Source organism: Neophocaena asiaeorientalis, unplaced genomic scaffold (assembly GCF_003031525.2).
Source record: "Neophocaena asiaeorientalis asiaeorientalis breed wild unplaced genomic scaffold, Neophocaena_asiaeorientalis_V1.1 scaffold258, whole genome shotgun sequence".
In the NCBI taxonomy this organism is placed as follows: Eukaryota; Metazoa; Chordata; class Mammalia; order Artiodactyla; family Phocoenidae; genus Neophocaena; species Neophocaena asiaeorientalis.
Window position 1 is genome coordinate 1,302,043 of NW_020172591.1, and position 72,089 is coordinate 1,374,131.

Below are 72,089 nucleotides of genomic sequence, written 5' to 3' on the forward strand. Positions count from 1 at the left end.
CCAACCCGTGCTGTGGAGGTTTTGGCCACAGCCCTGCCCTTCAAGCCTGTGCCAAGTACTTCCCATTGTTTTGCCTTGAGGCCTTTCTGATTTTGCAGCATGGAAATCTCAGAAACTGGCTCTGCATACTTATCCTGGAAGTGCAGGCCATGCATGAGGCCAATCTAGGCAGCTGGGGGACAGGTGCCATTGATACATGCTTCCCTCTTGAGCCCCTGGATAGAGGGTCTGAGTCACATTCATGAGGACCTTCAGATGGTCTTGGTGGGATCAAACACCAGTTGCCCATAGTCATTTCAATGGCACTTCCTCACACTGACTTTCTTTCTTTCTTTCCCTGTTTCACTCTCTCTGCCTTGTACTTGAGCTTCCTGAGGTCACATTCAGAAATAAACTACCTGCAAGCAAGCTTTTGTCTCAGACTCTACTTTCAGGGAAAGCCAAGCTCAGATACATTGATACAAGGATTAAATTGGGCTTTTTTTTGCTGTACGCGGGCCTCTCTCTGTTGTGGCCTCTCCCGTTGCGGAGCACAGGCTCCGGACGCGCAGGCTCAGCGGCCATGACTCACGGGGCCAGTAGCTCCGCGGCATGTGGGATCTTCTCGGACCGGGGCACGAACTCGCGTCCCCTGCATCAGCAGGTGGACTCTCAACCACTGCGCCACCAGGGAAGCCCTAAATTGGGCTTTTTAAGTCTCACACTAAGCTGTCAGCATTGCCACTTCTATATCTTCTATTTTCTGGAGGGTAAGGATCTCCTTTCAATCCCATTGGGTTGTCTGCCATAGAACCCTTGTGAAAATCTTCTGAAAGAAATAACCTACAAGAGGTGGTTGAGAGGAAATAACCTTGACAGGGAGAAACTAAGGGGTATGATGACTGTATCAGGATCCTGAGGGAAAACAGATGGCATACTCAGATCAGAATAATTCAAGGATGGCTTATAGACAAAGGGACTCATTCCAAGGGTGTGGGCAGGATGGAGGGAAACCAGCAGGAACCCAGGGTTAGCAGCTGACAGTATCCTTAGCGCTGCGTTGCCAGATGAAATACAGGATGCCCTGTTAAATTTGAATATCAGATAAACAATGAATAATCTCTGAGTGTAAATATGACCCCAAATATTGCATATATCGCAGTATATATTTGTTTACCTGACTTTCCCGTTTAACTGGCCATCCTATACTGGTCTTTGTTAAATGTAGCAACCTTATCTTAGACTCAAGGGAAGAGAGAAAATTAGAGAAGCCGCAAGAATCATGTAGAACAGGCTGTTTTGGGAGGAGTAAGATTCGATCTAAGGATTCAGGTAATTCAAGCAAACTCACAGGGAGGAAACTGGAGAATAAAAACTGATCTCAGTCTCTCCTCTCCCTCTGATCTTTTGCCCACAGGCTCACCACTGGCTGAACCCAATCAGAAACCAGAGGACAGGGGAACCTGTGAACATGAACCAATAGACCAGCCTCTGGGCACGGGGCCAGGTGAAAAGGGTGGCTAAAGCGTCTGGAGGGGCAAGTGGGAGAGATATAGCTCAGTGGCCATTCTTCCTGCACTAAGTGGACCTTCTCCAAGACTTACCTCTGATCCAAGTGAAATCTCAGGAAGTGACATTCCTAGACTGGGAGCCAAGCTACCTGATTATAATAATGCCTCCCTCTCAACTACTCCTTTTCGTGATTCTTCTCCCTTTGTCTCAATAGCGATGGTTTTGTTGATTCTGTACCTTTTATTATAAAAGCCGTAAGTCTTCTGTGGGGAGTATGTGGGTATGAATACAATAAAAATAGCTTCTTCACTCTTGGAGCTCTTCTAAAGCGAAGGATCTGCCCGATGTCATCATTCTGCAGGTTCTATCTCCCTTTAATTCTTTAACTTTAATCCTTTTATTACCTGTGGATTTTGCTTGCAAATCATATGAAATACCAGATCTTTAACATTTGTAAATGATACATTGAGAGCCATTTGAAAACGCTCCTGTTTGAAATGACTTCTCTAATCTACAGCTTCCTCTGCATGGAGCATATGGTGGCTCTACTCGTGTCATGGTTCAGAAACATTAGCATAATGTTAATTTTCTAACTAGGAAATTTCATTTTATTCCCTTATGAGGCCTCTTAATATTTTCTTTATTACTGTCACTGGCACTGGTATTTGCTTTTTTTTTTTCAGAGTGGTTTTTGTGAAGAAATAGCTGATTCACTTTGTTATACAGCAGAAACTAACACAACATTGTAAAGCAGCTATACTCCAATAAAGATGTTAAAAAAAAATAAAACAGAAGGACAGAGAAAGACGTATTTTCAAGTAACAATGCGAATAAAGAATTAATGTTAATATATTAAAAAAAAAAAAAGAAAGAAACAGTGTTTTAGTCATACCATGAGTGAGTTACTACCTGAGCAGAGGACAGCAAAGTGACACTGGAGTCAGATGCCAGAGTCCCAGACTAACTAAATGACTCAGTTCTCCTCAGAGGACATGATTCAAAATTCACACTTTAGAACATTTAACAATAATAACATGCTGAGGAACTTCCCAGGTCACTTTTCAATTGTTGAAACTGACTGTTAGACACTAAAATGTCAGGCATCCTTAATGAGACCAATAGTTTGTGGAGGACTTACTACGTACAGGTTCCCAGTCTAAGTACTTTGCATGTATCATCTCATTTGACACCCACAACAACCCTGTGAGTTAGGCGCTATTATTACCCTTATTTTGTAGGTATGGAAACTAAGGTGTTGAGAAGTTAAGTAACTTGCCAAAGGCCCACAGCCAGTATAATAAGAATGTTGCTCTTTATTTCTTTTTCACATAAAAGAAACCTAGCAAGAGGCAGACCAGAGCTATTAATGGTAGCTCCTGAGTGATTTCAGGGACTCCAGATCTAAAATTTCTGTGCTTCATCTGAGCACAGGAGTTCGACCTCATGGTCACCTCATGGTCCAAAATGGCTGTTGAAATTCCAGCCATCACATACACATACATTGGAACCCAGAAGCAGGACAAAAGCCAGAAGGGCAAAAAATAAGCCACTTCTCCTATTTAAATCTTGGCTAAAGTTTAGTGCCAGGCCACGCACTATTCCCATGGCCTCACCTAGCCACTAGGGTGACTTAAGGAAATAGTCTTTTATTCTAGATGATGATATGCCCAGATAAAAATTTGTGGTGTTCTATTCAAGGAGAAATAGAAGAACAGATATGGGGGTGGGCAACCACCCTCTTTGCTATGGTGGTTGCCTGGGTGTAAACCCTGATGACCTGAATGTAGAGGAGCCCCACTCTTTCGTCTGCTATTTTCTAATATGCCAAAATACCTTGCCATGGTATTTTCCTCAGTAAAGCATCCGTCTTTTCTCTCAGTGTCTCATACACCAATCATAAGCATGGAGAGGGTATGGGGTTTTGATAAAGGCTAACTTCTGAGTTGAATGGGAATCCTGGCAGATGACCGGTGAGGGCTTAGGGTAGGGGCTGGGATAATAAGAAAGTGAAAGCCTGAAAGACCTGCCTTGCTATGTCTTTGTAGAAGAAAAAAGCCTTAAATCTCAGGCCCACTGGACCTCAAAGAAACCAAGCACATTAAGGTCTATCATTTTTCCATCTTCATTTATATTAATCGTTCCCTTAAATAAACGAATTCTCAAAAGAAAATATAACATGCAGAAATTTCACAAAACCCATGCTGGTAATGGTTATGAAAATTCTATCAGCAAAAGCACATTTGATTAATCGTATACATGCGTGAATATTCTCTTATACCATCTGTTTAGAAGATGAAAAATGTATTCTGCTGGTAGTTTGGCATAAAGTATATTTATAGAAAGATTTTATTTATAGTCTGCCAGTGAATTCTGAGCCTGCCATGACATAGCGTTCATAACTAGGTATGCTGAAACGTTCAAACATTAATGCCAACATCATTCTCATCATTAAAACATGAAAGTTAAAATGTTTTCATATTCAGTTCATATTTGGGGAGTCTGTGGCTGCGGACTGAACAATCTATTTGGAGCTCAGTTTTAAAAATATTAAAATAGAATTCTCTAGCCTTGGTTAATCTCTGTGATTGATGGTATCTAAATGATTCTGGTTAGCCAATTTTATTTTCTGGCTATCCAGCATTAAGAAACATAAGACTTATCTCAAATAATATTTCCATGGAATGGAACATATACAAGTCGTCACTGATGTTGAGTGATGAAGAGACCACATTATAGGAATTGCAAAGTAATCTAGTCAATGGGGAGAACTCTTCAGAGTGAAATTGAGACATTGGATCTTTGGCTTTAACATATTAGAAGCAGAGAGATGATTAAAATATAACACTAGAGGCTCTTCAAAACAAAAATGCCCTAACCCATTGTCACATCCTTATTCACGCACGTATGGCATATTACAATTGCACTTGATTGGATTATAAATTTGAATGATGCCCGTGTAAGCTAATGAACCACTGGAGGAAAAAGAAAACCCCGTTGCTTTTGTGGGTTTTATTAGAAACAGAGGGGGTAGTTAGACTCTAGGGATATTCTGGGAGGTAGTTATCCTGTTTGTCTTGGGTACCTGCCTCAAGTGTCACTGATACGTAGAAAAACTGTCCCCAAGTAGACGTTTTTTGCGGTCTCTATTGTTTTGAAATATTTTTATAATAACCCACAGGATGAGTCAGGTCTGCAGTAGATGAATTAATACTGAGATGTGAGAGGTCAAGAATAGAAAAAGTGGACATTTCTTATTTTCAACAAAATCAGGTCTTTGCAAGCAATAAGCCCAATGAACAAAAATACTTTCACAAATAACAATATGAGGGAAATAAGCTTTATGCTGTATCCAAATCTAATGATTTTTAACCTCCAGAAGATTTAAGGCACATCCACATGGGCTTCCGGAAAAAAAGAAAAAAGAAAAAAGATTTGCCTTATTTAAAATGGGAAAAAATCTTATTCATGGAAAGTCTCTTCTCTAAGAATTCTGAATTGCATTCATAAAATAATATCCTGTCCCATTTGCACATAGCAACTAACTAACAGGCACAGTTCTTCAGGTGTTTGTCCGCAGTCTGGTAGGAAAAGAGATTCTGACACATGTAAAGAGGGATTCCTTCTGGGCCTGTTAGGAAAAGAGCCTAATGATTGATAGAGTAGAGACAAGCATAGAAGGCATGGCCGTTGGCAATGTCAAAGAATCCTTGAAGAATCTCAGTAGCAGGACCTGGGAGCCCATGTTGAGAAGGGTCTTCAGTCCTCTTGTCTAATCTTGCCCAGACTTAAAGGGACAAACATTTTGTCCCTGCTGGGATCTGCAGGGCCCTTCCCTGGATAAATACCTCCCCATGAGCACCGTGCCCAGGAGGTCAGCTTAGGTTAAATTTAGTCCTTTGCTTCACTTGCTGAGATATTTGCAAAAGAGCCAGAGATGAAATGATGACTAGGGATAGTGACAGATATTTACTGGTCACAGTCATATCTCGGACCCTGGGCTGAGCACTCCATTATCTCATTTAATCCTCACAACCACTCTTCGTGGGATGTTTGAGGGGAATTTTGGGTCCAAAATAGGGGCAGATGCCTTTCAGTTTCCAAGCTGATAAGTAAATTCTTTTTATGTGACGGTGAACAGGAGGTTCAGAATTTTGAGACAGATAATAGTCACGAGGCTTTTTCACAGCAAACTTCCTTTATTTTGACTAGAGATCATATTACATAATAAGACACTACATGACCTGGTTTTTCAGCTTTCTGATGGAGACAAGTCTCTCCTTAAGTGATGAAGGTTTCCAAGGCTGTCTGTCACCGCCTCCGCCACCACCAAACACCCATTCTCTCTTAGGTAGATCAGGCAAAAATACGTTTGTCCACAAGCACCGTGTATAAAGCACAGTCACAGTTTCCCTCCCTTGAGGTGACCTGCTTCCCTGCGACATCTAAGAAGATTGACACTAATGGAACCAAGCTGCAGCTTCTCACTTGGGGCACTGAGAGGTTGCTACAGAGCAGCAAGGATGCAAAACTTGGCAATTATCTCATGGTAATTCAAAAGCAAGATTAAAGAATGCCTTATGCCATCCTATGGTCTATTCTGGTTCCCTTATTTTAATATTGTTTTATTGAAATGGAATGGTTTAAGCTCTGCTTTTCTCAGGATAGCTTTGTAAATTTGATGTGTTCAAAGATGTAGAAATAATTATTACATAGCAAATGACCAAAAAGTAGCCCTGGCCTGTGTCCAGAGGACTGACCCAGGTTCCTTAGCACAGGAAGGTACTCTGACCATGCCTGTTTTATAGACGTGGAGACATCCAGAAAGCTTAAAGTAACTTGGCTGGGATGTAAGTAATTAGAAAGTGGCAGAGGAGGAAGTGAGAACTCAGGTTATATAGTTTTAAAACTGGTTCTTTGATCTACTAGAGTATATGGTCTCTTGGAAGCCAACACGCTTGCATCTTGATCTTGACCAGTCCCAAGAAAATAGGAAACTAGAGACAAGAAACATATACAGGTGGCTCTTAAGTCTGCAGTTTTGCTAAGGATTTGGGTAGAGACAAACTTCATTCTACAGTTTTAGACTAGAACCCCAGAGAGTTTGTTGCCAGCAACTATTGGAATGAATCAGGTAAAATGCTCTGAAAAATCTCTTCAGTGGTCTGGGACGGTTCATTAGTCAGTTCATTTTCTTTCAAGGAAACTCTGAAAAGGATTCTTTAACTTGCGGGCTGAGGGTGGAGATGCTAACGAAACATATCACTCGTCTTCTCTAAAAATATTCTCAAAGCTCATGATCCTGGAATTAAAATTAGGCAGAAAATTGGACTGAGTTCAAAGAACTGGAAGACAAAGGATTAGCAGTTTGTCAAAAGTGGATCGCAAGGAAAGAGTGACATTACGGAATGTGCACAGCTAGATTAAACCAGCATATGAGACAGGGGATGGGAGCGAGATAGATGGAGACTTCTGAGATTTGTGATCCTCCAGTTTAGCTAGAAGGGGTTGGATGGCAAATTATCTGTCAGAGTAACAGGGTGGAGTTAATCATCAAACATTGTTCTTGACCGTGAGCTATATGAAAGCCAGGGACACACTGCTTCATCGAAATGGCACTACCTTGGAAAACACACTGTAAATATAAAGCAAGAGCAAAGCAGGCGATACTTACAAATGTCAATATATGTGAGTCTGTGCCAGGAAAACTGCAACAAGTTTGTTGGCCACTTTCTAGCAAAACCCAATTGTCCTTTGAGGTAGAGACTTGAAGCACCAAGTATCTAAATATTCTTTTCTTAGTTTCCCGCTGCTCCCTTCCTTTCTTTTCCCTCTGCCGTGTTCCTTCTTCCTCAAGAGGGCACCAACACCCCATCCCTGGAAAGGGAGCCGCTACCCCAGGGTTTCACACCGACTGTTGAAAACACGTCTCTACAGGGAAGAACCTGGTTACAGACCAGTAAACCAATAACAAGACTTCCTATTTTAGTTTCAAATATCTCTAAAAACAAATTGCATCTTGTTTAAACCCAGACTGGTCATTAAACAAACAACGCTGGCGTATCTGGGAGAGGAAAACTGTGAGACTGTTCATGGTCTCAAAATGGAAGAGACAAAGTTCAGCTGAACTCCAACAATTACACAGGACTGTGCATTCCCACTTGCAGGATATCTTTCTTACATCTTGGTGGGAGCATGAAAAGAGACCTTAGTTTGTATGTGGGACTGGTATACAGAGCAGCAAACACACAGGGGCAACAAGCAGTCCCTGTTAAAATTCAAGCAGTGGACATGTCAGAGGTTTGCCAGAGAAAGCTTAATGTTCTTCTGTTAAACACATTGCACACACTTTTATTTTGGTCAAGGAATATTCTATACGAAATGGTGCATCACCCCTGTAAACTTGCTGTATTCTTTCAACATGCACTTTCACACATAATAACATGCTTCTTTGCCCCTAATCCTTACTATTAAATCTAGACTTGGGTGGTAAAATCCGTAAATAGCATGATATTGTGCCATATTTTCTGTACTTATTTGACTGGTGTGAAACACTGTTGCCTAGAGTTGTTTTTTTTAAAGTTGTGGAGCTAGTGATCATATTGTAGGAGTCACTGTTTATAAAGTCTATTTACATAGAGTTTACTGCTTTGATCAAACAAAATTTATAGTAATTTATGGCTTCCCTGGTGGCGCAGTGGTTGAGAGTCAGCCTGCCGATGCAAGGGACGCGGGTTCGTGCCCCGGTCCGGAAGATCCCACATGCCGCGGAGTGGCTGGGCCCGTGAGCCATGGCCGCTGAGCCTGCGCGTCCGGAGCCTGTGCTCCGCAACGGGAGAGGCCACAGCAGTGAGAGGCCCACGAACCCAAAAAAATAAAACATTTAGAGTAATTTAAATCTAGCATTTAATGATACACATAATCATAATTGTGCTACAAGGTCATTAGGCATAAATGGTAAGCAGTTTGCATAATTAACATTATTTTATCCAGCAGAGCCAGATTTTGGTGTTTTACTCCTCATTCTACTTTGACTCTGGTTATTGATATGAAGTCGCTAACAGTGCTATCATTTTTCTCTAAAATCCTGCCTTCTCCATGTCTCCTTTCTTGTGCCTTTTTCCTCTTCTGTTCCTTTTCTTTTTCTTTATCGTCGTAACAACTGGAGTCATCACTGGTACCATTATCACCTTCCCCCACACACTGACATACTCCGCTATCACTTGTATTAGAGGAGCAAGGCCTGGGCTTTGACTCCCAACATCGGGGGATCCTTGGATCCACATCCTCTGTCCTCCTGTGTCCAGGGCTGAGGTTCTTAAGCCTTTGCTTTGTCTGCCAGTACTTAATCACTGGGATAATCTGTATTAATTTCCTGGGGGTACTGTAACAAATTATCACAAACTTGGCAGCTTAAAACAACATCAATTTATTCTCTTGTGGTTCCAGAGACTAGAGGTCCAAAATCAGAGTGTCAGCAGGACCATACCCTCTCTCTCTGAAGGCCCTAGAAGAGCCTCTTCCTAGTATTGACAAGGTTGCCTGCAATCCTTGGCCCCAGCCCTTGGTTTGCATTACTCCAGTCTCTCCTCCATTGTCACATGGTGTTTTCCCCGTGTGTCTCTGTGTCCAAATTTCCCTCTTATGACACCAGTCCTATTGGATTTTAAGGCCCATCCTAATCCATGACCTCATCTTAACTCGATTACATCAGCAAAGGCCCTATTGCCAAATAATGTCACATGCATAGGTTCTGGGTAGACTTGAACTTTTTGGGGGGACACTAGACCAGAACATGCCCCAGTCCTATTTCACACCCTTCCTGAGGGGTTTTTTGATCTGCTTTCCTCTCCTACTCTCCATTTGATTTGCTGCCAAGTTTCTATACCCAATCAATATTTAATTTAATATTTATTAAGACAATAACTATTTGTTAAAAGAATAATGTTCCAGAAGCATGCTCTCTAGGAGGTTTGAAGTTGCAATAGCTCCAAGGTCTGAGACTGTTGATTCCCTGTAAAGGTGAGGATAGTGACAGTACTAGTGTATGGACAGAGGGGAACCAGGGCCAATGAGGAACCACGGGAGAATGGGGGAAATGTGGGGCTGTGGGAGTGGGGCTGAATAGTTGGCAGTCTCAGAGCAAAGAGTTGAAAAGAAGACAATTGACTTCAAGGAGTGGGGGAGGGAGGGCTAGTCAGGGTTGCTGGCACACAGTTCGAGGTCCAGGAGCTGCACACAGAGCTGATGGAAAGCGTGCTGTAGGAGATAGTGTGAGACAGAGATCTCAAACCATTGTTATGTTCTTACCCATTTCCTCACACTCACTGCTTTCCCACCAAGAAAAATCTCAACTAAATTAAAAGCAACTAACTTCTTGCTCCTTTTAATGGGAAAGAAAAAAAAAGTTAGAAGCCAAATATGACCAGGACAATTAAATCTGGATATAGAAGTGCACGTGCTAATGGTGGTTCCTTTGTTCTTCTATCTGGGAAGAAGATAAAAGGTGGGGTCTCTAGGAGAGATGGCAGACCCCTGATGGAAGAACTGGGAGAATGAAGAGGAAGCTGGGGGCTTCGAGGTGTCTAGAGAGCCTCCCTGCTTCTCTCTATCTCTACAAGGACAGGAAGAGAAGTGTTTCATATTTAGAGCAGCTGGGCTGACCTACATCTCAGCAGGTGTTTCCTGCAAAAGGGTCTTACAGATAATTATTACCAAATCATACAGCCAGTGTGGCAAAACTCATGGGTGACACATGGATGTTCGAGAATAATTATCCTCTTTATTTTTAATGGCTTGGAGCCACATTCATTCTGGTTGTTCTAGAAGACCTTTCAAATGACATATGTCAGGTGATGAAAAGAAACTCCTACTAAGTCATACTTGAAGTCCAGAGCAGAAATTTTAGCCAACCGGATGTTCCGGGCAGGGCTCAAGGTAACCTTCAGCCAGCTTGCACAGACTCAGCTTGTTAGACCAGAGTAAGCCTGAGAATCCTCCTGATCTAGTCCCCTCTTCCACCACTGAGAAAGCAGAGGCTTAGAGAGAGGAAGTGGTTTGTCTAGAAGTCACACAGGTGCTTCAAGGCAAAGCCTGGACTCAAACCCGCTCTCCCCAGACAAAGGCTTCTTCCATTCCACTGTGCTCTAAAATGTTCACAGCCACCTTAAGATCAACTATTATCTCCCATTCTGCCAGAATGATGGAGGGCTTTGGATGTTTTCAAGCCAAGGCAACATATAAACTCAAAAAGAAAATGAGAATAAGAAAACTTGTTTATTCCTTTATCACGTTTATTGCGCACTGATTTTGTGCCAGATACCGCATCCAGCACTGAGCCATTATTTGAGCGTCTGATTCAAAGACACATAGTGTACTACTGAGGATCCCCGTTTCAATTCTGATCAGCATTCTTGCTTTTAGCATTATTTTATTAACAAAGTATTTTCTACAAGTCCAATTGCCCTCAAACAAATAATCTCCTATTTGATAGCAGTGGGTGAGGAGAAGGCAGGGTGGTGGGTGTTGGTGAGGTCACTGATATTAGGTTGTAAAGCCTAAGGTTGATGTGAGAAATTCTGAAGGCCAATGGGACTAAAGTTATAACATTTGATCACTTGATGATATGGGCACATAGTATGGGTACATACTCTCTGCAACACATTTCATCCCAGCTTATATTCTTGCAGAGAAAGATACATATTTGGACCAAAAGGTAAATGCGGGTAAAGCTAAAAGGTAAATGAGGGTAAGTCATTCCCTTGGCTGTCTATTCCTTCTTCCCGTTTCTAGTTCTGAATTATGGGTATGTATGTTGAGCAGGGGAACAAGATAATTAGGTAAAACATTGATGATGGCCTAGCATAGTAGAGCTGAATTTTATGTGTTTTCTTTGCAACTTATGCCTGCATTGCTTAGAGGTTCTTTCTCTTCCCAGCAAGATATTTGGGAGTCACTTTCATGCTCTCCTCTTTGCCATCCCCTGGCTATCACCAAGTCCCATAGATTCTTCCTTTAAAGTAACTGAAAAGCTGTTTTTAGTCTCTGTGTCTACTGTTGTGACCATAGATCAAGCCATTGTCTCCACAATGAAAGAGAATTCAGTGATCTCCCTGTTCCAGGGTTTGTTCCTGCACTAACCCCTGGACACAAGTGATGTCTTCATAAAACATGTGTTACGATAGCATTGTTTATATAGTTGTGTCCTGTATACCCCCCAAAATTGGATTGCCTCCATGTTTAGAAGTGTGCTCATAATATGGCTGAATATTTGAATCATCATATCATTTTTTCTCAAGAATCTACAATGGCCTTCCCTTGCTTTCTGGATCAACCAGAATCTAAGCATTCATAACTTCTATATAATTTTATTCTACCATACTCTCCTTAATCTTCTCTTCCTATCAGACTGGCCACCATATTGATTCACCTCTGCCCATGCACTATTCTTTTTTAATGGATTTTTGCTTTTGATTATATGGTTCTTGCTCCCAATGTCCAACCTCTTTCCATCCAGACATTGTTTCATCTATTCTAACCTAAATTTACTTTAAAATACATTCCAAGCACCAGCTCCTTCATAATGCCATTTGTAGTCACTCTAGTAAATAATGATTTCATCCTTTCTGGACTTTCCATACGACTTCCTAAGAATCATGAACTGTAGAACCTCATGGTATTCAACATAAGAATTATATACTATCTTATATAATTTTGCAGTTGTTTTCATGCATATTTAATTCATAAAATAGAAATCCTAATATCTCCCTTGAAGGATTGTCATATTAAATGTAAAGTGCTTAGAACTGTGTTTGGCATATAGTTGACTCTTGATGAGTTTCCATCTCCTTCCCTTCCCCTTTATCAGAGGGTTGGAGTTATAGCTGATAATATTATATCCTTCATAGCAGGAATTAAACCCAAGCATATAGTAGTTCTTAGCAATACTTATTGACTAGAGCATGGTAGACCTAGAGACCCACACCCATGAATTCTGATATCAAATGGGTACATTTACGTACTCTTGGTTTATAATATTGTCAATTTCTTAAACCAGTATTCCAAAGTTATATCTAGTAATCCATTGCTGCAAACTTTCATCTTACCCCATTTATTGGTACTTCAAGTTAAATATTATTCTGAAACACATACAGACTGCAATTCTCTCTCTCGATGATATAGCACTGCCCTTTTCTTTGAAACATGTGAATACCGCAAGCCAGCCAGCCTTGCTGAAAAGTGTACATTTCCTATTTTTATGTATGCTTTGCTTTTCTGTTGGCAGCAGAGGAAACCAGAGCTCTAGAAATGAGGAAGTTGCTGAATTGGGTCCAATTTTCCAGTTCTCAGAACCTTTGTCTGGATAGCTGCCCTTCTGAGGGAGTGGTCAATTATTACTCTTGATTTCAAGAGCATCCTTGCTCTACTCAGATGTTCTTTCACAGACCTTTTTAGTCACTAAAATTAAGACATTTGTTTCTGTCTTCACAGACATTGTTTAGAGTTCTCAACTGCTGGCCAGGGTGTACAATTACTCCCTGAAATAAAAGTACTCTAAATCATATTTATTTCACTTTCAGCTATTATCCAGGAAAGCTTGTTTGAGCTCCCTGTGTAGTGGTAAGAGTCACACTACGCACAGTTATCCTCAGCCATGTACCTTCTGCAAATAGTCCCCAGTTTGGCAATAGTTGTCTCCTCAAGCAATATTTCTTTGCTGGGAGGTATTGTACAATAAAGCAGATCTTTTCAAAGAATTCTAATCAGCTGAATCTAAGACAACATTTTATTTATTTCAAATGGTCAGCGGTGTTCCAAATGCCCTTGCAAATTAGATTAGAAATTAACCAGTTGATGTGTAAACATCCCACTAATTTACTTAGTGTCTGGCTCTTTTATTTGATATTCAGGAATTTAAATAATTTAAGGTTGTTTAGCTCTCAGTTCAACTTTTGCTTTCTGGATATTTACCTGGAACTTCCCAGTATTTATTTAAGGCTATTAGAAATGCTGGGGGAGGATTTTTTTTTTTTTACTGCCCTGGAGGCTGGTACAGCCATGGTGTAGCATTTGTAAAGATAATGTGGCAGTGGGTTTACAACAGTCTTGCCTGCTCAATGCGTCTCGGAATTTCTTCTGTCATGAACCCATCCAAGCTGTTCAGCTCTGTTGAGAGATTACCACCAGTGCCACTGGACTGGCAGCTCTGAACAAAACTAACACAAACAAATTCCTTTACAGCATTCCCAGTCTCTCATTTTTCAATTTTATTTATTTTTTTCCTCCATGGATTGGAGCTTTGGAGTCAAATACATCTAGACTCTCCCACTTTCTAGCCGTTATGTCTTTGGGAAATTACTCTGTTTGAGCCTCAGTTTCCTATTTGCAAAATGGAAATAAGAAATGTCTTCCTTGAAAGATTGCAGGGACCAGATGATACAATGACATAGGAGAGCATCTAGCAAGACTTTGGGTTAATTTACTCTCAAAACAATCTCATCTTCCTGTATGTTTACCAGAAACCTCTCCTTACTTCAAGATATGACAATTTGTACCCCAAAAGCATGATTTCCCTTCTCTCTCTCTTTTTTTTTTTTTGCGGTACGCGGGCCTCTCACTGTTGTGGCCTCTCCCATTGCGGAGCACAGGCTCCGGACGCACAGGCTCAGCGGCCGTGGCTCACGGGCCGAGCCACTCCACGGCATGTGGGATCTTCCCGAACCAGGGCACGAACCTCTGTCCCCTGCATCGACAGGCAGACTCTCAACCACTGCGCCACCCGGGAAGCCCTCCTTTCTCTCCTTTTAAGCACCCTGAAACTTCATTCTTGAGCTCCCTTGCTCTGTCATAACCCATTCCAAAGGAACTGAAACTCATCCGACTAAAGTCTAAATTACTGATAACAACGTTAAGTTCTTAATCTGTAAATGGGAATGTTGACCCAATTGTGTCTCCCAGAGCTTTAAGCCAAAGGCGTGCCTGAATACCTATGAAATTACAAGCACTAGATTGTAGATTATTTCGATCGGTAATTGTTTAAGTGCCCACTCTGTGCCAGGAGCTGTTTTAGCTGTTGGGAATATTGCAGTGAACAAAAGGAATGAAGATTCCTGGTAGTCCTTTGGCTAACCTCTCTGAGGTAAGAGCTATGATGGTTAATTTGACCACATCCAAGGTGACCAATAAAGAAATAGCAACACAATAGAATGAAGGAAAACGAACAAAGAAGCCCAGTCCTGCCTGGAGATAACTTTACATTTTCTCCCCTCCTTGCATCCCCACACCCCCGGCCTTCCCCCTAAACTCTTTGCAGCCTTACAAATAGCTCTTCTGCAGCCAGATGGGGTTAAGGACTACATTTACCGTTAAAATGCTCAAAATATAGCTGGTGGTGATGGGGGATTTGGTTTATTAGTTCATTTTTATGTATGAAAGAAACTGTAGTTAAAAAAAATTCAGTGTTCATCTTTTTTCAATTTGGGTCTAAGAGACTTTTGGCATTAAAGCTTTTTCACTTTCAAATGTTCCAACTCTAGCTGCATTTATGTGATGCCAAACCAACTAGCTGAAAAATTACAAGTATGGGAAATTAGCCAACTCTTTTGTCTACAAACTGCCAACCAACCAGGTTGCCCGATATGTTTTTCTTCACTGAATTGTGCCATCATTCAACTGAATTGACCGACAATGGCCTGTGAGATCCACACAAAGCACAAATTCTGTTTTGTATAATTCATAATATTGATTCATTGTCCTCTGTTAGAATATGCTCATTGTAGAACATACAGAAAATATAAGAAAACAAAAATCACCCAAAGTCTCATCATACACAAATATTGATCCTTGGAGGATTTTTCATGAATATATACATTTATTAGAAAACTGGAATGCTGCTCTAAGCATGATTTTCATTCCAGATTTTTCTCTTTTCACTTAATGCATATTATAAACATTGCTAAATATTCTTGAAAATCAAATTTTTTGCACGCTGTTCCCATATATGGATGTAACCATCATTTATTTAACCAATCCTCTATGGGTGGGCATTGGGGTTATTGCCAATTTTGGCTACTATAAAAAATTCTGCAATAAACTTAAAAATATAAATCTTGGTATGTGTCTCTGATTATTACTTTAGTTTAAAATTTTAGAATTAGAATACCTACAAGCTCTTAATCCACATTACTATGACTCCTCACCAGCAAAGTTATATAGCAAAAAGTTATAGCGAATTTACATCCCTACATATAAGCTGTTTATGAGAATGCCCTCTCCGTTCTCTTGCCAATTTTTTTTTTTTTTTTTTTTTTTTTTTGGTACACGGGCCTCTCACTGTTGTGGCCTCTCCTGTTGTGGAGCACAGGCTCCGGATGCTCAGGCTCAGCGGCCATGGCTCACGGGCTCAGCCGCTCCGCTCCGCAGCATCTTCCCGGACCGGGGCACGAACCCGTGTCCCCTGCATCGGCAGGCAGACTCTCAACCACTGTGCCACCAGGGAAACCCACTCTTACAATTTTTAATCTTTGCCGGTTTGATAGTTGAGAAAAACGCTATTCCCTTGTTTTAATTTACATTTCCTAAATTGTTAATGGGAATTAACATTTAAAATTTTTCTTGGCCATTACGTATTTTTTGTGATCGTTCTTGTTTCTAAATGCCTTCTCTTCAAAATGAGGAAAAGCAAATAACAATAGACTAAAATAATGGTTTTATGTTTCCATCTCCAGAAAATCAAAGAAAGCACTTACATCCTATTTTTCTCTTCTTCAGATGGACATGAAAAATGAAACTTTTGACTCATTTGACCTTATAGGAATTATAATTGGATTTAACAGCTTAATCCTTATTAAGAAATTTTAATAAAGTGCTAGAGTTGAGCTGAAGAAGTTTAAAAAGATAAATTTTCTGCCAAGAGGGTGCTGGTTTTGAGGCCCTCTTGGATGACATGTGGATTCAAATGGTATTCATGTCTGATGGCCATGCTGGGTTTAACTTTCGAATGCCACTTCCTATTACCTCCCCAGAACGGCTGGTGGAAAGCTATTGAAGCTTGAAGATACTCTTTGGCTGCCTCCTTGGAGTCATTAGCAGAAGTTCCATCTCCTGCAAGTGGTTATTCTAGAAATTATATAAGGCAAAATTAACAATTATGCTTAATTACTTTCACTCATGTGTTCATTCAAATCCAGTGCTGTCAGCCCGTTTATTATCATGGAGTCATAACCCTGATATGGTTATTTCCTTCGATTCTGCCTAACTTTCCTTTCCTTTGTACCAAAATAAGCAGATCCCACGCTCATCTATAAAAATCAAAATCCTGTGCGAGCTCTGAAAGAACAAACTATATCGCTTTGACAGAGCTTTTCTTGAGATTTCATTTTATTTTTCAAGTGTATTTTTTCTACTTCTCTATAAATTTTACACAAGAAAAAGTATCGAAATCAGCACATGGCTACTATGTCTGGGCCGAGGCCCAATAAATAACCATGCCAGCCAGCCCTAATGTGGAAAAACGGAAAACCAGATCCTGTTAACAAAAGGAAATTTCCATTTTTTCATACATGGTATTGCTCTTATTCCTGGCCCAGTGAGAAACAAGCACTTTCCTTTTCTCAGTATTTATTACATGAATGTGTTCGCAATAGAAGTGTTTCAATCTTTATAGTAAGGGCACAAATCTGTCACCATGCTAATTTCACTCAAAGGTTTGTCTCTGCAGAAGCAAATTGGTACCATCTTCCATCTTCCTCTCTCTCTTAAACTAGTTCATATTGAGATAGAGGTCTTTCTTAACAGCCTCCAGCTCAGACCACAGAGAGGCAGGACCCTCCTTGTTTGACAGGACTTAGTCAACAGGCTTCACCAGACCAGCAGGAAAGTGAGAAGGAAATATGAGAGGAAAAGGTGGTGAAAGGACATCCAATTTTAGCTAGCTCTGTCTTTTTGAGATTCCTTTGGTCACCTCCCCTTACCTGTGAGCTATTGTACATTTTATATATTCCTTTTTTCACACACTATAGGAATAATTTCCTTTAATAGAACACGAACTTTTATGACAAAGGAAAGTTAAAGAATTATTCCTCTGGGCAGTAAAGAACTTTGCCACCACTATATTTTCCCCAACATTTCAAATATTCAAAATATTCAAGCATTCAAAACTTATCCAACATACATTAAAGTTGAACAAATTTTACAGTGAACTTTCATACACTTACCAGATAGCTTTCCCATTAGCATTTACTCCACTTTATTGCTATCTATCCATCTATCTAAGCCCCTGTCCATCTGTTAATCATCTTATCTTTTGACGGATTTCAAAACAAATTGCAGATATCAGTATGTGTATGTCTACATAAATATAAGCCTCAATATAATTAAGTAGAGTTTGCCATTTGTTTAGTTTTTTTCATTTGATATAAAATGTACATACAATGAAATGAGCAAATATTAAATATACATTTGTGGATTATTTCAAATGCCTATACTTGTGCAACCCCACTTCCTATCAAGATATAGAAAATTATCATTCCAGAACATTTCCTAGTTTGCTCCTGTCCCTGGACAACTACTGTTCTGAGGTTTTTTTTTTCTATCATAGATTTGTTTTGTCTGTTCTAAAATGTCATATAAAAGGGCTGATAGGGTATATGTTCTATTTTGTGGAGGGCTTCTTTCACTCAGCCTTATGTTTTTGAGATTCATCCAACAACTGGTAGTCTGTTCTTTTTTATTGTTAGGTAGTAATTCATTATATGTCACAGCTTATTTATCTGTTCTCCCATTGATGGATATTTGGGCTGTTTCCAGTTTTGGGCTGTTATGAGTAAAGTTGCTATGGACATCCTTGTAATGTAGTTTGTAAACATATGGTTTTGCTTCCTTTGGGTAGATACCTAGGGGTGGCCTTTTTGGGTCACAGAAAATGTGTATATTTAAATTTATAAAGAAACTGCCAGATGATTTTCCAAAGTGGTTGTGTCCCATTTTACATTAACACCAATGAAAGGCGAGAGTTCCAGGCACTCCACAGCCTCCCCACAGCCTCCCCACGCTTGGTGTTGTCATTCTTTTAAATTTTGGCTATTTTCTTGGGTGTGGACACCACTGTTTTTTAATGCATGTCTTTCTCAGCTTAACATCAATACTATTGATGGTCAAAGTTTTTAGCTATCGTCTATCACCTTAGAAAACCATTAGCTTTTCGGAAACTACATCTCTTTCTTGCTTTTTGGTACTGAGGTGATGAACCCAGAGCAGAGTACAAGATACATAAGCAAACAACAAAGCATAGTAATATTAACAAATTGACTGAAGCCTTACTCAGCTAAACCACTTATAGAAGCTTTTATCATTTATTTTTTTCAGTGATTTTGTGAGGTAAGTATACTATGCCCTGTTACAAATGAAGAAACTGAAGATCAAAAGGCTAAAAGCAAACCAAGAAAACCCCCCACTTGCCCATGGTCACACTGCTACCAATAAGCTTGCCTAACTCACAAAGAAAGAAGGGATTTAAAAGGCCAACAAAAAATATTATTTAACTTACATAATAAATAAGAAGTATACATTTTCCACCCCGGTAAAGACATTCATAATTTCAGTGATCCTCTAAAGGGCAAGTAGAGGAAAGAAAGTGTTTTCTCAGCATTATCTGCGACATTCACACAACCCTGAGTTTAATTCATTATCAGACCTCAGCATAACCCCTTAATGGGTTATTCAGCTTTCATATAGTTCATTATCTTCTGCTTTCTCTTGTTTGCTTCACAGATGGAATACTTCACAATGTCTGCGAAAATTTTTCCATCTGGATTAGATCAACCTCAAATGGAAGTCAAAGAAGAGGTATACGCTCCCGTGCATCCACTGGGATCATCAGGGTAGGAAGACTTTTCCAAAAACAACACAAGTTTGGTTCATAAATTGGACAACAGGGAGAAGCAGTACAATGAGTAATAATCACTTATGTGTTTTGCCTTTGGTAGCTTCAGATAGGGTCTTCCTCGGCTATTATGAGACCTTCGTAAGGTGGCTGTGGTGACAGCCAATGGGCTGTCAGTTGGATACTGCTTTCAAGTATTTTTTTCCCTTCATCTGCTCACATTCTATATTTAACTTGTTGTCATTCTCCTCTAAGTGATTACTGGTGATACACTGCCTTTTAATGACACTTGTACTTACCTTCATTCTTTTTACTCTCACAATGGCTCTTTGGGGGGGGGGGATAAGAGAGGAGATTGAGATGCAGAAACTTCATTCATTCACTTATTCAACATTTAAAAAACCCTGTTATGTCAGGCAGTTACTGAGCTGAAAAAGATGGACTTTTTCTTTAGAAAGCTTACAGTTATGGACAGAGACAAGTATATTAACAGATAATTAGCTACAGATGTGAAAAGTGCTGTAAAAGATTTAAAGAGTGTCAGGGAGGCAGAGAAGGATGGATGATCGAGGTTAGGTTACCTCCTATTGGTAGCAAGGTCTGAATAGAGATACCAAGTGCTTCTTTCATTAACAAAAATAAAGTTTACTTTTTATAAATTAATTTTTAAAAATATACAGGCTGCTCTCAAACATATTTAAGGAGGCTTACAAAAATGTACGTGTAAAACAAATTATTTGTACATGGATTTTTAACCTTTTCAAAGTGGATTCATGACACTGTGCCTTCAAACAAACCTGAAAGGTATTTTCCTTTTCTCATTTTCTTACATTTTTCCCCCACTAGACTGAACACAAGGATGGCTAAGTCTATCCCATGATGTCAAGATGCTTGGGAAAGTTTGATACCAATTCTTACCCTCCCCCTACCATCTAACATGCAAAAAGTGTGGGAGTCCCTATCGGCCAACAGACATATGTCTTACTGCCCCTCAGCTTTGTCTAATCTTGATCCACACATCCCCTCCCCCCGATTCCAAGATTCTTCAGTTTTCAAAAGTTGTCATCAAATAGTCTTTACTGTTTATTTCTAATGTCTTTCCAGGGCAGGCTGGAGGGTGGATAGGGCGAGGGGAGAGGTGACGAAGAGCCATTCCTTTTACCAGTAGGACCCCGGGGACCATTTCATATGTAATCGTTTTCATAATCCTTCACTGGCATGGCTTCAGCTACTTGGAATTTTCCTTTAAAATTTAGTAGCAATCTAGTTTCTACTGCTTGGGATATGGTATCCACGAAAGAAGCAAGAGGAAGAGAGCAGGGAGAGAGGTGGGGAGAGGAGGACAAGGAGACAGAAGGACCAGCACACACTCTGAAAAAGGGGAAACAAGAGTAGGAATTCAGGGCTTCCCTGGTGGCGCAGTTGTTGAGAGTCCGCCTGCCAGTGCAGGCGATGCGGGTTCGTGCCCCGATCCGCGAAGATCCCCCCCTTCCACGGAGCGGCTGGGCCCGTGGGCCATGGTCACTGAGCCTGCGCGTCCGGAGCCCGTGCTCCTCAACGGGAGAGGCCTCCACAGTGAGAGGCCCGCGCACCGCAAAACAGTAGGAATTCAGTGTAGTAAAATCTCCTGACAATTTCGGATGAGAGTTGGACATGGTACTTCATCTGTCGGGCTAAATTAAACCAAATGAGAACAAGCTGTTACTGAGCTTCTAAGTAAAATGTTCAATTTTTGTTGTCCTTTATCACTTTCCTTAGAAGACAAATGCATTAAAAATAGCTCCTCTTTTCTTAAAGGAGGTGACTGTTTTATTTTCTGGTTCAGTCTTCCATCCATCTTCACTTTCTATCTGCCTCAGAGCTTTGAGAAATGTCTTGCTGCCTAGAAAAACCCATTTCTTCAACTTGCCATCAGTTTTCCCATTCCATTCATGTAGGCTTCAGCCACTTGAGTTATGGGAAGCTATTGTAGCCTTTTAACTGTCGTATCAGACAAACTCCAATTCCAGTAGTAAACTATGTGCTGGATTCACTCTTACATTCACGGAAAATCATTAAAAAAAAAAAAATGGTGTTTGGAACTCTGCTGGTGCTTCAAGCTCCATTTCTGGTATGTTTCAACAAAAATCTATCTGTGGATTCTTCTTCTCACACCTCCCTTTTCCCTTCCCCCTTAAGAAAGCTGCAGAACCTGTAAATTAAATGAATGCTTGATGTAATTTCTTGTAATACAAGACATAGGCTCCAGCACTAACTATGCTTTAATGGAAAAAGCAGCTCATGGCCCCTGGATGTGGAGTTATACTCCTGAATCATAAGTCTTGATCATTGCTGAGTGGGTCACTTTGGAGCCAGAAATCAGTAGTGGTAGCAGGAGAAAGGAGGTGGCAACTGAACGGGAGAGAGGGTTGCTGGGAGTGAGTGCCAGAACAGTGTTTAAGAAAAGCAGAAATGCAGTGGGCCAAGGGAAGGACCAGTATGCTACGTGGACAGAACTGAGAAGCCAGGAGAGAGTTGACTGTTCTGGGCTAGACTTCAGCCTGCCATGTGGCTGAATCTTTAATTGAACACTTAATTTCCAATGTTACTGATAAATAGAAAATCCCAGGGTGATGCTTTTCAAGAGATGATGCAAACCACAGTTATTGAGGTGTCAAGCAGGCAAAGAAGCTGACAAGGTGAAGGAAATTTATCTGTGAGATAGGTTAAAAGCAATCTGTATACATTTGTAGGTCTGTGCTTATACCTCTTTTTAAACTCATTTCTAATCTCTTAGGTCTGGAAATGAAGCCTACTTTCGAGACTTTCCTGTATTGATTTACCTGTTTAGCCTGATTTAGTTCAGGGTCAGATTGCTGTGCAAATAGGACTTATCTGGTGGTAGATTATTATGGTTTATATTGCTTCCTGACTCAGCTTAAATACACATCCAGAAACATTCATCTAAGTTACTGTGGTTAGCTCTCCTAAACTTCCAGGGACTTTGGGTTTGAGTGGATCCAATATTTGAATAAAGGGTCAAACTGGTGGGCTAGCTTTCTTCTGAAATAATCTTAAGCTCCATTTTTCTGCTCAAGGCAAGATATAGTCATATGGAATATCTACTGTGTCCTTGTCACCCAAACAGCAGAGAGTAATAAATCAGACCACTCAGTGAGGTATGTGTATGGCTGGGAGGCAGGGATCAGATGGGCACAGGGAATTCTTGGGATAGTAGTGAATCTTTAATCCATTTTAATTTACATTCTTCTCTAGAGATTATTTGTTTTATAAAGACAAAGGTGCTACAAAAAAGGATAAGAAGAATAAACAATTACATTATCATTAAGGAATAGAGAAATGTAAGTTTCTAAAGTACTAAAGAAGGGAGGAAAATTGGGAAAATAATGGATTTCTGTGCAGTCAGCACAAGAACTGGTCTGCAGCGTGAAGAAGTACAGAGAAGCTTCATTCATGTATACCCCAGAGCAGGATTTCTCAACCTCAGGACTACTGACACTTTGGACTGGATACTTCTTTGCTGGGATGGGGGTGGAGGGCAGTTCTATGTACTGTAGGATGTTTAACAGCATCCTTGACTTCTACCCACTGGTTGCTAGTAGCATCTCCTACCCTAGTTGTGGCAACCCAAACTGTCTCCAGACATTACCAATTTTCCCTTGGAGAGCAAAAGGACTGCTGTTTGAGAACCAGTGCACTGGAGAAATCACTAAGACTAGTCTAGAAATTAAATAATTAGACTTTTATTTGACGTGTCTCAAGCAAAATGTAATGACAGGCAAAATGTAATGACAGATAAAATGTAGCGGAAAAGACCCAGGTTTTAAAGTCAGGCAAATAAGGGTTCCAAGCTAAATTTATTTTATCTAAGTCACAGAGTTTATCAAATGAGAGACACTGAAGATTGCAAAATGTGAAAGAATTGAATAGGAGAAAAAAAGGGAATGCAACAAAAGTATTAAAAAGTGGATACACTTTTTAAAAAAAGTTCTATTCTTGTGTTTCCGCAAGAATGCTTGTATGTGTGTTTGTGCGAGTGTGTGTGTGTGTGTGTGTGTGTGTGTGTGTGTGGTTTACCTGAGCTTTTAGAATATAAAATCATTCATAGAGTGAATCACTTAGGTCTGTTAGTTTATTTGGATTGTGAATTAATTACCTACCATGTACCACGCACTGTGATAGGCCCTAGGGATCCAATGATTGGAAAACAGATTTGGTCCTTGCCTGCCTAGTAATACTGATAAATTTTCTGGTGGGCCACTGATGTTGTCTAGCAGAACTGGGGAGTGCATCAACTAGGTGTAGGACATATGGGTGTTGGGAAAGGCAATCTGCATGGGCTCTGAGTGTTCCTGCACATCCTTTTTAACTTTGCCAAGAATGCAAGGCCCTGACCCATCTTCACTAGGGCCATTTCTCAGGGTTATATCTGCAGCAAGCAACCTTCAGGGATGAGGCCATGTGTCCCTCTAGGACAAGGAGCAGCCTTGCTTATTGTTTGCTATAATGCAAGTTCCCAGTCTCCTATAAAGCGATTCATTGTGTGCACAGCCTTCACCTGTGTGCTTCCATGTTGCCTTCATGGGACTTGAGGCAAGGGGACTGGACGCAAACCTGATGCTCACGCTGCTTGCTGTGCCATGTCTAGTAGAGTCCTTTGTTTCTGACCCAGGAGTCTCTTGTCTTCTTCCAACAGTTATTTAAACATTAGTAATAGGCTAACATTAAGTATTAGTAAGGGTAACTTATCTTGTAGGGAGAGTAAAATCAAATCCCACATCCTGACAATGGGATCCAGGAAACAGGGGCTTTAAAACATTAGCAAGTAAAGGAGGTGAATATGAAGAGAGATGTCCATGCTTCCTCTGTGCAACAAGACTAAGGAACAACCGGTCCCAAATGATGCAGTAGAGCATGGCTTCAGGAATGATCTCTTCAAGAAAAAAAAAGAAGAGAGGTTCCTGGCTGTGTTTACACACAAAGAAGGAGATCTACAGTTCTGATGGACAGTTTGAGCGTGAAGTATTTCTAGACTCCAAGAGATTTCAAGAATTCTCAGTTAACTGAAGTGATTCAACCTTAGAGCAAAGACCACATTAAAGATGTTACCATTCCACCTAAGCCTCTGGGTGCCGATGGCTTCCAGTTAGCCACCACGAGTTAAGAAAGAGAAACAGAGGATATAAAGAAGTCAGGATTAAGGACTGTATCTAAAAAAGAACTTTGAATGAACATGGAAATGACTGGCAGCAAACAGATTAGAAATCCAATCAATTTTTGAGGGGATTGTCTTGTCATGATACCATAAACCTAGCCTCAAAAGACCTATGACTATTTGGTGAGTCTTGAAGCAACCCCCAAGCAGAAACTGTGTTTTAAAACCTACACAGTCCCCAAGGAAGACATACACGTCCACACTCATTTCAGGTGTGTCAGAGGAAAATAATAGGATAAGGAAGAATTGCCCAGAGGGCAGAATCAAAAACGTATGGAAAACAATGGATAAAGGAGTTCTTTCCAGAGAACAGAATCAGGGTCTAAGCAAAGAATTTGCTAATACCCAGGAGCTGGAATCCCATCCACAGGATTCCATAATTGCTATGTAGCAATGACTGCTCTGTGCCTTCTATTCTTTAGTTTTCCTGCTCTTTCATTGCCTATGGAGTGTGTGTATTGGAGGAGTGAGGGCAACAAATTACTTGCATTTTTAGGTCATAGTTTCTTAGAACTTGAGGAGTCATAACTGAACCTGACAGCAGACTGTGTGTTATCGGAGGATCTTGATCTTTGATGGGGAAGCAGGGACTGCTAGGGCTGTGAGGTACTGCCCTAGTAGAAGGACGGATTATGTTCTATCTGTAAGAAGAAGAGTGAAATACATATATGTTGATTGGAATGAGAGAGACAGCAATACGTTTCCCAAAACTCAACTCATTTTTAAATGTATGCTTTGAATTCTGACCAATAGGCTGTGAATGAAAATTACACATACCGCTGCGAACCTATCTCATAGAAATGTTCCTCTCAATTGTCCACGTTTCTCTCACCCTGGCTTGCCTGCAGATATAAAGAATCCAACAGGAAACTTTAAGGTCCAGGGGATAGAGGAGCACCAAGGTGGAAGGAGCCTAGGTCCTTGATCCACCCCAGAAAGGGTTTCCCGCCAACTAGGAAAATCTGCTTTGAATTTCTTATTGGTAAGAAAAAACCTTCTGTTGCGTTAAACCACTGAGGTTTGGCGTTTTCTTTGTTAGAGCAGCTAGTAACTTAATAAGCAGAGGGAGAAAGTACAGCAATTATTAATACCAGGGAGAACAAAAAGTTGTACAAATAAGGAACTGTGATCTTAGTATACTACGGAATTTCGCATGAACAATTGTGTGCTTATAATAAATACTGATTATGGATTTAACCAAAATTTATGCTGTAATTTCTTGAGAGGATAAGAGATAAAAGAGAAAGAGAAAGAAAAAGGGGAGATGGAGAGAGAGTATGTTTGGCATGAGAAGAGAGTACAAAAGAGTTAAATACTCATCTTCCTAAGTTGGAAATCTAAAAGAGAGAAATCCAGAAATAGCATGTTATTTAGAAATATGGAGACAAATATCAGAGCACACTCTTTTAAGAATGAGGAGAGGAGACCAAGGGGAGAATCAGAGGGTGTATTTTTCACTAGAAGATTTGTAGAACTATTTGTTAAAATTATGTATGATACAACTTTGATAAAAATCAAAAGAATATAAAAGAAATAAAAAGCATGGTAAAGTAAAAGCCACTGCAGCTGGAGAAAAGATGTGGGCTGTGGTATTCTAGAAACCAAATAGAGAGCAAGTTTTGAGAAGAGGATGTTACCAGAGCGGGAAATGCTACTGAGATGTTAGGACTGAAAAGTGCCCATTGGATTCAGTGTTAACAATGACCTCAGCGTTAACGTGGTAGGGTGGAGCGCGAAGGAGGTGAAAAAATGGGTGAGTACCATTCATTTTCTAAGATCTATGATCCATTTCTGCATATAAACCTCACATGGATATGTAAAAAGGGAAAAGAAGATAAATGAGTTTACTTAACATTTACACAAATCTTCTGCCATACTCTGAAACATAGAATTAAGGAGTTTTCTACAGTCCTGAAGCAAAACCAAACTCTGAGGCCCCAACTGCTTGGAAATCTGGGTTTGAATGGTCACACGGCTTCTGGTGTGAATCTTCACTAGATGTTTCCATCTAACAATTATTTCTTTTAGAAGGAAGGTAAGATGGAGTTACTTGGAATGCATCACTCTTAACAAATAAAATATGACTAGATACCAAAACACATCATCCATCTTCCCAGTAATTAGTCCTTATGAGTATTAGCTGTGATTGCTTTTCTTAGTAAAAAAGATTTTCAAATCACTTTCTATATTTTACACATACGTCAGGAAAACAGAAACTCAGGGAAATCCCTACTTGACATGGAAACAAAGAAAATTAAAAATTCAAAGAAGAGGGTTTACATATTTTCCTAAGAAAAAAAAAGTAGACCATAAATCCTCTTACTATTGTTAGAAACAACCAGAAATGCGTCATATTTTATAACAGAGAATTAAGGGATACACTTTTTCTTTTTCAAGTAAAATAGGGTTACTTCCCATTCTCAAGAACAGAAAAGTACAAAGTATTTTTTAAAAAGAAAGGAGAACACATGTTTCTGTTAAGTGAGGATATAAAGGTAATCACTCTGGTTTAGAAAGTAGAATATTAAGAAGAGAGAGATTTATAGAAATGAATTTGCAGAAGTAAGACGAGCTATTTTGGAAACATAACTGGGATGAATGTCTGTCTCTCCAGGTGGCCTGTTCCCTTAAGATAAATATTCTTGCTTTGGGTAACTTGTCTTTACTTAGATACCCTGAGAATCACTTCAGGAAAAGTCCTACATTAGCTATGCTCCTGGGATAACTTCCTCATAAATTCTAGCACAGTCTGAATGAGCAGTCATGATGTTTCAGGAACAGTATAAGGCACTTTACATTCACACTTCCTTTGAATTCCATTAAATTACCCCAACTACCTAATGAGATAGGTACCACCATACTCATTTTTCAGCTAAGGAGTACAAGGCCACAGAGTTTATAAGACTTTGTGCAAGTCAGAGTGTTTGTATTAGGTTGGCCAAAAAGTTCGTTTGGCTTTTTCTGTAAGATGTTACAGAAAAACCCGAATGAATTTTTGGCCAATCCAATAAATAGTAGAACCAGGATTCAAATCAGGCTTGGGGGCTCTGAAGCCCTGTGCACCAGAACATCCTCAGTGTATCCAGGGGTGAGCCTTTCCCTCACTCCCGTGTGGTCCACATGTCTACGATTGCCATCTTGGAACACAGCAACTACCAACAACCATGCTTCATCTGTTTTCATCATCTCTAATCAAACATTTGTTTCCACTTCCTGAAACTCTTTTGTGAAAAGAGTAATATTAGTTTATATTATCCCTTCAGTCACTGCCTAATGGATTTTGGCGGTCCCGTGTTCTTCTGGAAGTATGATCTCTCCCATTTGTGTGTATGGTGTCCATCTCTTGCTTGTTGTCAGTTGGATTGTCTTCCTCTCAAAATTCATATGTTGAAGTCCTGCCCCCCAGTGCCTCAGAATGTGACCTTATTTGGAGATAAAGGGGGTCTTTACAGAGATAAACAAGTTAAAATGAGGTCATTAGTGTGGTCACTAATCAAATATGACTCATGTCCTTATGAAAAGGGAATATCTGAACACAAGGCATGGGCACAAGGAGGACACCATGTCAAAATGAAGGCAGAGTTCAAGGTGATGTGTCTACCAGGCAAGGATGGTCAAAGACTGCTGGCAAACCACCAAATGCTAGGAGAGGATTATGAACATTTTTCTTCAGATCCTTCAGGAGGAACCAACCCTTGACACCTTGATCTCAGACATCTGGGCTGCAGAACTCTGAGACAATAAATTTCTGTTGTTTAAACAACCCCATTTACAGTACTTTGTTATGGCAGCCCTAGCAAAGTTATAACATACCTGTCCAACATAGCAGCCATCTTCAAGGCCTTGACATAATGAGAGAAGCCTCTGACTCTTCTTCCAAGGGCTCTCTCCCCATTGGCCACACTCCCTGCCTTTCTGCTCACCTTCTTCTCATCTGTGCTGTTCCTCTAGACACACTGCACTCAAGACCTGGCATGTCTGCCACCTTGCCCTGTGCCCTGGAGAAAATTATTATTATTATTTTTAAAGATGTTGGGGGTAGGAGTTTATTAATTAATTAATTTATTTTTGCTGTGTTGGGTCTTCGTTTCTGTGCGAGGGCTTTCTCTAGTTGCGGCAAGTGGGGGTCTTCGTCGCTGTGCGCGGGCCTCTCACTATCGCGGCCTCTCTTGTTGCAGAGCACAGGCTCCAGACGCGCAGGCTCAGTAGTTGTGGCTCACGGGCCTAGTTGCTCCGCAGCATGTGGGATCCTCCCAGACCAGGGATTGAACCCATGTCCCCTGCATTAGCAGGCAGATTCTCAACAACTGCGCCACCAGGGAAGCCCTGGAGAGAATTATTTATGCAGCTCTTGCCCTTTCTTCCCCAGAGACTCGTGTGTGTGTGTGTGTGTGTGTGTGTGTGTGTGTGTGTGTGTGTGTGCGCACACACGTGAGATGAGGAGCTAAGCAGGAAATACTTGAGTGCTCCCTGGAGTGCATTGCTTCATCACTTTCTCTAATTTCAGTGGGACTGGAGCTTGGTCTTGAACCCTAGTCAACTTTGCTGGGGCTCTGACCACTAACCCAGTGTTCATAGACCTATTTCTGTCTCAGTCTGGATTCAGTTCCAGTACCCTCCAAGTCAACCACTAAGTTCTGCTTCATCTTTGATGGCTCCTTCTTGAGCTAATGTGTTGTAACCCAACTGCCTTTGATTTTCCCATGACCTTAAGGTTTGCCCCCACTGCTAGATCAACCTCTTAGATAGCAAAGCGAGTTTGACTGATATTAACACTAACAGTTAATATTTATTGAACTGTATTTTACATCTATTATCTTATTTAAAATCACACAACACCACGTGGTAGGTACTATCATTATCCCAATTATTTCATATTTTCATAATTAATATATCCCAATATTTCATATTCATTAATTCAACAAATATTTGTTGAGCACTTTCTGTTCTAGGCATTGGGCGGGGACAGCAGTGGACAAACCTGGTAAAGTTTCTGCTCTCATGGAGATAACCATTTAGTAAGGGAATATAGAGAGTTAATAAATATGTATGCATCAGATGGAGTGTTAGGAAATACAAGGAAAGGAGGTGGAGAGTGCTGGGGGAAGGGGTGATGTTTTCCCTGGGAGAGTTGGGGAAGTCTCTCTAAAAAAGTGACATCTGAGCAGAGCTTTGAAGGAAGGGAGAGTGTTAGTCTGATAAATATCTAAAGAAAGAAAGTTCAAAGAGAGTGAATCACTTCCTTAGCTTGTGCTAGGACTGGCAGGGCGGTCAGTGAGTCTGGAGTAGAGTGAGTAATGGGGAGAATGATAGGATTTGAGGTTAAAGAAATAGTATGGGATCATCTGGTAGGGTCTCATAGGCCATGGTGAGGATTTTAGATTTGACTCTGAGATGGAAAGTCACTGAAGCTGTTTGAGCAGAGGAATGACACATTATAACTTGGACTTAAAAAGAATATTCTAGATATTCTGAGGAGGGACTGCTAAGGGACAAGGCTGGGAAAGGAGAGACCATCTTGGAGGTTATTGTAAGAGCCCAAGTGAGAGAGAGGATGGTGGACTAGGGTGGAAGAAATAGAGGATGTGGGAAGGGGTCACCTTGAGGATGTATTTCTAAGGTTGAACCCACAGGATTTTGCTGACATACTGGATGTGGGATATGAGAGGAAGAGAAAAGTCATGTATGACTCCAAGCTGCTTTTGGTAGAAGGAAGTTTCCTTCTATTGAGTTGTGGAAAACTGGAAAGAGCAGCTTTGCGGGGATGGAAATAAAGAGTTTTGTTTGGACATGCTAACTTTGTCATGTAAGTAGAGTTGTTAGGTGGGCAGCTGGATACACAAATTTGGAACTGAGACATAGAGAAGTTAAATAACTTACCCAAAGTCACACAGCTATTAATGGAAAGGTGGTGGTGACATTTGAACCTAGGCAGTCTGACTCCTGCCTGGCTCTTAAATAATAAACCACATCCTGAGTCAGAATCCCACACCTTCCTTTATGCAATATTTCTATGTTGATGGGTACATTTCTTATGAGCCAGCCTATATCTCTAACCTATAAATCTCTAACCCCGTTCCTGCAGCCCACTTGGTCTCAGTGTTCTCCTTTCTCATTACAGAATGAATGTTGAAGTCAGTTTTCCTTCTAAAAATGAGTGTGATGAGCCAGTAATGTTTATATGCTGCTATGCTGGAAAGGAAAATTGTTACAGAAAAATTAAAATATCTCCGTCTTTTCTTACGCTTGGACGCTGCTCCATTTAGTACATTTGCACTGAGTAGAATGAAGGAACAGAAATAACCCTGGGATCTCACAACACACCTGTTAGGATGGCCTACATCCAAAACACCAACGACACCAAATGCTGATGAGAACGCAGAACAACAGAAATTCTTGTTCACTGCTGGTGGGAATACAAAAATGGTTCAGCCACTCTGGAAGACAATTTGGTGGTTTCTTACAAAAGTAAACATACTCTTATCGTACCACTTCGTAGTCATACTCCTCGGTATTTACCCACATAAAATGAAAACTTATGTCCACACCAAAACCTGCACATGGATGTTTAGAGCGGCTTTATTCATAATTGCGAAAAACTTGGGAGCAGCAAGATGACTGTCAGTAAATGAAAGGATAAATAAACTGTGGTGCATTTGGACAACAGAATATTACTCAGTGCTAAAGAGAATGAAGGAACAGAAAAATTTCTCAGGAAGTCACTGGCTGACATTGACACCTTTCTTCTGGAGTATCTTACAATTCGGCATATTTTTATTTCTTTGGGCTTGTTTTATTTGGGCTAAAAGTAAGTGTTACAGAAGACAATAGTATTTATAAGAAATATTAAGAACAATGAAGCATCTTAGTTTGGGAGACATTCTGAACGGTTGCTTTTATATCCATCGTAATAAAGAAAAATACTGTGAATAGTGTTGTTACTGGTATATAACTATTCATATAGAAGATATTTAACAAATGAATGACTATTTCTTATGCATTCCTATACCAGTGATTACCAGCAGCGACTTTAGAGGTCTTCCAGCCCAAGACCCTCATATGATAGATGAGAAAACTGAGGCTGGCAGGGCTGGGAAGAGGGTTCAGACTCCCTAAGCCACAGCTCTGCTCTGCCATAGGGATTATGACGGTCTTTTGACTAGAAGCTGGGCCTGCTGCTTGCAGGGCCTTGTTCCATTGATTCTCGGTCTATTCCTTTACCAGGCCTAGTGGCAGCTCTGAATATCATCACCACCTCCACGGTCCTGAAATCTTGCCACTCCTACAAGCTGTGGCCCATTTCACAGCTGTTCTGAATGGGGAAGTCCTACTGAAAACCACTACCTCCAAGTTGCTTTGTACATTTTCTCTGACCTGATCACGTGGCCGTCCCCCTGCCCTCCTGATCCATTCAGTTCAGTATGTCGTAAGTATTCAGAGGCTCCCCTTCATTTCCGTCCCTCAAGAGTTAATGTTCTCTGACAGAGTATGAACTGGACTTCTGCCCTATTACACTTAATGTGAAAAAGTGCCAGTGGAAATAAAGGAGCTCATACATCTAAATGATTTAAATTAAGTAAAATAAAATTTTCCACTCTTTTGAATTAGGCCATTAAAACCATAGCTTAGTCTAAGTACAGTATTAATGAGCAATGTCACAAGGACAGTATTAATTTTGCATTTCCTGACATAAAAATTTAAAACATGCAATTTTAGCTTTGCTTTAGGTAATATTTTATATTCCCTTGACTTTTATTTGGGGACACCAGAAATTAGGGTAAAAAAATGGGATAGGTTCAAAATTGGATGCACTGAGTCTTTACTTAGACATAGGTTACCGTCTCACCTGATGGTATATTGGAGGCTTAAACCAGATCTAGGATCAGGTGGCATTTCACACCATCAAAGCAACAGTAGGGAGGTATAAATGAACCAGACAGAGCTATTGGTTTAACAGAGTCAACATTTTTAAGTTTAATGAAGCATGCTTTAATAAAGATAGGCACAGGCATGGGTACAAAGATTGTGTGACATCCTCGAAGCAACTGGGACCCCTAGTGGTTGGGGGGATAGCCTATTGACATCCCAGTGCTAATGGGGTCCCAAAGTGGGTACAGTCTGGTATCCCTGCACTGGGACAGCTCTCCTGATCCTGATAAGTCATGTGTAAGACTCCGGGTCTAGGCTCAGCTGAGCTCTGGAGAATTCTTGAGACTGTGGGAAGACTGTCCTCACCAGCAAAGTTGCTTTGAGAAGTCTCATGATTTTCCTTTGGCTTTAGACACCACTAATCACATCAAATCAGAGGTGTAGGATTACACACCAGAGACTTTTCCAGCCACCAGAGGACCCCAGTCTAGCAATTGCCTTCTTGGAACAATGTCCATGTCCTTTAATCAGGAAATCCAATTAGCCACACACAAATTAGGAAGTCAATGTACCTAAAGCAATTTGCCTGCAAAAAACTTAAAACCTCCCATATGAATTTGCAATCAAGGAAAACCTTCTTCCTCTCTCATTTATTTTTTAAACTGAAAGTTGGACACAGGACAGAATCAGACAAACACTTTCGACACTGAGTATTGCTTAAGAGAATCTAGAGTATCAGCTAACATTCTGTTTGAACCAGTCGTGAGTGAGAGAAGAACACAGAGGGTAAGATTGGTAGTTTAATTGCATCATGTTCCCTAACAAGAGATGGCAAATACGGTATTTGATAAAAAATAGAGGATGTCTTATTTCCATTGTTATCTAGTCTTGCAATGAAAGAGTGCTTGTCATAGCCTGAAGCACTGTCAGTCACAAAGGAGCAAAGTTAACCTTCGTTTTCCTGATCTCTGCAGCACCCAGCTTCTCTGAGAGCAAAGCAGTAACCAGGAGCCTGCGTGGCAGAGCACTGATACTTGCTTATTTTTCCATTTAGCCCACATATTGTTCTTTACCATGCACTAATCACCCTGAATTTAAAGATGTCTAAAAATTCTCCCATACCCAACCCTTTATCAGAAAGGAAATTCTACTGCCTGCTTTACAGGGTTTCCCTATTTGGTTTATATAATTTTAGAGATGGAAGAGTTCTTAAAATCAAGTACTATTTTACAGATGAAGATTCTGTGGCCCAGGAGGTAAAATGATGTGTTTAAGATTCCACAAGTAGCTATTAGAAGACTAGAGATTAAATTTCAGAGTGCCTGTCTCCACAGCCTGTGCTTTACAATACTACCATGAACCAAGTGGACAAGAAATTTCCAAGACCTATATTTATAGACATCTCTATGAAGTATAAGGAAGAATTTTGAAAGGTCCCATGCAGGATGGCATCACAGCCTTAGGGAGATCTTTGAAAAGCAGAGAGAGTACTGATTTCCTCACTCAGGCAACCCAGATGTAGCTTGAATGTGTGTTCCAACAGGGGAAGAAACCATGTTCAGGAGAATGTCTGTCATGGAAAAGAGGAAAGGAGCGTGGGTAGTTCTGGAAACTCTGCAAACCCATATCAACCTTGGGCTAGAAGTGTGAGAATCTTGGAGTAGGCACCATCTCCTCACAGGACTGAGCCACGAATAGTGTCCAGGAATTGGCTATTCCAGAAGCTTCTCTGAGGCAAGCTGTGGTTTGCATGAAATATCTACATACCAAACACCCCAAAATAAAAAGATGAAAGATATACACCCTGTAATTATGTTGTACTGGATTTTCTCAACTAGGCTAATGCTCAGAACGATGTTTCTCACAATTCCCTTGCCTATATCATTCCAAGCTAGAGTTGATCAAAATTTGCATGATACTGGGAAAGCAGAAATGAAACAAACTAATACTCTTGGAAGGTCATCATGGTCAAATACTGTGACCATCAAACAAAAGGGGCCCAGTGAGCCCTAGCCTCTCCCTTTTCTCAGCTCTGCATCCAGTTTGTCATCTGATTCCTGGCAATACTGACCAATAGTGGTCCCTGTTCTGCCACGAAGCATTTGACTACAGTCCCGCAGAGGTGACAGCTACATTGAGGCAGTAGCCTCGCAGCAGTGGTCATTTTCATGGCTCTGTCCATGAGGTCTCCCATCAAGCTCCCATTCTGCTGGCCTATTATGCTTCCATCTCCTCCATCTCCTCTTCCATCTTCCCCTCTCTGGCGCAGATGTTGATAGCGGGGGAGGCTGTGAATATATTGCTGGGGGGAACATATGGGAAATGTCTGTACTTTCCACTCAGCTTTGCTGTGAGCCTAAAACTGCTCTAAAAAATGAAGTCTATATATAAAAATAAGAAAAGCTGTTCATTGTACAGATTTTAAAGTTATAAACTAAAATAAAGAAGAGAATAGAAATTAGGCAGAGATAATCACTTGATATTTGGGCGTATTTCCATGAAGTCTTTTTTCTATCCCTCCTCACCCCAGTTCGTTGGTAGTGTTTTGTTTTGTTTTACATTTTACAAATTGGGGTCAGACTGTACATTCTCTTTTGCATCCTTCCTTTTTATTTAATATTGACTATTTTAATATCCTTAAACATACTTTAAAAGAGCGCTTGATCACATGACATGGCATAATTCACTTAAGCAATTCCCTGTGGTTGGACAGTTAGGCTGTTTCCTTTTCTCCTTTTGCTGTTATAAATAATGTTATAATAAACATCCTTTTCCATAAATATATGTGTCTTTTTTTGTCATATCCTTGGGATAAATCCTGGGAAATGGAATTTCTGAGAAAAGATGACATTTTAGACTCTTCATATGTTGCCTTCTACAAAAGTATATCCAGCTATACTTTCATCAGCAGTGAGTACAAGAGCCAGTTTTTAGCCAATTTATTTTCAAAATTGTTAGTTAGTGGACTACATTTACCTTGATTTTCACATGGTGGTATAAAACACTGGAAAAAATAAGGCAAAAATAATATCTCTAAAACTCTAATCTATAAGAAAGAAGAGTCAGGCATATATTGTACTAATAATGGCCACTATTATTGTAACAATACTTTCATAAGGGTCCTTAAGTAGAGCGTGTCCTAATAGGAAGATCGGCTTTAACTTCAGAGGGTGGAGGCGACAGGGTGAGAAGGAAGAGGAATTATTGATGAGTGGTCAGAAATATCTGGAGTATCACAAACATTTCTGAGTTCACATTTCAGACAGCAGAGGTGTCAGGCTAAGGAACCCCTGTGTATATTTAGCCCAGAAAAGAGAAGATGCAGCAGGCATGTGATATGTTCCTTAAGCATCTAAAGGGCTTTCATATGGCTGAGAGATTGGAGGTGACTCTGGCCAGATTGCAGATCTAGGACTTGTGGAGAAAGCACATGGATATGGATTGATTCAAACCCAGGAGAGTCCTTTCTAACCAGTAGAGCCATTGTTGAATGGAATGGACTTCATGTGTGACTCAGAGGTCCTCACCAAAGGAGGCTTGGTGTAGAGGGCAGATGACTAAAGGGGGCTCTGCTTGCCATGGAGATTGGACTGGTTGACCAACTGGGTCTATGGGTTGTCTTAGCCAAAGAGAACTGTGACACTAGGAAGGAAAGCACATTTTCTTTAGGAAAATGAACTTTGTCTAATGAAAAGTTGGATTACCTGTACATATATGGGAAATCCTGAGACTAATAATACAAACTGTCAGTGGAGGTGATGACAACAGCTAGCATTTATTTTATGCTTATTACTTTTGAGGCTCTGTTTTAAATTTACTATGAGCATTGTCTCATTTTATTCTCAACCCTTGGGATGGTATGGTAAATAGAAGAAATAATGCCTCCTTCCCCCGCCCCCTCCCAAAGATGTCCAAGTCCTAATCCCTGGAACCTGAGAATATGTTAATTGATGTGGCAAAAAGAACTTTAAAGCTGTACTTAAGTTAAAGATCTTACATGGGGAGATTAACCTCGGTTATCTTGGTGGGCCCACATAATCACAATTGACCTATAAATGAAAGAGGGAGACAGGAGGGTCAGAGTCAGATTAGAAGATGTGAGAACAAAAGCAGAGGTCAGAGTGACATGCTTGCAGTTTTGAAGATGGAAGGAGGCCAGGGAACCAAGGAATCTGGCAGCTCCTAGACTTGAAGAGAAATAAGGAAATGACCTGTCCCCTCATGCCTTCAGAAGAAATGCAGCCCTGCAGACACTTTGTAGCCAAGTCAAACCTTTTTCTGACACATGACCTTGAGAACCGTAAGATAATAAATGCATTGGTGTTGTCTTAAGTCATTAAGTTTGTGGTGATTCTTTACAGTAACAATAGAAATCTAATCCAGGTGGTCACTGTTACCTTCCGCGGTTTTCAGATGAAGCAACTGAGGCACGGATAGGTAAAGGAACTTTCCCAGGACCTTCAAACTAGTAAGCAGCAGTAAACTGTCCAGCTCTCAAAGTCTGTACATCAAGATAACATTTCCATTTATGTCTTCCTTATGCTGAGCAATCTCAGGGCCTCAGCAACAAAGTCCTTATGAGATCTCTTGAATGCATTTTATAGTCAGATAAAGAATATAAACATAAGATTTTTTTATGGGTCAGACCCAGATTAATCAAGTCCAGCCTTCTCTCCCTCTGTGGAATATACCACAAATCACCATATTTCCTCTTAATCCATTTATGGATCTCGTATTCACGAATTTAAAAAAAAAAACAACTTTACTCTTGCTACATAAAATAGAACTCTACTTTGATATACCTAAATGTGCCTCTCACAAAGTCAGTATGTGTCTCCTAGTACCCTAGAATTTAGTGAACAAATCAGTGTTCGGTTTATCCACTATCATATTTACAGACTGAGGCCCTAATATTTAAGTCTTTCTTCATATAGTGTCCTCCCATGGTGGAATCAGCATGGCTGTGCTCTGAGATGTTTCTAGCTCTGTTTTTCAAGGACTTGGGGGAAAAAGTAAAACCAAGTGAACTGACGGTTTCTTAAGTTATGCTGGAAGTCACTGGCAAAGCCAAGAACCAAGTCCAAGCCTTCTGTTTCTCGGTAAATTTCCCAACTCCCATTTATAAGTGCTTTGTTATAAAAATGTTCTTTTGGCTTAGTTGTTTGGCAATATGCTACTAAAGGAATCCAAGTCAGAAATACAAATGTCAATAACCTCAGGATTCAATGGCTGAGCAGCAATTTCCGAAATGAATGGAAATTCATTTGGGGATATGGTGGTAAAATACCAAAGCATGATGATGAGGAATGAATGTTTCTGCCGGTGAAGAAAGCCTGTGAAGACTGGCCAGGAAAATTCAAGGGAAGAGTGAAGATACTAAGTGTCTGTTGTCCTCGTGTGTGGGGTAGTGTCCTAGGCATGCAGTAACTGAGGGTCCCCAGTCTTATATGAGGAAATATAGTTTTCATTTTCCTCCGTGTCTTGGCACTGCTTCCTCTTCCCTGCTGGCTGGGGGAGTTGGATTTCCTACAAATGAAGTGTTGAGTGAAGATGAGAAAGAGCAGTATTGTTGCTGACGGGGATGTTTAAAAACTCGGTACTGTTTCATAAGTATTTATTGAGTGCCCACTCTGTGCCAGTTACCAAGTTAGGTTCTGGGGAAATAGAGTGAATAAATCGTAGGTTTTGTCTATGTTAGATAGGCTCTTTAGTGGTTCACATAACTTAACAATTTAGGGTACTGGTTGACCAGTCTTCAGGTGATGCCAGTCAGGTCCCAGCTTCTCTTTTTTTTTTTTAGTTCCCTGACCAGGGATGGAACCAGGGCCCCCTGCAGTGGAAGCACGGAGTCCTAACCACGGGACTGCCAGGGAATTCCTCTAGCTTCTCTTTTTTTTTTTAGTTCCCTGACCAGGGATGGCACCAGGGCCCCCTGCAGTGGAAGCACGGAGGCCTAACCACTGGACTGCCAGGGAATTCCTCTAGCTTCTCTTTTTTTTTTTAGTTCCCTGACCAGGGATGGCACCAGGGCCCCCTGCAGTGGAAGCACGGAGGCCTAACCACTGGACTGCCAGGGAATTCCTCTAGCTTCTCTTTTTTTTTTTAGTTCCCTGACCAGGGATGGCACCAGGGCCCCCTGCAGTGGAAGCACGGAGGCCTAACCACTGGACTGCCAGGGAATTCCTCTAGCTTCTCTTTTTTTTTTTAGTTCCCTGACCAGGGATGGCACCAGGGCCCCCTGCAGTGGAAGCACGGAGGCCTAACCACTGGACTGCCAGGGAATTCCTCTAGCTTCTCTTTTTTTTTTTAGTTCCCTGACCAGGGATGGCACCAGGGCCCCCTGCAGTGGAAGCACGGAGGCCTAACCACTGGACTGCCAGGGAATTCCTCTAGCTTCTCTTTTTTTTTTTAGTTCCCTGACCAGGGATGGCACCAGGGCCCCCTGCAGTGGAAGCACGGAGTCCTAACCACTGGACTGCCAGGGAATTCCTCTAGCTTCTCTTTTTTTAATCTCTTACCTCTGCCTTCTAATATGTTGACTATTTTCAAGGAAGGATCTTGTGGTGCAAGATGGCTGACACTGATCCAACACATCCCGTGGGAAAGATGCAGAATTTCATGTATCTCATTGGCTATTGTTGGGCCAAATAGCCACTCCCAGGGAATGCAACGCTTTGGTTGATTTAGTTCTAGTCCCATCCAAACAACATGGGCTCTACAGGAGGAAGTGGCTCTTCAGAAGGAAATTGGAATACTGTTACCATTGGATGTATGGGTATTGAACCCGAGATTCCTATTCTACTCTCCTTGAGGAGCATACATTCTAGTTGACATCAGTTACTTGTCATTTCCACTGCCTTCCTACTGAAACCATAAAGCATGAGGAGGGCAAGAGGAAAGAAGGATCCTAGTGATGAACAGCAACTTAGAGATCCATCAGTGGATCGCCAACAGCTGATTAGAGATTCCCCCAAGCGGATCCACAACAAAGAGCATGATAATACTATAATTGAATCATCCCACCAAAACAGCATTGTGTCCACTAAGTAATCATAGTCTAGTCCCTGTTGGTTTAAGAATCTCTACCTGCTATCTTCTCCCTCACTGACTTCCCAACTCTTTAAAAATATCCACGTTTTGTTCCTTCCCCCGCACTTCTGCCTCTCCCTCCCCTCCAGCTGTTAGTCAGACTGCATGCCTAAATTTTGTAGGGCAGAATTTAACAAATTAGAGTGCATTGTTTGTTTTCCTGTTTTAATTCTTGAGAACATTTTGGGAGACAGGGTGTACAAAAGATCTGATGTGCCTCAGAGCTATAATATATTATCGGGTTTGAAATGCTAATAAGAGTTTACAGAAAGAATAAAGAAATAGTGAGCTTAAGTAGGAAAAAAAGCAAATTTTGAAGAGATGTGAAAGGTGCTCCCACCCCCCCAAATGGTTACAGTTTAATCATAATGGGACAGTCCATCACAGAAAAGAAAGAACTATTTAAGATTCAACTGGGAGGCTAGAGCCAACATTTTTTCCTATAATCAAAAACCCCATAGGGCTGTTAAACTAGCCTTGGAGAAAAGTGTCAGTGGCCCAAAAAACAATACCAAGCACAAACAAACGTGTGAAATGCACACATTGCTCACTTCAATGAGGTATTCACCTCAAAGTGGAGGAGACTGGAAACATTATTAAATATGTCAGGGTATAGATTGGAACTCATTTTAAGGTTAACACAAACTTTTTGACTGCCTTACTATTGTTGGATGCCTTATAGGTTTTGGCAAGTTTCAAAGCATGGCTCATTAGAAGAAATGGAATGTTGGGATTACTGGCTAATACTTGAGAGAAATCTCTCCTGGGAAACTTTGTGCTTTGCCCAGAAAGACAGTACTCTGATAGGAATCAGAATATTAACTTGTTCCAGCACCTTCTTTCATGACAATAATATTACCTTGATTTAAGTTGTACTCATTTCTTTCTAGGAGCTCAAACTGAGTTTTATGTGGGACATTATTTCTGTTTATCATCACAAATTCCCTTTGAGGAGAAGTAGGGGGGTAGGTATTACTGTTCCTATTTTAAAGTTGGGGAAACAGAAGCTCAGAGGATGACTTCAATAAATACCACTGCTTTCATATGCAGGTGACGGCTTAATTCAGGTTCAAATATCTTCATCAATCTAAAGAAGCTGAACCAGCCCCCAAAAGCTATGTGATCATTCTTGAGAGATTGCCCTTTAAGTTTACAAGAGAACTCAGAACTATCCCCTGCTTTAGAGGCCAGAAAGGAGAAATCTAGGCTAGCATCTTCCACATCTGGATGTGCTGAATTTGTGTCTAGTTTTTCAACCCCTCACTGAACTAGACCATGATTTTGGTCTAGATTTGTAAGTTGGCATCTCCTTTTTGCCCCAGCCCAGTTTGAGCACTAACTCAGAACTCCAAACTCTTAGCTCGCTGATTTTTTGTTTCCTAGAGGAACAGGGGAGCCTGTGAAGGCACTTGAGAAGAGCCAAGAGTTCCCTCCTATTTGCTTCCACTTTCTTCTCTCAACCCTCACGAAGCCTTGGCGCCCTGCTCTGCGACCCTCCCACCGAAAAGCTACCCGCCTAAGGTGGGGTCAGATTGATTGTCTCAGAACTCTGCCCACATCTTATATAGCCTGACAGACTTAGCAGAATCACCTGTGGGCTAACTCAAAGGCTGGCAATCACAAAGCAGCTGATTTCTATTAGGTCTTAAGTCACAACCAACAGAGTCTGTAAATCAGTGATTCTCAATCTTGACTACTCTTGAGAATCAACCCGTGGAGCTTTAAAAATACATCAAGGCCTGGGTCCTCCTCTCTAATGACTGCAATTTAATTGGTCTGGGGGAAGACCTAGCTCTTAGTAGTTTTTTGGGGGTTTTTTTTCATTTTTTTATTACATTTTTTAAGAGTACTTTTAGGTTCATAGCAGAATTGAAAGGAAGTTACAAAGATTTCCCATCTACTCCTCCAACATGCACAGCCTCCCCCATTATCAGTATCCCCCATCAGAATGGTACATTTATTACTATCAGTGAACCTACACTGACACACCATAATCACTCAATGTCCATACTTTACATTAGGGTCCACTCTTGGTGTTGTACATTCTACAGGTTTGGACAAATGTATAATGATATATAGAGAATTCTCATTGTCCTAAATATCCTCTGTGCTCTACCTATTCATCTCTCCCCCACCCCAACCCCTGACCTTAGTATCTTTCAATGCTTCCTGGAGTTGAGAGCCATGTAAGTCCTGAATGTGAACCTATGCATCTGTGCCTACATCAACAGTCCATAATAAAACAGTCCATAATAAAATTGATAGCACCGTGGACCTGGTTCTATGCTAAGCCACCTGCACGCACTCTCTTATTGCATTCTCTCCATATCTCCCTGGGACAGTTACTATTATTAGCCTCATTTTACAGGTGAAAATAATGAAGCATACCTAACGAGGCTAAACAAGTTGCCTAAGCTCCTGCCTCTAGAAATGACTCTGGCTCCACAGCTAAAGCACATCAACCCCTGGACCACAAAATATTTGTAGCCATGTAAGTTCTGTGCCTCTAAATTTAAACCTTTGTTGCTATTAGTATCCTTCTCTCAGTGGTTGTAGACTCTTCAAGTCCAGACAGGAATATTGAGAAGACCCCAATCTAGAAACTTGGGAACAATTTTTTTTATCTGCCTTCATGGAAACAAAGCTATAGATGCTTCCAATCTATCTCCAAAGAAAACAAGACTTATTTACATATAAGTCCCCTTCTCCGTTGCAGTATTTCACAATCCCCTCTCAGTTCTAGGTCCCTCCCACCACATGGTAAGAAGTAGAAACATTCAGAGGAACAAATTTAATCTCTAGGGGTTCACACTGTATTAGTTATCTGAGTTTTAATGTTTCTGTGGCATGTAGCATCTACCCAGAGCACTTGAAAAGTTTACGGGTGGACCCTGGCTTCCACTAACACCAAGGAGATCTTTATTGTCCCATTTTTTTTTTTTTTTTTTTTTTTTTTTTTTTTTTGCGGTACGCGGGCCTCTCACTGTTGCGGCCCCTCCCGCCGCGGAGCACAGGCTCCGGGGGCGCAGGCCCAGCGGCCATGGCTCACGGGCCCAGCCGCTCCGCGGCATGTGGGATCCTCCCAGACCGGGGCACGAACCCGTGTCCCCTGCATCGGCAGGCGGACTCTCAACCACTGCGCCACCAGGGAAGCCCTATTGTCCCATTTGATTGATAGATGCGGGTGTAAGGTGACAGCGGGCTGGGTCATCGCCTAATGTAGAATAACAAAGGGGAAGGAATCTTAACCCAAGAGCTTTGAATCCACCTGCCTGCTAAGCTGTTCCTTGGTCAATGGCAGGTGGTGGTGTGCTGAGAAGTTCATGTAGGAGGAGCCCTAAGTCCACCTCTATTGGGCACAGATTAAATCACCTGCTGTACCTCCACCACCATTTGTATATGAAAGAGTTTGAATAGGCATTAAAACCAGGCTTACAGGAAAAAAATAAAGGGGGTAGCCTGACACCAATAGATGAAGAAAGGGATAAAGGAACCTAATTTTTCCCTTGGGATAAGGAGTTGGGGATGGCTAGGGTACAGGGGCAGTTCATGGGCTGATTGTATTTAAATAGCCCTTTTCTAAAAAAAAAAAACCTAACACTTCCTCTTTCTTCTCCTGGAAATATTGACAATATTCTTTTTATCCCAACAGGTTAGGTCTCTCTATTCCTAATCCCAATTCCCAAAAGTGGGATCCTAGAATGCCCCCATTTTCTACAGTAGAAGAGTTGCTTTGTGTCTAAATAACCCTAACTCAGTGGGGCCTGAAATACACGTAATCACAAATGGACGGTTTTTATCATCAAATGCAGGGTGATCGTTCTGGTTTGCCCAAGGCTGCCAGTTTTTGCACTGTATATCCCACGTTTTGGGAAACACCTCAGTTCCAGGCAAACTGGGAGGGATTGTGGGTCATCCCATAATGGCAACCTCCCTAATTTTATTATGGGGACTCCGTCGCAGAAGAGAATACTTGCTGAAATGTATTCACACATATTTGCTGCTCCCTTTTCCAGCCGTTATATAAATGCTCATGGAAACTTCCTCTGGTCCTGGAGGGATTTCAGGGGTTGTGCCCTTCTGACACATCTATGAATTAGGTGAGGAGAGAATGGTTTCCTACAGCTAGTATAGAGCCAGGGCTAATTTTCAGGATAACCCACTCTCCTGTCTCCTGAGACATTTACGTGACGGTGTGATTCTCATGAATGCATTTGTGTTACCCAGTGGAGTAAATACCTGTCAGTTCTTGGTGAATTTGAGTTCTCTCAGGCAGTTGTGGAAAACCTTAGCTGCGTTGTGATTACAGGCAACTGCATTGGTATCTTATCTCTTCCTAATGTAACGTGGAAATCACTGTTGATATTTAATAACAAGGCCTTTCCTGAGGAAGAACGAGAAATTCCACTTTCCTCCCCAGCATCCTGATTCCCTTTCCTTCCTAAATATGTAATTCCACAAAGGTAATTTTTAAATCTCATTTCTGAGGCAAAGAGCATTGTTATAGTTAAGAGTCAAAATGTGACCAGTTGAAATCTGGTATTTTCCACCCAGAGAAAAAAAAAACAGACTATGGATTGGCCAAGAAATGAAAATCCCATTTTAATAAAATTCTTGTTTAAAAAAATCAATACCATTAGAGGTCATTACTGAGCATATTTCATTTTAATGTAAATTCTTTCATTCATGGCTAATTTCCTCTTGTTTTTGTGGTAAGGTGTAATCAGGACTTAATACTCATGCTTTCTTCTTATGAGACTAGACTAAGGCAACAGTTTTAAGAAAGGCCATTATAAGCCTCTACAACTTGATCCTCAGTGCTCAAGTTACTGATGTGACGTGCAGCCGAATGTTAAAAACAGATGTAAGAGTACTAAACAAAGTTAAGGGTAAGCAATGAGGCGGGGTGATATAGTTGGGTTATTCATTTGATTGAGTCATTGAGTACGTGCGGGTACAGTGCGCTGAGCTCGGACTACACAGGATTACAAAGCTGAATAAGACACTGCTTGGCCCCAAGAAGCTTAGAGTAATGTGAGTATGTCCATGTTTACATAATGCAAGAATGGAAATAATACACCAGGTTTTAGAATTAAAGCCAATATTTTTGTTGTTGTGAAATGATTTTATGTTTAGAATCAATTTTACTATTAGGCATATTTTAAAGGTAAGTCCCTTGAAATGTATCCCTATTGTGACAATTGGCTTGGTTTGGGATGCTGGGGTGAAGGGTCCAGTAGATTCTGGGCGCAGGAACAATGGTGGCACGCCACCTGACTCTGGCTCACCTCCGATTAGGCAATTAGCCCCACATTATTTGAGTATCCAATTTACTTTTACCTTTTAAAGTTGTAAAATGCATAATGATTTTTTTCACTTCCTGATTATGAGTCATAAAAATTTAAGGGAATATAAAGTTTAACTTGCCTGTTAATTGAGGGGAAAGAGCCATGCTAAATCAGTCAAGAACAGAATGGTCACCGAAGAAACGCAGAAGAAACTGCCCGTGAGGATCCCGTTTGCTATTTTAATTAGAGTCTGTCAATTAGAAGCGAATGACAGGGGGCAAGGAATCCTGGTTAATGAAATCATCATCCCAAATTGAAGGGGAAGGTCACAAAGAACATGATGTCTCATTCGACTTCATCTTGAGGGTCTTATACACCGAAATTTCTGGAACCCTCTTTTAGACCTCATGAGACTAGACTGTTAATATGACCAATTAACTCTGGGTATAATTAACTGCTTGCCTGGTCCTGCCTACAACCGAAGCTCTCCATCAGCAAGATTAGTGCAGGGCTCCCCTGGTGGCACAGTGGGCTTCCCTGGTGGCGCAGTGGTTGGGAATCTGCCTACCAGTGCAGGGGACATGGGTTCAAGCTCTGGTCTGGGAGGATCCCACATGCCGCGGAGCAGCTGGGCCTGTGCGCTGCAACTACTGAGGCCTGTGTGCCTGGAGCCTGTGCTCCGCAGCAGGAGGGGCCACCTCAGTGAGAAGCCCATGCACCGCAACGACGACCCAATGCAGCCAAAAATAAATAAATAAAATAAATTTTTTTTAAAAAAGGAGAAAGATTAGTGCAGCTGGCACACGTGAGGGGGCTGACGTGGCTTTCTCTCCTGCATACTGAAGGAGGGGGACCAGGGAGAGGACATTACAAGTCCTCACTACATAGAGGACATGGCTGTTCCTCTATGATTTGTCCAGAGCAGGCAGGGGACCTGTGAGAATATTAGCTGCTGTTTTAACAAATTTCGCAGTGCTATAGGCCAAGTTCAGCAGCTAGTTTGGCAGCTAAACTAGTCTAAGTCATAAAAGGAAGCCTTCTAAAACACATTCAGTCACTGAGAAGCGGCCAATCCAGTTTCCAACCAGTCACCCCTCCTGTGAAGTTAGTAAGCAGGGCATCTGTCCTCCATCTTAACCAACGAGGCACAGATGCCAATCACCCCTCCTGTGAAGTTAGTAAGCAGGGCATCCTCCATCTTAACCAACAAGGCACAGATGCCAATCAGAGCCCAGCCTGGCTCCACTGAACACAGGTGGCAAGCCACCACTCTTCAAGCTCAGAACAAAGGAAAATCTTAATTTGCTGACAAAATTTAAATTTCTATCCATCAAAATGTTTGCTTATTGAAATAATGCTTTGGTTGGAGGACTTGATGATTTCAATGACAATGTTTTTATGACAAGAGCCTTACTCTGCATCTCATGCCCTTCTATCCCAAAACCCTTTTTCTAAGAGTATAACATGGAATGAGAAGCATCAGCCGTTAACAACATTAAATGGGAACCATTTGGAAATATCTAGATGAATGATGAACATTTTGAGGTCAGAGGTAAAAATGTTTGGAAAATGCTCAGAGAAACATAAACACACAAATGATTCGTATTTTTGTTTGTATTACTGTGTTGGTCATTTACAGACGCAGTCAAGGCCTTTTAGTTATTATCAGGATAACTGAAAACATTCTAAAACAAAAATGGTTCAATGGTCACCTTAGTGGAAATAAATATGAAGATAGTATGTGAGTAAGAGTCCTATTCACTGAAGTGATTTTGTTTTTAAGTAGAGAAAGAAGGGAGAGAGAGAGAGAGAGAGAGGATGAAATGAGCAATCAAATGATAGAATAAATCTATTTTAAAACATGAAGATGTAACTTACTCAAGTAGTAGCTGATGGGAGAAATTTATAGCATTTATCAAAATACCCAAACTCCACAGAGACCAACTGACTAAGGAGGGCTGGTGGGGTGATGTCTAGAAGTAAGACCATGAAAACTTAAGAAAATGTTCTTTTCTAAACATTTCCTTACAGGCACAGCAACTTCTATTTGACTAATCTTTTTTTTTTTTTTTCTAACTTTTTAGAATTCAACTGACCTGTAGGATGGATGGTGTTAAGGCAAAGCTCTGGAGTGCCACTGTCTCAGTACCAGTCCTGGTTCCATGCTTATCAGCTCTGTGACTCCAGGCAAATTACTGAACTTCTTTTGTGCTTCCATTTTCTCACCTGTAGAATGGACGTGATAATAATAGTCACTATTCCATAGGGTTGACACTAGGATTCCATAGGCTAATATGTGTGAAGCATTTAGCAGTTTCTAGCACATAGCAAGTCCTGCATAAATGTTAGCTTTTACTATTACTCAGTCTGGGACTGATGAAACCTTATAAATACTGAAACTTGGGAGAAAGAAACAATGCATATGGTGGTTGTGCAACTCTGTGAATATACGAAAAACACTGGATTGTACACCCTAAATGTGTGAGTTGTAGGGTATGTGAATCACATTTCAGTAAAGATGTTACAGAAAGAAAGCAAAGTAAGGAAAAGCTTTTCCTTTTTCTAATAAGAGTTTTCTTCTCTCATGTGAATGTAGTGAAATGGTGGAGTCCTATTTCTTTATAGAACAAATGTAATTTTCCTAAATCTGAATTTCAATGTTTCCTTCATTTGTGAGGAATACCTGAGATTGAAGTAAATATTTTGAACCACCAGTGTCTGAAATAATGAAAATAAAGACATATACAATAGAATTGTGGAAAAAAAGAGAGAACAGAGGTTATTTAGGCAGAGCTTTTTATAATATAGCAAGGGAGTTAGTTACCATCAATTGTGTTTTGTTAGAGATTCAAAGGCAGGCAGGACAATGGGAAAACTTTATGGTGAAAAAAATGGAAGGCTTCAAGTATGCTCTGATTGGAGGTCACTGGCATGGGGAAGCTGGAGGTGGGCTACCTAGAAGCGGGGCATGTTATGTGCCTGATGTAGGGAGTCTATTTGGCTTTCTCTGGTTGATCCTAAATTGGAATGGTGGCGGGGGAGGACAAGAAATGGGGAGCCGGTAGTTATTGACTAGTCCTGGCTCTTCCTAGCCAATTGCTACACAAGTTAATGTTTAGGTTTCAGGACCGATGGCTGCAGGGATTGTGGGTCAGCATTCTACTGCAATATATGGTTTGGCCAATGTCCAAATTGACACACATTTGGATAACAGGTCACATATTTGGCCAAGGATTCCTGCTAAAAAGGATGGGAAATCTTAACAGAATTCTTTAATTATAACAATTTTCTATAGCTCCAAAGAATGGCGATAGGACACATCAAAGGGATAGGTAGAGGAGAGGAATAAGGTAGAAAAAGAGAAAAATGCAAATCATCGAAGTTGCAGTTGAAGGTTTTAAAATTGAGTACAAGCACCTTATTGCAACGTAAGAACTTAAGCTGCTCTGCTGCCAAACCTTTTTCATCTGGTTTCAAATTGCCCCAGGTGGCCCCAATTTCACCTTCTTTCCTCTTCCCTCTTGGACTGTATGGCTGATACCCACAGAAACATCCAGAAGCTTAAGCCAGGAAGTGGACTTAGTGGTCTTTGAGGATATAGCTGTGAATTTACCCAGAGGGAGCAGGCTTTGCTGCCTCCTGCTCAAAGGAACCCCTGCAGAGATGTGATGCTGGAGAAAAGCTTCAAGAGTCTGGCCTCAGTAGATTGCGTGATTCGACTTAAAACCACGAGTCAGTTGTTAGGCAGGATATTCATGGAGAAAAAGAGCCCAATGAACAGAAAATAGAAAGAATCACAAAGAATGATTCCTGGTTCTCCATCTTAGGAGAAAACTGAGAATATTATGTCATTAAAATTCAGCACAAGAACAAGGGAGATATTCAAGAAGTCATAAGGTGGAGAGCCTCTGCAAATGTAATGAATGCAGTCTATGTGGAAAAAGCTTTAGCCATTTCCACATCTGACTGTACTAAAGTGTACCTCTATTGGAGTAAAATCCTATGAATTCAGTAAGTATGAAAATGTCTTTATGGATCATTTATCTCTTGAGACTCATGTCAGATTTCAACTAGACACAGGTAAGAAATGTGGACAAGACTGCCATTGTATCTCATATTTAAGGACTTCTGTGAGGATTCATAATGGAGAGAAATGTTATAAATACAAAGAATGTGGAAAAGCCTTCTATTGTTCCTTATCCTTTGGGGCACATATGAGAGCTCACATTGGAAAAGTTCAATATATATGTAAATAAAGAATGTGGGGAAGTCATTAGTCATTCTTCATACATAACGGGCAGACTCTAAGATGTCCCCCAAGGACCACCACTTCCTGGTATTCATATCTTTGGGTAATTCCTTCCCTTGAGTTTGGGCTGGCCTAATGACTTACTTCTAATCAATAGAATGTAGCAAAGGGGATGTAATGTCATCTTTATGTCCTGGTATCTTAGTCCATTTGGGCTACTATAACAAAATACCACAGACTAGGTAGCTTATAAACATCAGAAATTTATTTCTCATGGTTCTGGAGGCTGGAATTCCAAGACCAGGGTGCCAGCATGGTTGGGTGAGGGTTCTCTTCTGGGTCACACACTTCTTATTGTATCCTCACATGGTGGAAGGGAGAAGACAGAAGGGCCAGGGATCTCTCTGGAGCCTCTCTTCTTATAAGGTGCTAATCTCATTCATGAGGGTTCCACCTTCATGATTTGAGCACTTCCCAAAGACCCCATCTCCTAGTACCATCAGCTTTGGGGGTTAGGATTTCAACATATAAATTTGGGGGGACCACAAACATTCAGACCATAGCATCTGGCTACATGAGATTGTGACTTCTATCTTGCTAGCAGACTCTCTCCTTTGCCAGTTTTAATGAAATGAACTTCCATGTTGAAGAGACCAACTTGACCAGAAATTAAGGGCTGCCTCTAGCCAATCGTCAGCAAGGAACAGATGCCTTCAGTCAAATAACCTGCAAGGACTGAATCCTGACAATAACCATGTGAGTTTATAAGCAGGACTCCCTCAGCTGAGCCTGAAGATGAGACCCCCACCCCACCCCGCCCCAGCCCTGGTTGATGCCTTGATTGCAGCTGTGAGAGGCCCTGAGCAGAGGACTCAGTAAGTCATGCCCAGACGCCTTATCCACAGAAATTGTGAGAAAATAAATGTGTGTGGTTCTAAGAAGCTAAGTTTGTGGTTATTTGTTATACAGCAATAGATAACTAATACGTTGTCCCTCACTCAACATTTAAGAATTTACAATGGAGAGAAGCTTCATGAATGTAAAAATTGAGGGAAAGTCTTTCGTGGGATTTCAAAATTCACTCTACACATGAGAACATACACTGGAGAAAAACTATCAAACGGTAAGAAGCATAGGCATTGTCCTATACACTTTCAGACATGTGAGAACTCACATCAGAGACAATACATGAAGATACAAAGTATGGGAAAGCCTTCACTAATTGTCTACATCTTCCAGTACATGTGAGAAGTTGCACCATAGATAAACCATATAAATATAAGGAATTTGAGATTGTAGGAGGAAAACTTTTTTTCCAGTTACCATCCTGGGTTCTCTGGCATGGGTCCTGTAAACTGGACTAACAAAGACAAATTAACAAGACAAAAACAAACAGGAATTTATTAGTATGTGACTTGTGCTTACACATGGGAGCACTCAGAGATGAGTAACTCAAAAGGGTGGTTAGAACTTGAGCTTATGTAGCCCTTTAACAGAGTAACATCAAATTCTTAAAAGAGTGACTCAAAGGAGAACTTTGAGTTTCTAGGGGTGGTAAATTGTGAGAAGAAAAATATACAGGGAAACTAGTGGAAGATAAGGGTTAGTTAATAAAGTTTGTCATGTGGATTCCTGTGATGCCACCTCTGGGCTGATAAGGGTCTAAAGTGTCCAGTGGTGAAATTTTGTCCTTCCTGGTAGAAAGGACACGGGTCACATCTTTGAAAATTTACATTCTGCTTTTAGGCAAACAGTGGGAGGACAGAGAGATTGTCTTGTATCTGCTTCTTCTCCATTGCCATTAGCTCAGAATAATCCTTATGCCAAAGTGGCTTATTTTGGGATGGCATATTCTGCTACACTACAAGACTATCTATAAGTCTTTTTCTAATCTTAGGCAATGTGTGAGATCTCCCACTACAGAGAGACCCTATAAATATGAATGATGTAGGAAAGCCTTCATTTGTCCCTTATTCCTGGGACACTTACAAGAACACCTTTGGAGAGAAAGCAGTGTGGGAAAAGCTTCATGCACAGCATTTCACTACTGTACACAAGAAAATACTAGGAGGGAAATCGTATAAAAGAAAATTCTTCTAAATACGGATTTCCTTTATCAGTAACTCATCCTTTAAAAATGGATTGGTAACTCATTAATTTCCACTTTTTATATTCAGATATATACATTACAGTGACGAATATCTCTCTAAGAACCTTTTTAGCTGTTGCATATAGGTTTTGATATGTAGTGTTTTGGTTATGTTTGGGTTATGTAGAGATTATTTTATTTCTATTAGAAAGTCTTTTGGACCCATGAGTGATTTAAAGTGTATCTTCCTCATTATCTCAATATTATGTTTAAAAATTTTCAGATTATAAAAGAAGTACATATTCATTGTAGAAATTTTAAATTTTACATTGAAATATAAAGTAAAATTCACTCAGTATCCCTCACTGTTAATATTTTGGATTTTTTATTTTCAAACTTTCTGTGCAGAAAGTAAGATTTTAAATGATTGTATGGGGAGTGAATATAGGGAGAGTTCATTGAAAAGGAGAGAAAGTCTTTTATTTTATGAGTAAAATAAATTATCCCTTGTAGATGATGGTAGCAAATGGTAATAGAGGGCAGAGACTGAATATGTACAGTGAGACACACAGACTACATTCCTAGGACACTAAAAAAAAAAATCACAGGGTTTTAGTTATGTATCCCCTTGTGAAAGCAGTTTTGAATTTTTTACTTATTTTAAAGGATGGAAATACTGTGTCATTTTTCTTTCCTGTCATTGTAGTTCCTGCATCAGGATAAACAACTTACCCTTCCTTAGCCCTTCAGAAACCCTATTTCGGTCTAAGAAAGTGGAGTTCCAATCCCAAGTGTGGCAAATGTCTGTTATTCCTCCTTCTTAGTCAGTTTAGGGACCCATTTTAGATGAATAGTCCTCTCCATGCTTTACAATTTAAAATAGTTTATTTTCTTTTCAAATTATAATAATGACAGAAAAATGCTAGTCTGTCCGCAGTTACTATAGCAACCAGGAACAACTTACTTCTTGTAAATGGGAAATAGACACTTAACTCTGTTTTTGCTTCATTTTTGGAAGCCAAAATGCAGTCATATGCTTTGTAAAGACTGCACTTCTGAATAGCATATGCCATAAATTGTGTGCGTTTGTGTGTGTGGTTTGAGTATGCGTATGTATGGATAAATATTAATTCAAATCCATAAGAGACACCTATCGTAACTCTTTTTTTTGAACTAGTTTCTGAGAGAGACATGTGAAATTGAGATGCAAACAATATCCAAGAGATAGATTTAACACATGGCTTCTCTTTCTTATAATTTTTTTTTTTTTTGAAATTAACAGGATATGGTTCCTTCCCTTAGAGGACAAAATGCTGCTTGATAGCTTTGAGTCATGCAAACACATTTTTTTTCAGTGAAAAAGAATGAACCAAGATGACTACCAATATTTGCATTATTCAAGGCAGCCTGAACCAGAGCATGGAGGAGGTAGGTGGGTGGGGAAAAGTCAAATATTTTTAATCAGGAACAAGATAAACATCAAGAGACAACCGGAAATGTAAGATAAATCTGGTAGCCAAGTATGTCCAACTCGAACCTGTAGATGAACAGGTTAGGTTCAGGAAAGTAATTTGGTTCTTGGAAAATACACTTTGAAATAGACAGCTTTATAATGTAGAATGATTGAAAGACTGAATCTCCAGGCAAATTCATAAAAATATTCCTGCTCTAAAAAAATTTCTGTTCAAATCTATCATGTCATTTTAAGGAGTGCTGCCTCCATAAATTCTGACTTTTATCAACAGCACTTCGATAATGTTCAGAAAATAAACTTCACAGGAAAACCTCGGGTGTTCAATTAGTGTTAAACGTTTTAGGGCAGAAACTGAGATAATGAAATTATGAGGACAACGGCAGCTCAACGTTTTGTGGCTCACAAGAGATTTATGCATTCCAATATAACCTCGAGCTACGCATATGGCACCATAAAAAAAGAATGGATTCCTGACAGGGGAACACAGGGCAGGGAATTTGACCGTACTTGTCTTAATACTAGTTCTTTGGCTTAACGGAAAGAATAAAAATACCCCTTACTTACTCTTGGTACAAATTCAGGCTTCACTCCCCCACCCCCCAGGACCACCACCATTATTACTCAAAAACATTTGAATTGTGTATAGCTTCTTTCACAAGAATCATTTCCTCTTTAGTGCAAATTGCATTAGGCTCACAGGGGGTCCTGAGGGAATTGCTGGTCTAAAAAAAGTCAGTGGAGAAATGCTTGGCCTTTTCCCAAGCTCTGTACTAACAAGAGTGAGCGGTCACCCTCACACAAGTTTTCCAGAATTTCAGTGGGAGGTGAAAGTGGAAATCACTTGTGCTACCAGTCTTTATGTCAAGAGGCATCTGGCTGTCCCCTCATCGTGCTTGCTGGTCCTGGCATGAACACACTCTTTTTGGGGGCGTGGGAGAGGGCCTTCTTGGAGGGCCTCCTGTGGATCTTTCAGGATTTCTCTCAAGGCTCGTTAAGTTGCAAGGCGGTTAGGAAAATTGGAAAGCTTTCTGAAACATGGCCATGTCTGACTATTGGGGCAACCCCCAGCAGTCTGCAGAAATCAAAGTATTGAATGCAAAGAGGCTGCCAGTGGGCTTATTCCTCGTGGGCTTCTCAAGCATTTTAACAGATTCTAAAAAAATAATTTGGAAACATTGGGTGGCTTTTTGCCAGCTGAAGTTTACTCTTCCAAGATTAAGGGTTTTGACCATGAGGTAGGGTATCACCTGGGTTTTAGAAGGCCATCCTTGGGTAGAAATTATCTCTTGGCTTCAATGACTTTTTGAGGCTGACTCTTTTGAATAACTGTTACTCTGCAAGGAGAAGTGCGTATTCATACATTGACATGATTATAGTCCATCATCCCAATACCAGCTCTTAGAGGGGCAGAGGAATTACAATTTAGCAGGGATGCATTCTCTGAAATTCCACATGGAATGAAGTATAAGGAGGTTTGGAGTCAAGGAGTGCTGGGTCTGGATCTGGCCCCACTACTTGATCTTGAGAATGTTATTTAACGTTTCTGAGTTTGTGTTCTCCTCTGTGAATGGGAATAATGACTATTTCCCATATTGTTGTGAGGATGAAATAAGACAGTGTAAACGAAATGCTTGGCACAGTGCTCTGCACAAAAGTAAAAGCCTAATAGACAATCTTATTTTGTGAAACTCAGTTGAAAAGGTGTAAGCAGCTTTTGGCCGGAGAGAGCTCTCTGCAGGAGGCCCCTTTGTCTTGTTGCAAATCTTAAACCAGGCAGCTCCATGCTCTACTTATCTCCGGCACAGCTACACCTTGCCTAATCTCTTAGTTCTTTCCATAGACCAAAGCAGTAGAAATGAAGAATAAGTAATTAACAGATGACCAGATCTCCTCCCTAGCTTCCCCTTCAGTAATCTCGTGAACAAACTGTGTGAACAAGATAACATCTAAAGAAAAATCACAAGGAGTCGACAAGCCTGCACACAGTGGGGGATTAAGATGATTCTGACCCCCTATCTCAATGATTAACTGAGATTACTTCCTTGTTTTCCTTTAAAAGCTTTCATGCCTGAGCAGAATCTTGGGAGATGGTTTTTGGGGGACACTGAGTCCACCATCTCCCCAGATTGCCCGCATTCTGACTAAAGGCAGCTCTCCTTTCTGCCAGCTTTTGCGAGTATTGATTTTTTTTCAAGTGGTGAGCAGCCGGACCTGATTCGGTAACAAGGGCAATAGTCTCTTTTGAACCAGTAGCCAGCAACTGCCTTTGGTGATGCCCGTATCTTTAAAATCCGGGGAAGCGTTAGCAGTGCCCCTTTCACCACCCTCCTGGGTTCTTTTAATTCCTAGTTGGGATGCACCCAGTATCCTACTTCCAGTGTCAAGCTTTGGGAAAGGTGGGAAGAGGCATATAATTATAGACTTAAAATAATTTCAAGGGGCCATTCTGCATCTAGAAATATAAAAATCAGTAATAATGGCTACCACTGATGGATTCCTTGCTATATCGTTGTCAACCTAAGTGCATTAAATCTCACTTAAGCTTCACTACAACAAGATAAGTCTCATTTTACCCCCATTTTACAGATTAAGAAACTGAGGTATAGGGAGCAGCTCATGGACTCAAACCCAGGTCCATATGAGAGCACAACTCACTCTCTCAATTGTGCTATAATATTGCCCTGCAGCAATCTAGGTAGCTATCCATTCCCTCTGGAAATACCTGTAAGGATGAGAGAGACAGTTTCAGTGTTCAGTCACCTTTGTAATCAAGATGTCTTCTGCATAATCTAGCTGTGATTTTCATCCCCAAGTACTTCATTTGTTTTGATTGGTAGTCTTTGGGGACTGAAATAGAGAAAACATAGTGTGCTCCTGGTCATAGCAACCATTTTCAACCAAGGTAAATTTTAAGTCACCTGTTAGCTCTTTTTCCTACCGGTAAGATTCTCCCCAATACTTCAGTTACACATGGAGGAATGCAGGAGAATAAGAAAAGTGGGACCTGGAAGGAAAGGAGGCTAAACAAGGGTACACCAGCAATTCCTACAGGGTGATTTTGGCTCAGCTCAGCAGCGGGTCTGGAGCCAGTGTAGATCACACCTTGGGTGTCCTATCAGGGACCAGCTAACTGGGTATGGGTATCTCCAGAACTGTCAGTCATTGGTTAAGTGTTGCCCCACGGAGGACATAAATTTCCAAGAACTTCATGCTGTCCACGGAAACAAAGCAGGTTCCCTCAGCCTAAGGGCAGCCTTCAGACAGAGATGCAGGTGTTGGCAGCTGAGAGCTGTTATGCTTAAAAATGGAAAGAGGCCTGAGGGGTTATGGGCAGAGCACAGACAGCACCTGCCATGCTGACTACAGACAGCCCCTGACTTAAGATGGTTTGACTTTACAATGATGCAAAAGCAATGCACATTCGGTAGAAACTGTACTTGGAATTTTGGATTTTGACCTTTTCCCAGCTAGCAATATGCAGTATATGATATAGCGATACACTCTCTCCTGATGCTGGGGAGCAGCGGCAGACGCAGCTCCCAGGCAGCCACGTGATCACGAGGGCAACCAACCAGTCCACTTACAACCATTCCGTACCCAGACAGCCATCTGTATTTCACTTTCAGCACAGTATTCAATAAATAACATAAGCTGGGCTTACCTGGTGGCGCAGTGGTTGGGAGTCCGCCTGCCAATGCAGGGGATGCGGGTTCGTGCCCCGGTCCGGGAGGATCCCACATGCCGCGGAGCGGCTGGGCCGGTGAGCCATGGCCGCTGAGCCTGTGCGTCCGGAGCCTGTGCTCCGCAACAGGAGAGGCCACAACAGTGAGAGGCCCGGTACCGCAAAAAATAAAATAAAATAAATAACATAAGCTATTCAACGCTTTATTGTAAAATAGGCTTTGTGTTAGATGATTTTGCCCAACTGTAAGCTAATGTAAGTGTTCTGAGCCCGTGTAAGGTAGACTAGGCTAAGCTATGATGTTCGGTGGATGAGGTGCATTAAATTCATTTTCAACTTATGGTATTTGCCATTAATCAGGACTTTCAACTTCGTCAGGACATAACCCGTTGTGAGTTAAGGAAGACGTGTAATGCTGAGGAAAGCAAAAGGATCTCTCCCCGGTGTGGGCATTTCACACTCTGTTAATGCTTCCCAGGCCCTCATTTATTTTCCTTCCTCTCAAGCAAAGAGAGAGAATCCTTCCTCTATTACAGAAGCAGCAGAGTAGGGTTGAAAGACAGGTTTGTGGCTGAACAGTTGAGTCATAATCGGCACCCCCTAGCTGTGTGATCTTGGGCAAGTTGCTTAAAGCCTCCTTAAACCTCGGTCTTCTCATCTGTTAGTGATATAGCACTTGCCTCACAGGTGGGTTCTAAGGATGAGTTGAGATAATATATGTAAGGTGCCTAGCAGAGTGCCTGGCACATACAAAATGCATAGAAATGATAGCAGACATACTACTTCTCTTCCCTTCTCCTCTCGACAGTACCACGAAGGCGAGCAGATAGGATGCTTGCTTTAAATCATCACCAACACTACGAAATTAGGGAACACCATTATTGAGAGTCAGCTTCTGCATATCCATGTCAGAAATACATTACCCTACATGGAAATGAAAGATAACTGTTGGGCACATCTGTGTAACTTTAAAACTATATTGTTTTCTTGAATTGCGTCAAGATTGATCATTGAGCCCAGGATCAAAAGCATTTCCAAAAGGTCACCTATATTCCTCAATGCTGCAGAATGCTGATATTTGCAGGAGGGTAAATTCTACAACTCAGGGCTGCAGACTTGTAAAGATTCCTATAATTAGCTAAGTAGCTTCACGGGGCCACATGCCAGGACCTCCACTGATGCAGGTCTGCACTCATCCTCCAACCAGGAGCTGACTCTTCTTTTCCTCCATAGAGCATGGCTGTCAAGCTGTTCACAAAGTGTTTACTAATTTGAAAATAACAGCATGACCTTATAATTGTTAGTAGCCTTATCGGTTAGCATCTTGTAGAGAAAAAACAAATGAAAATGTTACTTTGCAAGTGCTTGCCACGTTTAGAGGCAAGAAGGGAGGGGCTCCTACAGGCTATAGCCATTTTCACTGGATCAAATCCTGACCCAGGGATCCAGGGGCCTAGCTTGGATAGAATCTAAAGTGCACCCTGTATCCCAAAGTACTCCTTCGAGAATAGATAAGAGGGACTTGCAAGGAACACCTCTGCTTGGTCAGATCCAAGATATTTGTATTAGAACGTGTTAATTGCTGTCTTTACTTTTTGTGCATATGATAAACTTATAATCCTGCACTGTATTGGAACACACACACACACACACACACACACACACACATCCCCCTCTTTTCTTTTCTCAGTGCACATTGTTTCTCCCTTCTATTTTAAACGTGGGTCTTCCCGGGCGTTTATCATATAAGCACATGCACGTGTATAGTATATAAATGAGTACTGCAAAGCAATCTTGGTTTTATTATTCCCTCCTAGTATAGAGTCATCAGACTAGTGGCATGCTCTCATCTCACAAGTTTCCAAGATTATGCTCGCTCATGGCTCGCTGTGGGGTCTCGGCATCTTCTTCGCTGTACACATGTTCCTCTCATTAATGCTAATGAAAGTTATGCATGTGTGTTAAGGGGAGAAAGAGCCCTCTGGATGCTCTCTCCCACATCCAGATTGAAAGGCTGGGCTGAAAAACAAAATATCGCTTTACTGTTTATTTTTATCACACCAGTTTTTATTAACCAGATCTCCTATGATGAGGTCCAGGCATCTCGGCAGCGTGATTCTGCTGATGGAGAACATGTGTAGCTTATCTCCCTGTGCTCTGATCCGTAGGCCGGGCTTGGGAAAACGGGTGTGCCAACAAGACTTCTAAGCCTTCCACCTCTGCCGTGGATGTGGAATTGTAAAAATCAGTTTTAGATTATTTGACTCACACTGGGATTTGTTCTATAACTGATGAGGATCGTAGTGACTTTTGGCTGGAAAACTGCAAAGGTCTTTATATGTCCTCAAAAATCCTCTCGGACTTTCACATCCTGAGCAGAACTGTGTCCAAAAGAAAATTGTAAAGTAATTAACCTTTCCCACTGACTGAATCTTTTAAACAAAAATTCTTTTCACTTTCTTCCCTTCTCTCCCCCTCCCAAAAGCTCAAGTGACTCTCAAACGAGTCTGTCTTTTTGTAGTAGAAAATCTGATCCTCAACGTGGTCTCAAGGGTGTAGATTATTAGCTCGTTCATCCAATTAGAGAAAATCGTAACTTCTTGATCTACCTCTATGGTCCCTGAACACTTACATATCATAGTTCTACTCTTACTCAAGCTACTAGAGACATTTTGTATGTTGCTTTTCAAAGAAGACCTTAAACAGCTACACATAATATGGAAAGAGATCCCTTTATAGTCGGGTGGGAGTTATTTGTTTTTGTCTCAATGTATGATTAAATATGATTAAAGATATTGTGTTGTAATAAGGTAACCTTGGAAAGTTGCCCTGGGAGAAACCATAGCTGATGGATTCATTAGTTTAAAGTTGGGAAATGGATGCAGCTGCTAAGCTGAATTCAATGAGTGGAAACTGGAAACAGGGGGCAGGTGCAGGTCCCCACAGCAAGCTCTGTCGTTGTAGCTGAGCTGGGAGCTATTGGTGTAGTAGCTTCTTAGGAAAACTAAGAAAATAGCAGTCAAATGCCTAGACTTCATTGATTCAAAGTGATAAAATGGTAGCATTAACTCGACCATATAGAAGCTTGAGAAATAAATTCTGCATAGGAGCTTAGCACACTAAGGCAAGGACAACATAGTTTTATGTGTCTTCGGATCATCTGCACACAGATGTGTTGAAAGAGAGGCAACTGTGATGTACTAGGAGGTGTGCAGGGTTTGAGGGAGGTCAGGCTTGTTCACTTTTCAGCTTGCCCAGTAGAGCGCCTGGCTTTGGATGGTCTCATAGGCACTTCATACAGGACTTTGTGAAGCAGATGTTACGGTCCCTTTAGATAGGAAGTGGTAGAGTTAGACCCTAAGACATCTCAAGACACTAACTAAAGGGCATCAGAAACCAGAGGAAAGGGTTATCTTGAGAACCAGACCCAGTAGCCAGGGTAAAGTAAGAGGCAGTGTGGAGCCCACCTGTGGGTCCCAGAAAGGAAGTCCCTCCTTCTCCTTTGCAGACAAGGGATCAAGGCAAATTTGGGAAGGAGACGAACAGATTCAGAGTATGGCAAACTCTGAATCCTTAGAGTGCTCTCCTTCTTCTCTTTTCTCAGACTATACTCACTCACTAGGTGGTTTCATCTTGTCTCATGGCTTCAGTACTACCTCTATACTGATGTCTACGAGATTTATACCTCTAGCCTTGATCTCCCCATTGCCTGTGTGATGTTAACTTATAGAAAATAAGTTGTACAATGCCTAACAGGCATCTCAAAAATTTCCACATCCTAAACTGGACTCTTGATTCCAACATCTCCCACCCCAAACCTATTCCTCACTAGGTCTTTCCAATTTCAGTAAATAGCACCAACATCTACCCAACTGCTCATGCAATTCGTAGTATTATTAATTCTTCTCTTTCTGCACCTCAACCATCCCCCCTTCCATTAAGTCTATCAGTAAGACCCATGATAGGGGTCTCCAAAATACTATACATCAGTGGTTCCTAAACTTGTCTGCGCATTGGAATTACCTGGGGAGCATCAAAAGTTGACAGCTGTGTCCTACCCTCAGTGATGGTGATCTAATTGGTCTGGGGTGTGGCCTTGGTTTTGAAAATGCTAAATGACCTACACCCCAGGTGACTGTAATGTGGAGACCAGTATGGGAACCTTGATGTATATTTCAAATCATATATACCACATTGCTTCATCTCCACTGCTTCGACAATTGCAGTACCTCCCAACTACTCACTCCATTTTTTCATTCTTTCTCTCCATCATCTACTTTATACACAGTAGCTAGAGTGCTCTTTTAGGAATGTGGGTCAGATCAAGTCACCTCCCTGTTTAAAAGACCCAAGTGACTTTTCACTGCAGTTAAGAGTAAGATCAAAACTCTTTACTGAGTCTTCCAGGTCCTGTAGGATCTAGTTCCTTTGTTCTCATCTGATCACACCTCTTTCCACCTTCTTTTCTTCATTCTGTGCTACAGCCATACCAGCCTTCTTTTTGGATTCTGTAACAGGCAAGCTTATTCCTATCTCAGAGCTTCCGTTATTTATTGTTTCTTCCGCTTTTAGCCTCTTCTCCCAAATTTTTGCACTTCTGTCTTCTTTGTCATTCAGGTCCCAGCCTTAATGTCATATCTTCAGAGAAAACCTATATAAAATAGTATCTTCCACTGCAGTCATTCTCATATTTCCTTCTATTTATTTTCTTTACAGAACCAAAATAATACATTTGTTTACTCGCTGTGTGTGTATGTATGTGTGGGTGTACAAGCATGTTTCTCTCCCTGTTAGATCAGAAGCTTCATGAAAGTGTCAACCTTATTACTTTTGTTCACTCCTGTATTGTCAGGTTTTAGCCCCTGGACTGTAGTGTTTACTTATTAAATAGATGTTGACTATCTGACTATCTGAGTGACTGGATATCTTATCCAGACAGTAGCATGATTAGCAAAAGATGGCTTTGTCCAGGAGCTTGTGTCATTGCAGATCTGTGATTCAAACAATGATGCTAGGACTTGGTGCTTGTGTCCAACAGTAAAATGGCAAGTTAAGGCCTAGAATCCAGATCTGGTTTCTATATTCTCTTTTCCTTAACTTCTTTTAGGAAATATCTTTAAATCCATTATTGGCCTCATGTGTGGACTCGAGTAGGAGACAGTAATAGAAAGTAGTAGAAGAAATTAGCCAGAACAGTCTAGTTTATGCTGAGATAACAAACGGCACCAAAACTTTTAGTGACTTAACACTGAGCAGTGACTTAACAAGAAGGTTTCTTACACATGCAAAGTCTGCTGTGGGTCTGGGAAACTCTCCAGGAAGCTGTTTTCTTTCTGGGACGGCTCAGCATTCCAGACTGTTTTGTTCTTAAGACCACTCCCTATCAACATGGTCAGAAAGGAGTAGATAGACAATTGTACACAAATTTACACATCGAGTACAATTCTTAAGTCCATATCCACTGGCCCAAACAAGTCACATGACATTCCCAGAGGAGAGGAGAATTGTAAACCTTGGTGAGTAGCAGGAATGTCTACCGCAGGAGGTACAGATCAAGGTGGTACAAAGAAAAGAAACAACTAGGAAGCGTTTTTAATGCATGAGTCTTGTGTTGGGCTACTGTCTCCACTTCTGGTCAGTTTTAGGAATATAATGGTGAAACTAGATTTCCAAAACCAGATAAACATAACAGAAACAAGAGACTCCAGCAGAAATAATTTGATCTGAGAATAATCATCCCACTCATTTCCCCATTACTTCTCACACTCTGTGGCAAGAAGAATTAAAACACTGTAGCTGGGTCAGGGGGTCAGGGAACTAACAAGCCACGAGGCACGGCCAAAATAAATAAAATTAAAACAAAACAAACAAACAAACAAAAACACTGTAGCACAGGGAACTATATTCAATATCTTGTAATAACCTATAATGGAAAAAAATTTTTCAAAGGAAAATATATATGTATAATCATATATGTGTATGTATAATCAAATCACTTTGCTCTACACCTGAAACTCACAATATTGTAACTCAACTATACTTTATAAAAAGAGAAAATAAAATAAACTAAAACAAAACAAAAAAGGAAAAGAAGAATTAAGATACTAAGATCGTAACTGCTCTGTCCTTAGGAGATCCAGTAAGTCATCCTTTGTGATGGGGAAATATTTGAAGCCTCCTGACTTAGAAATCCACTTTGTAACCATTGGTTTACTGTGGCAAGCTTTCCCCATAGGGTATATTATATACAGCAGAAAAACAAACCAAATGGACTCTGTCAGACTTCTCAAACAAGTACCAGACCTTTGTGGCCCCAAAACTGAATTATTACAATGTTTGTTATCAGGGCCTCCCTTGATCCATTGGCTGTTAATTCAGGGTGTAGTCTGACAGTCTCCTAATTGATGTGTCATATACAGCCTGTTCTATCTGTATGTGACGACTGTATTTACTGTCATCTTGCTTCAGGTGCAATTCGACTCAGTAACTTTGATCTTTCAACTCACTCAAACAATTTTGTAGGCTACCTTCTTAGGTTTCCACTAAAATAGTGAAATAAACAACAACAAAAAAAAACACCTGGCTGCAAATGCTAACCTGGAAAACTTAGGATGTCTTTGAATCCAAATAGATAATATTGGAGTCATGACTTTCAAAAAGAAGTCCCAGTTTTAACATTTCTCATGGCTCAGTACAAATTTCTCTGTTCTCTTAGGCTCACATAATGACTATATCAGAAAAATTTCACTTGGCGACTTACTTTAAAGATACTTGTAGTTCTAGACAAAAAGAGAAGAAAATAATGACAGGGATGGTTTCCGCTCTTTGGTAGTATTAGCATTTGTGGTCACAGGAAGGGCATTTAGTAAATTAATTCAGCCATTCTGTCAATGCTGTCATTAGAAGGAGCAACTTCCAGCATTCAGCTTTGCCCCAGGAACATGTCCCTCATCCAGCAAGATGCGTTCCACCCAATATTTGTGTTGTAATTATAAAAGGCTAGGTTGAGCTATGGTGTCTAGAATATTCTGCTAGACTTCAATATCTACCTGGATGTTTCACAGGCACATCAAACACTGTAGCATGCTTCCCCTTGTGCATATCCTATCAATTTCCTATTCCCTATTGCAGTGAACTGTAAGATCCCTTGTGCCTAACACATTGCTCCCCACATCTTTATGGAATGAATGAATACATATTTGGATGATATAAAAACTCTTTGATATGTATAAGCATTTACTTTGATAATATTAACAGTATTATTTTCATGTGCAGACTGGCAGATCAAGATGGTCTAAAGTTACTTTCTTGACTTTTTTCTCAGCAGCCTCCCCTCTTAAATAGGTCTCTACTTGCAATTGTTTGAGTGATCTGTCAATGCATGGTAGGCATGCATTCCTGTATTTCTTTTATAGCTTCCTATTCCAGGAGAAGGACTGTATTTTCTCTATAGAATAGAGAAACTTCTCATACTGGTGTTGTGTACGGTCAAACATAGTAAGCACAGGCACTCAGGACATGTTTTTCTGCTGGATGGTACATTTTGAAATGTATTTTAAAAAATACGTCTATAAATATGCATAAATGTATACTTTCTGAAGCCTAGTTTTTAGGTATATATTTACACATTTATAACTTACCTTATTTTAGAAAAAGTATAAGGTCACTGAACAAGATACATGTGTGTATTATAACATTCAATTCAATTAAAAATAAATAGCTGAGAAAATCAGAGTAATAGAAAAATAAGGGCCTTTAGAAAAAAAGGGTAACTGCATCAAAGAATCTAGGGTACAAAAATATATCACGAGTTCCTACTTATTTGCTCTAAGCTCTCTTGTAGGCAATGTATAAATCAGAACTCAATGTTTAAGCTCTATAAGATAAAACTAGGTGCTCAGGCATGACTCAGCTATTCCTAAAGCCTGAAAGAAATTTGTCACATAGGTCCTCATAGAGAGGACACCTGTGATGCAGTAGATAATACCTTAAGCAATGTCCTCATAGGAAACACAGTGAGCTTCACAGCACTGCTTCTGGTGACGTCCCTCAGTATAGGCTGATGACACTGAAGTCAATGTGAAAGCAATTCTACAGAGGAACAGTGTGATGCGGTCCAGGGACACAGCTCTCTGCCATCTAGCTGAATTTCAAGATAAATTTTCAGAGGGTCAGAGTCATGGGTGGACATCCACAAATTGTTTCTTTCGATTAAGCTTTGGGTAACTATTAGTGGAAATATACATCTGAGTTCAAGATGATACCGTTATTGATAGGGGGATGCCCTAGGAGCCACGGGCTCCTGAGGTCTCAGGAAATGTCGTAAAGATAGAGACTAATCAGACACAGAGATTCGAGGAAACCCGCTGGCTGTTGGAGATCCTCCAGTATCAAGTAAAAGTCATGACTCAACTATAGCTCTAACTTGTTTATGTAAAAGAAAAGTCAATATAGTCAAAACTGTTTTTTATTGTTAAGGGACATGTGTAAGTCCTAAGCATATGTCCTGAAAATTAAAGGGTAGTAATAAAAAGTATCTAAAAATGGAAAACCTGCTTTTCAATAAATGATAACTTCTTATTGATTCTGAGATCAAAATTCCTTAACGGAAAGAGGACTTCAGCATCTGTAGACTCACAAGAGAACCCCAAAGATTCGTATACAATTAAACAATCTCATCTCTGAAGCAACGACCCAGAAGAAAAGTGTGTCTGTCTTCAGTAAACATGTAGTATTTAGGATATACTTCCAGTGCAGTTTACATGCATAAATAAGGGAGAAAAGAATGCTGGAGCATATACCAGTGGTGTTTGGATGGTTACATAAAGAATTCAGAAACCATGCCCTGTCCATTGTGTAAGTGGTTGACTGGGGAAGCAGAAAGAGCAGACCGACAGGGTTCATGGCAACGGGGAGAGCATTGCTGTCATTTATATTGGCCTTGCTGAATCTACACAAAGCTCTTCCTTAGTACTTAGGGTTTTAGAGGTCTGTCAGATGGCACCACAGCAGGCTAATGCGGTGGCATGTTCTGGAGGCATTCATCTGGTTTGCTCCCCCCTGCTAAATAAGTGGAAAAATGTGAATTTTAATAATTAATAGGCACTTACCCTTCTTTCGTCATACTGTCAGCTTCGGTTGGTTTCTGTCTTGCCATTAACATGTCTAATGCATATGTCAAGTGGAAGGCTGACATGCTAGTGGCAAACAGAATATTATGTGAAGGCGGCAATGTGTTAAAACAATTGAGCGAACAACCACTAAAGTTTGCAGCTCAGGCCATATGTTGCAGTGTTTAATTTCCCGTAGTGGAGAAACATGGTTGTCAGAGAAAAAGATGATGAATACATTTACTTTGGGCAACTTATTACAATGAAGAATGACTTTCCAGAGGAAGAAAACAGAAGAATTAGGCTTGCATGGAGAGCATATGGGAGGCATTCAAACCTAGGCAAGGATAACGGGACTGCATGCTTTCAAGTGAAAGACGTTTAATCAATGCATGTGGCTGGTGTTGACATATGGAAGTGAGAAATGGGTTTTGATTTGGAAGACAGGAAGAAGGTCAACGGTAGTACAGGTGGTTACAGAATGATTGATAATTTGAGTAACTAACAGAGAAAGACTATGTGACTCTTGCAGTTGGGCAACAGACTCCAGAGAACAATGTAATTTAGAAAAATACAGAACATGAGATGATCCAGGGCAGGTCACCTGGCTACAAGAAGAGATGACAGACAGAATAAGCCGATGATCGAATGGTAATAACAGGGATGCACTGGGGAAGGAGAAGGTGGCAGAGGCTCTAGGTGGGCAAATCCGAAATGGCTGAGGCTGGGACTGAGCCTTGTCCACACCACGGAGGGAATGAGGGCAAACAGTCTTCCCAGGCTGAAGTCGGTACAACTTTGATTTGCTCCCCTACAGCTGACCTGGAGACTCAGAAATTCTACTTAAAGTTAGAGAAAAACATCATCTGCCGATATCAAAGTCTTGCTGGGGGGGCATGAAACACAAACTAAATATTGTTTGTAAATTTTCCTCCCTGCAACAAGGATTTCTAGGTAAACCCATAGATTCACTTTCTTATCTTGGTCTCAAAAATACATAGGGTAGAGCTCTTAAATTACCTTTATCTGAGTTATATTTAATCCCATCCTTCCAGAGGTGAAAGGTTAGCTCATGAACTTGGTGAAGCAACAGATGATTTAGTATTTAATTCCTGCAGTCTCCATTTGTTTTTTTGTTACTTGGTTAGGGACGTGGCCCTGGAAAGATGATGTTTCGAGAAAAGCGATTTTGATCACTAATGATTATTACAAAGAATATGTAATGACCAGATCCTACTCAAAATACCACAAATAACTACACCCTAGAAATAGTGTGTTCGCAAAGATTATATAAATCAGTGCCTCATAATGGTTCATTTAAAGTGTGATTAGGGTAATGGATTTAACAGAGATAGCACATTGTTCTTTTCTAAGCTGAAAGCACTTCCTAGACACTTAAAGTGTTGATTTAACTAACAAGGTCTTTGTTTTCTTAAAAACTTCCACTTCTCATGGGTTGAAAAAGTTAGAAGTCTTCCTTCAGATGTTTTAAGAATAAAACATTAAAATAAAGGCTGAACATAAGCAGCTGCTTTCACACTAGTTTAGTGTGAGAAGGTGAGGAGGGAGGACAAAAAGGAACTATTGAAGATGGAGGACGGGGATTTTAAAAATTGGTATTTACCTCTAAGTCAGAGAGTAGCCTATCTGATTCTACGTTTTGCCTGTTTATGCTCTTTTAGTCCTTACATTTTTCTGAAGATTAAGCTTTAGCCAAGGACAGCCTGCAAGTTGCAGATGGGATTGATTAAATTCTGAGAGGGAGTCTAAATTGCCCTAACATAAATTACCCCTGAAATCAAAGCGTAAGAATGAGTAATTAGGGATGAAATAAATATAATTAAATTTAACTATCAGTTAGTTCACTTGTAGAGAAGTCCTTACAGCGGTGAACAAACAGTGCCTCAGTTTCCTCTATCAGAGATTGAGCAAAACACTTCCCTTTCTCATCAAGGGCTGTGAGGCTCACTTACTGCCTGAAACATACTTGGAAATCTTCACACAAAAGGTGCTATGGATGAGAAATGAAATGTTAGCATCCAGTAGCATGTAGGTCTCACTCTCTTCATGCCTTTTCAAGTGTCTACCACTTCTTCTTTCAGCCTTTTGTCCTGCCACCCTGAGTCCGTTGACTAATTCTCTAACGTCTAAAAGTTGCAGATAAGGTGAGCACGGACATGGAGCTGCCATTACACTCCTTAAAACTTATCTAAATCCTGTTTTTATCTAAACGTGTGCTGCACTCTTGGGAGTTTGATGAGTGATACGGAAAGTAGCAGGCTAAAACAATAACCAGAAAAATCATCAGAACCTGTATGAGTTAAAAATTGGCAACATGAGTTTCATAAATGACATGGGTGGATCATTATCATTATCATTGCTTGGACTGGGCACATGCAATGTGAGGAAGGAAAAATAAGAAAGTCAGTCCAGTCACTGTAGGATCTGAGGATAGCAGGCTAGCCGGGGACTACGGTGAACTGGCAAATTCAGATCTGATTTTTTTTTCAAGAAAGGCTGGAAGCATGGATTTTTACATAAACTCTCCAAAAATTTAAATGCTGTTGACAATTAAATTATAACATGGTGTGTCAAACCAAATATGTATGGTTTTGACATATGTATGGTCATAGGTATGTGACCTCTAGATCACTTGTTTGCCACTTTTGATTCGGAAAATGTTCCATGCCACAATAATGTACTTTTCAGATAAATGCTCAGAACTGTGTGCTCTCTCTTACCTTTTGGAGCAAAAGAGCTCCTTTTTTAAGTTCCTATAGCTGAAATTCTCCCCATGTTTAGAACCGTCCAGTTGAAAAACAATAATTCCTGGAGACCAACCATGTGCCAAACACTACCAGGGGTACAGAAAGTGAGTCCCATCCTCAAAGTGCTCACAGAATAGAAGACAAGATCAAACAAGTTCACTAATGCCGGCAGCATAAGGAGCAGAGAAACAAGTGCTGAAACAGCAGCACAGAACAAGTGCCATGGGCTCCAAGGATTGAGTAAGTGATGCAGTCGTGGATTCCAGGGAAGAGACTTCAGGGAATGTGCAGCCTGAAATAAGCCACGAGGGTAGATGGGGTTTTGACACATGGAGATGCTGGAGGAGGGCATTTCCAGCAACAGCTTGAGCGACGGCATGGATGTGGGAGAGGGTGGGGTACAGTTAAGGAAGCATGCAAAGCCAAGTTTGTCTGGAGCATAAGGTAAGTGTGGGAGATTCGCAGAGACAAAAGCTGAGCACAGCGGTGGGCTCCATATTGTGGAGAGCTTTGAATGCTCGGGTGGGGTATATATACCAATAGTGTAGGTAATAAGGGGCAAATGAAGGAGATTGAATTGGATAGACTTGGGGTTTGTCAGTTTCTGCTTACCTGAGCCCATCTACCTACAGATACTGAAGACTGTCCACTGGCATGACTGCACTGAGTTCTTGAGCTAATCTTGCCCATGTGGGCTGTGTGTTATGAGCTCATTCCCACCAGTGAGTGAGGTCTAAAATTAGGTTGACTTTCCTAACTCTAGCATTCATGATGTCCTTTGGGTATCCATCTTCCCCCACAACACAGACTGAGATGCTCAGTCCATGAGATGGCATTTTCTCCCATGTTCCTGATGTATACCAAGGACTGGAATTCAGCCTTGAACCCTAATGAGCCTGCCTAGAGTTTTAACCAAACCTCCTTGATGCTTGCTAACTTCCATTTCATGACTGAGTGTGAGGGGAATGCATTGTGCTCCATTTTATCTCAGTAATTATCTGGAAACCATCTCTAATCTGTGGGGACTCCTCCTCCTCACAAAGCAAGAAGCCTTCACCATCTGACTGGCACACCCAAGATTCAGAGATTCCCGTAAGTGTGGCCTTTCTGCTCTGGAAGGCTGCAATTTGGATGGCTGGCTATTCTCTTTGGGGCCATATACCTTGCATTCACATCTTATCTCTCTCCTGCCAGCTTTTCAAATTTCAATTAATTTAAATAAAATCAAACTAAAAATACAACTTCTCAGTTGCTCTAGTCACATTGGAAGTTCTCAATAGCCACAAGTGGTGACCAACTGCTGTATTGGACAGGACAACCAGAGAATGTTTCAGTCACCACAGAAAGTCCTATTGGACAGCCCTGAAAGCGCTGCTTTGTTTCATTAACCAAATGGGCTCAGTTCTGAACTCTGGTGATGTAATTATAGATGCACACACATGCATGCACAAACACACACTGAGCCTGAAAGCTTTCCCATCAGCTCTTAGCTGCTTGAAATGGAATAGGACAGAGAAAGAAGGGAATGCTGTCCAAGGCACTGGTATGAACACCCAGGCACAGATATTTGGCTTGAAAAAGTAATCATAATGGAATGTAAACTAATAAAACTAAGAAGAAACTAAAACAGAAAGGAAAGGAATGTAGTGATATGCTGTATAATACTAGAGCATTAATAAAAAGCCATCAATGTAAATCACAGGAAATTATTATGACCTTATAGCAAGGCCCATTTTTGGAATAAAGTTTCAAATTATATTGTATTATACACAATAAAAGATATTGTGGAACTTGGCAAAGAGGTGCCATTGAGAGAAACCAAAAATGCCTTCAGCCTGTATACATCTTGTTTGCTCGTAAAAATCAAGGATATTGAGTTTTTGAATTCTGTACCAAAGGAGGTTTAGTGTGCTTGCACTTGAGATATCGTAATGAAGTGAGACTTGTCGATGTGGGTCCTAGAGTCTCTTCATGCTAATTGGGGACCCCCTGCCCTGACTCCAAATAGAGGAGACCCTGGACGAGAACATAGATTCCCTGAAGCAAAGATCTAGTGGGTCCTATTCTCATGCATCCCCAGGGTCCAGTACAGCCTCTAAGACACAGCAGATAGTAAATAAATAATTGTTAAATGCATGAAGGAAAGAAGGACAAATGTGTGTTTAAAGACTCTGGGCAGTGGCATATTAATCTGGAAATCTTAACCTTCATACTAACAGAGACCTGTTAGCATCCTCAGCGTCAAACAGGGGACTCAATTAGTTTTTTCTTTGATTTAAAAGTGTAGCTTTTGAAAAGGCCATATATTTACATGGTTCTAAAAATATAAAGAGGCAAACTATTATATATAGGATGGATAAACCACAAAGTCCTACTGTATAGCCCAGGGAACTATATTCAGTATCCTGTGATAAACCATAATGGAAAAGAATATGAAAAAGAATATATTTTTCTAAATGAGTACTTTGCTGTACAGCAAAAATCAGCACAATATTGTAAATCAACTTTATTTCAATAAATTAAAAAAATATATAAACAGTTTGAATCTTGCTATTTCTGTACCCCATATTCTCAGTTCCTATGCCCAGCTCTTACTAGCAACCACTATATTTAGTTTCTTGTAAATTTTTCTAATTTCTTTATGTGTATAGTAACAAATATAAACTCAGGTTCTTAGTTCTCCTTTTTAATATCAAAAGCAGCTTACCTTACACATTATTCTGTATTTTGCTGTTTTTTTATTCAATAAGGTCTCAAGGATCTTTCTATGTTCCTATATATAGAGTCCCCTCACTCTTGTTTTCTGTTTGTTTTTTTTTTGGTTTCATAGTATTCTAGTGTATTAATATATCATGGTTTATCATGGTTTATTTAAGCAGTTTACTGGATTTAACAATTTAGGTTATTTCAATTTTTTTGTGTGTCTTACAAACAATACTATGATGAATATCTTAAACATATGTCTTTTCATTCATTTGCAAGTATATTTGTAACATAAATTTCCAGAAGTGAAATTGCTGGGGCCAAAGATAGATGCATTTGTAATTTTGATGGATTTTGCTAAATTGCTCTCCATATGTGGTTATGCTAACATATACTCCCACAAGCAATGTTTGAGAGGGCCTGTTTCCTACAGCTTCATCAATGGAGTGTTTTATCGAATTTTTGGATTTTTGCCAACCAGTTAGGAGAAAAATGGTATCTCAATGTAGTTCTCATTTGCATATCTTTTATTATGAGTGAAGTCTGAGCATATTTCCACATGTTTAAGAGCCGTTCATATTTCATTTTCTGTGAACTATGTTTATATCTTTTGCCCAGATTTTCCTATCAGCTTGTTGGGCTTTTATTTCTATATTTGTAGAAACTTTTTATCTATTGGGGAAATTAGCTCTTTGTTTATACATGAGTTGCAAATATTTTTTCCTACTGTGTAGATTTTTCTAGCTTCTGACTTAGCTTATATATGTATGTGTATATCTTTGTCATGTAGAAGATTTTATTTTTATATATTCAGATTTATCAATTTTTTTATGGCTTCTGGATTTTGGATCCGTTTAAAAAAATCTTTCTATTCCATGGACTAAAATTTTTCCAAGTTCTTTTAGTAATTTTATAGTTTGATTTCTAACATCAAAATCTCTGATCCACTTGGAATTTATCATCACATAGAGTAGAGGTAAAGATCTAACTTGATTTTTTCCAGATGCCTACCCTTTTGTACCAACACCATTTATTAAATAGCCCATCTTTTCCCTGCTGGTCTGCAGTGCCACTTTTAACATATACCAAATTCAGGAATGCTCACCATTGGGCAAAGTTTAAAGAACACTTGAACATCTTACTTGCCCATTATGAAATCTGTTGGGTCTGCCTTATGGGACAGG